This window comes from Nelumbo lutea, chromosome 1, assembly GCF_056320005.1.
Source record: "Nelumbo lutea isolate HS-2025 chromosome 1, American lotus-T2T, whole genome shotgun sequence".
NCBI lineage: Eukaryota > Viridiplantae > Streptophyta > Magnoliopsida > Proteales > Nelumbonaceae > Nelumbo > Nelumbo lutea.
In genome coordinates, this window is record NC_142684.1 from 30,135,048 (window position 1) to 30,207,136 (window position 72,089).

General features: G+C 38.9%; 2 protein-coding genes and 1 pseudogene across 2 annotated transcripts; 1 reads left to right on the forward strand and 2 right to left on the reverse strand.

Moving 5' to 3' along the window:
- Window positions 1-15,071: 15,071 nt before the first annotated feature.
- On the reverse strand, window positions 15,072-18,307 carry LOC148874132 (transcription factor MYB1-like). Its single transcript, XM_088956830.1, has 3 exons — window positions 18,187-18,307; window positions 17,600-17,729; window positions 15,072-15,737 (listed from the first exon to the last, which is right to left on the reverse strand). Exons 1-3 carry the CDS (start codon window positions 18,305-18,307, stop codon window positions 15,203-15,205), a joined length of 786 nt encoding a protein of 261 aa, XP_088812956.1. The 3' UTR covers window positions 15,072-15,202.
- Window positions 18,308-33,772: 15,465 nt separating this feature from the next.
- Window positions 33,773-35,044, forward strand: LOC148874133 (pentatricopeptide repeat-containing protein At1g05750, chloroplastic pseudogene; annotated as a pseudogene).
- Window positions 35,045-37,003: 1,959 nt separating this feature from the next.
- Window positions 37,004-56,862, reverse strand: LOC148874134 (kinetochore protein NDC80 homolog). Its single transcript, XM_088965577.1, has 4 exons — window positions 55,614-56,862; window positions 54,496-54,742; window positions 37,594-37,740; window positions 37,004-37,500 (listed from the first exon to the last, which is right to left on the reverse strand). Exons 1-4 carry the CDS (start codon window positions 56,726-56,728, stop codon window positions 37,279-37,281), a joined length of 1,731 nt encoding a protein of 576 aa, XP_088821703.1. The 5' UTR covers window positions 56,729-56,862; the 3' UTR covers window positions 37,004-37,278.
- Window positions 56,863-72,089: the final 15,227 nt, after the last annotated feature.

Below are 72,089 nucleotides of genomic sequence, written 5' to 3' on the forward strand. Positions count from 1 at the left end.
TCCTTATCGGGCAGAGTTGTGATCATTATGGGCCAAGAGATTAAGTGTAAGAGATCATTATAGGGCTGATTAGCTGATGGGCTTTATCTCACATAAGTCCTTTATCCTTGAGTCTCCATAGAGTGTCTCAATCCAAGGATCATTTCGGTGTAAATGTTGGTTCCAAACTAAGGCCATCCTGATTGGCTCGGGGTTCACTACCTTGACCACTGAATTTGGCCTAATTTCTTTCAGAGGTGCGGTCGAACCCTTATGGATTTGTGTGAGATCTTTGTGGGGTTTCATGCCATACAATATCATACCAAAAGTGACCATGTAACACTTTGGGACTTAAGCCTTTAAGGAAATTGGGTCGAAGGCCCATTTCTATTATGATTAATTAAGTTATCACATGACTACTTAAGTTGTCATGTGATTTGTGTCAAAATCGGGCATGTTTCTAGGTATTGAGCACTTATCCTCTTAAGAGGATAATACTTATTTCATAAAAGTGTCTAGATCCAAATCATATTCGGATAATCTCCTAATTAGATTAGGAGAGTGCTCCATATAAAGTGGTTAAGAGGAAGAGGAAAAACATAACTTGTTTTCTTTACTATCTTGTTCTCTCCTCTTCTATCTTCTCTTACAAAAACCTTATCACATCCTAGCTTTTTCAAGAACTGAATTTTATTAAATTTTCCTCTGACTTATTGCAAGAAAAACGTTGGGGAAATCAGGCTCAACATCCCATTTGACCCAAGCAAGTTACATAGCAATTTTGTAGAAAATAGTGTTGCTAAATCATCTTCGCATTCACTATGCTATCTTCAGTTGGAGGCTGAATTTGGCACTAATTTTGGGCATGAACTACCATTCTTGGAGCTACAATTTGTGACTCCATATAAGGTATAATTAGTTTTAATTTAGGTTTCAAATCTATTCCAGTTTAGTGCAGTATTGATCTAGAAAATTTAGTTATTAAAGTCACCAGGAAATTGGTTATCAAGATGGATTAGAAAATTTTTTGAAATTTGCCCAGTCATTTAGCATGGTTCAACCATCTATATGATGGATTCAAACCCTTCAAACATCTATCACTTCTCTATGCCAAACCATACCCTTGTTGCATTGATGAGATGCTTATGTCGATCAACTACCAACAACCTAAGCTCCAGTAGTTCAACGAGAAGGGCAATCCAAAGCAACACATAGCCCACTTCATCGAGACTTGTAACACGGGTACCTATAGTAACCAAATAGTGAAGAAGTTTATTTGCTCCCTCATGTCCACAGCATTTAACTAGTATATTGACCACCAACCACGTTTTATTGACAATTGGGACTAGAATGAGAGAGAATTCCTCACTTGCTTCTACTATACACATCAAACAGTTAGACTTCCAAAACTCTCTACTACAGGGGAAAGAAATGATGAGTTCATCACAACAAGCGGTGGAAAAACCTCACCCTTCAGTGCAAGGTACAAATCAGTCAATCCTCTACCATAAACACATGTCCCAAGGATGCATTAGGGTATACTCTACAGTTTCAAAAGGAATATGCCTACCACCTTAGAAGAGATGGCTAATTGAGCTCATGACTTGGAGTTCTAGAATGCCAAACACGGGAATCTTCAACTAAGTGATCCTCGTGAGAAGAATGAATCTAAGAAGGAAGCCAAGAAGGATTCTAAGACCTTTACCTCCTCTAAAGAAAGGAAGTCATGACAACTACTACTACTACACCAGTTAAGATCTCCAAGTAAAGTTGATTGAGATTCTACCACCCAACCATTTTAGTACCATCGAATTATAAGTCATCCAATTGGTAAGTGTTTTGTATTGAAGGTCAAAATACTTCATCTTGTACAATAAGGAAAGATTGAGTTAGACATTGGTGACAATTTCTCTACTACTAATGTCATCATGATGACTTTTGGGTCTCTTGACAATCAATATCATTTTTAATAGGTTCTTCCTCCTTTACATAAGCTATAGTGATCATCTCGACTTCAAGGAACTCTAGAACTATAAAAGGGAAGTTAACACCACAACAGTACTCGATGGATTCTCCTCAAATTATGGAGACTAGGGGCAAGGTAACTAGACCCTCAATAATGCATTTTCCTATAGCGTCCCTCCTATAGGGAGAAATTCCTATCTAGTTTATTGTTGATCAAGAGTTGATCATGATTTATGCCTATTTTGACATGTCAAGGTTCGAAAATACCAATGTCCCAACTTTTCATGAGTTGATAACTGATGACTTAAACTATTGGGAAGAATCATCTATTTAGGAATAAGAGACAAAAGATGTGTGACCTACCTTCCACATCAAGAAAAACTAATACGACACTAACTTAAAGGAATCATTTCGATTGGGGGCAAGACTATCTTCATCTACTCTAGTGACTTTGAAACATTTCCTCAAGATGGGGTTGGATGGACTGTCATCTCTCGAGATAAGAACAAGTCTCCTCATCCTATCATCCTAGCGTCAATTATATCAATGTTGACTAGTAAGCGGTGAGTACACAATACATCCAAGAAGGTGGTAAAGAAGAAAGCACCTTGGATATCACCATCTAGTGAGGAGGAATTGTTTCAATAACTTCATCCAATTCCAATAACTCTTTGGGAATTCATGCCTAAAGAACTCTTTTCTAGAAGAGTGTGTAGCGACATATATGGTGATAGTTGATGAAGAAGAAACATCACTATCAATAGAAAAAGCTTCATCTAACGAGGAAGAAGACATGACAAGACTTCTTTAAGATTACCCCATGTGTGATAAAGAAGAAACAAAGTAGTTAGAGGAAGTGCCATCCCACTTAAGCCTCACCCAAGTACTTGACTACCACAGAAGGTTTGCCTTGAAATGGTGTGAACCCTAATTCTCCCAAGCAAGTACCAAAGAAAAGTACTAGAAAGGGATGACTACATAGATTGCATGGAAAAAATTACCTTCATAGATGAGGATCTTTAACTTGTGTTCCGTCCATATAATAGACCCTTGTATGTTGCTGGATATGTTCATGAACAAAAGATGTCATGCATCCTCATTGATTGCGGATTCACTATCAATATCATGCTATTCTATACAAAGAAACAACTTGGGATTAACAAGAATGAATTGTTAAAAAGCAAGCTGACAATTTAAGGCTTCAATTAAATAGGACATATTGTGGGCATGGTGCACCTCAAGATAGAAATATGAGACTTGACATCTTCAGCTCTTCTATATGTCATCGACACCAAGACATCCTACCAATTGCTTTTGGGATGTTCTCGATTACATGAAATAATGGTAGTTCCTTCAAATATGGCACCAATGCTTCAAATACTACCATAATGGAACACAGAGGAAAGTAGTTACCAAGATTGAGCCTTTTAACTACTCTAACATTTTGTCGATGCCAATACTAATAAGGTCATATCAGAAGCTCTTCCAATCTCGGTATTGAAGTTTTTCACAATGAAGGTGTGGAAGGAAAAGGAAGACACATTGCACAAAGGAGAAAATTCATCTCCAAGCAATGACAATATGTCCTTTAGAAAACCAACATGCAATTGTTACATTGCCAACAACTCCACCTTTGGCATCCTCTCCTAATAACCACTCAGTCCTCATACTACATTACACACCAAAGTAAAAGAGAAGGGAAGGGCAACTACCTTTTGACATAATGACTACATTAAGCATTGCACTAATATCAAGGAGTGACATTTAATTTCTCGAGAAGGATTTTGTGCTTCCAATCTCCATGGCCTCTAAGCCTTTGGTCTTTGAAACACCACTAAAGGAATTTTTTAAGACTTCATCAACCAGTAAAGCTGGGCAACAACAAGAAGGGTGGTTTGACCCAACATTGAAAAGCTCCTTAAAGAGGTAGGGTATGGTGGAGGTAAGAATCACTAGCTAAGGGACCTTGAGCCAACCCTTGCAAGTGGGCAAGCCTATGGCTTGCCATCACATCTCCATCATCATCTCAATCAAAGTTTAACTTTCTTCGAACAAGGCATGAAGGAGCAAAGTGAAGAGTTAATTAAGGATGAAGACATTATCTCAGTTAATCACATCACCATTGAGGAGGTGGATGAATATCCATTAAACTCTTCTTCAGGTGAAGAAATTGAGCCTACTCCACATACCTTTGAAGAGGGAACCTAAGTAACATTTGATGACTTGAAGGAGATGAACCTTTCACTAAGAAGAACCTAAACTATTCTACATCAATACACTTTTAAGTCTAGAAGTGGAGGCCAAATACTTCGAACTACTTCAAGAGTGTAAGGACATTTTTGCTTAGACATATAAGGAAATGTTTGGATTAGTCCCTAAGGTTATTTTCCACCACCTCTCTGTTAGGAATAGGGTATGACTATTTAAGCAAGCATAACATTGATTCCGGTCCGAGTTAATTCCACAAATTGAAGTAGAAGTTAACAAGCTTATTGAAGCTAACTTCATATGAGAGGTGAAGTATCCAACATGGATTGCTAGCATTGTCCTTGTGAGGAAGAAAAATGGTCAAATTCGAGTATGTGTTGACTTTTGAAACCTAAATCAAGCATGCCCAAAGGATGTATTTCCCTTATCTATCACTTAGCTCATGGTAGATGCGTCTATAGGACATGGAGCATTATTTTTCATGGATGTTTTATTTGGATACTATCAAATCTGCATTACACCTAAGGATGGAGAATTCAAAGCCTTCCAAACTCAAAATGGGATTTACTAGTATAAAGTAATGCCTTTTGGGCTTAAGAATGCTAGTGCTACGTACCAACTCTCGATGCAATGAATCTTTGATAAAATGCTTCACAAGAAGGTCGGGTGCTATGTTGGTGATTTGGTTATTAAGTCTAAGAAAATCTAAGACCACATCAATGACTTGTGTATCATCTTCAACAAGCTAAGAAGATTTTAACTACATATGAACCCTCTCAAGTGTGCATTTGGAGTCACCTCGAGTAAGTTCCTTGGGTTCATTGTTTGCCATTAAGTGATTGAAATTGATCTATCAAAAATCGCTATCATTCAAAACATTGTCAATCATTCAACAAGATGATGAAAAGGATGCCCCATTTGAGTGGGATGGAGCCTACAAAAAATGCCTTAGAGAGCATAAAGCAATACCTCCTTAAACCACTATTACTTATCACACCATTTCCTGAGGAGCCGCTCATCCTATACATTACAGTAGAAGAGCAGTCACTAGGAGCTTTATTGGAACAAGTCAATGAGGAAGGAAAAGAGAATGCACTCTACTATATTAGTCGAACACTAATTGGACCCAAGTTGAATTATTCACCCATAGAGAAAACTTGTCTTGCTCTCATCTTTGCCATTAAGAAGCTACGACACTACATGTTGGCACATATTGTCTACTTCAAGAGCAGACCCTCTCAAGTACATCATGTTACACCATGTACTATCAAGAAAACTAGCTATTTGGGTTCTCCTATCAGAATTTGACATCACCAATGAACCACATAAGACTAGAAAGGATAGGCACTAGGAAACTTCCTTGTAGATCACCCTATTCCGATAGATTGGTAACTCTTTGGAGAGCTTCTTAATAAAAATGTTTTCTATAAATCCAAGTGTACTAAGTCTAATTTGGCCTATGTCCTATTGTAATAGGGTGGTCTCATTGCCAAAACCACTAAATTTATATAATGGAGCATATGTGGGAGTAAACCCTAACCTAACACCCCACTTACATGGTATTGGTTAACAAAGTGGGTTGAGGTGGGAGCCCTAATCCTAGGATACAAATACCCTTGCCTAGAAAGAAATAACTTTTATTTTCACAATCACATTGAAAGAATCTCTCACACACCAACACTTGAGAATTGCAAGCAATCACAAGATCTTGCAAATTCTAAAAATTTAAAGATGAAGAAAAATGAAAGAAGGGAAAACTTCTTACTTTCCCTACAACACACTTGGATTCAATCTCTCTCAAGAAGATCAGGCCACTACAAAAGGGTCATTCTTAGAGAAACATCCTTCATATCCTATCAAGTACGAAGCTCAGAGTGAAAAGAAATTACATCAAGTCTTCAAAAGCACTAAAATCAAGGAAATTTGCATCGACACTTCAAGAAATACGAGAAATATGCTAGTGGCTTTCGTGTTTATTGAATTCGACTGTTGATTAAAGGTTGCTCATGTCACCGAGCAGAAATCAAAGAGTGTTTAATTCCCTTGCATTCTTTTTATTATACATTATTTTTTTTTGTAATTTGTTTCCATACTTTGTGTTAATCAAATACACAAAATTTGTGTCAGCAATAGCTATTGCCAATAGTTTTGTAATGAAATTTAGCATGACCATGGGCAAAATGGTCTCCTCAGAATCGATTCCTTCTCTTTTAATGTAACCTTTTGCCACTAGTTGATTTTTGTAGGTCTCATCCTTTCCATCAGGGCCTTTTTTTCCTTTTGTAGATTCACTTGAAATGAATTGCTTTTAACTTGGGGGTAGTTCACAAACCTCATTTGAGCTTAACAAGATGAAGAAAAACAATCTACATGATGCAAGAGAGTGCAATTGATTCCTATGATGCAGTGAAGACACTTCAAAATCTGCCAAAGAAGATGTTGCTTTGAATGAAAAAATGAAGATATCAAGCACCATCTACTAATAAAGATTTTTATCAAAGGAAGAAGAAAAAGATGACATCAAATTCCAATGCATCTAACCTGTTTTTCATCTTTTAGAACTTGATGTAAATCAGGTGCAAAATATACCATATGAGCTAAAATGAACATATACTCAGTTAAACAACCTTAGAGATCAAATCACTAAAGTTGGGATTGGTTCTTAGGCCTTCCTAGACTTTACATAAGCTAATAATGTGAAAAATCATGCTTAGAAGCCTAAGACATTAATTTCCCAAGCATGTGGAATAAAAATTTACAAGTGTTCTAAGGTTGGAGTTGTCAAATTGACTACTGTGATAAGTAGAAGACTAATTTGAAAAAGTGATTGACTAATTTGAGAAAGCAATTGATTAATTTGAAAGCAATAGACTACTTTTCATTGTAAATGTGTGAATAGTGAGTAGTTGGCTCCCCAAAAAAGTATAGTTGACTACCCTTGGTAATAGACAGCAAAATCATTATAGAGTTGACTACCCATGAACCTAGAGTCAATTACCCTTAACTGTAGTGATTCGGGAGTATTGTAATTAACTTATAATTATATTAGTTAACCAATACATGAAAGAAAAACTTCTTACATGACTCCTACTCAACCATTTGAGCTCCAACAACTATATCCTCTTTGGGAAATTATTCAAACAAGTTTGACAATATTTCAAAATTGTATCAATAGAGGACTAATCATCTATAATGTTTAAATAATGGCAAAAAATCACTACATTCTTATGCCTATAAAAATCCATGAGAAGAAGAAAGAATGGGATTCAATGTATATTAATAGGGTTTTTTGCAAAGAAGATGAGTAGGAACCATGTGCTATCAAGATAGTTCATCTATTGCTTTCCTTATGAGTTGAAAGAGAGAAAAATTAGTGCTTCAAGGTTAAAGAAAGCCCCATTTTAGCCCCGACTCTTCATGGTATTGTTTTGCATCTTGGGATAGATTTTAAGCATGTATTGTTATATCTTCCTATTTAGAGGCTTTTCTTGTTGTAAACTTGCCCTTGATCTAAAGAACGTAACATCCTTGAGTTGGTGGGTGTTCAATTAACTTGTTAAACACCATTCAAGGTCTTATTGGCACCTCTATTATTAAATCCAACTAGAAGGTATTGCAGGCACTCAAAAGTCCTATCGATTCAGGTTGGGTTGGCACCCATGTGGCACATGTGAAGTCCTTCTAGTTGTAAAGGCTCAGCTAGCATCCAAGAAGTCTAGTCAATTAGTAGAAAGCCTCTATAAACATCTGTGTGCATTCTTTCTCTCTCTCTCTCTCTCTTTCTCTCTCTTCTTTTTTTGTGCTTTTTAAATCTCATGTTTCTATGATTATTTCTCCTTCCAGTTTATTAACTATACCATATTTGTATAGAGAACATGTTTGTAGTAATTACTTTGCAACCTTGTTCACTTTCTTTTGATAGTTGCAACAAACTATCACTTACACTTATTATAGTCACTTGAGTCCATTGCTCATTTACTACACACCTTAGTAGCTAAGACATGAAAATGTTAGACTAAGATATGTAGTCCACTAACCCCAAAATGTATGGTCATCAACTACCTATGACAATAGAGGCATGGATTGCCAATCTAAGGGACGTAGTTGACTACCTCAAGATGTATGGTTGACTATCTAACAGCCAATGTATACAAATGCACACACTAAGTCTTCTTTCTACTACACTTAGTTTTAACCATCCAAGAAGGCTTAGAGATTTCCAAGTGTTGGGTAAAGTTTAAGTTATACCCAATTCATCTCACTCTTGGGTCCAGCAAACAAGGCAACAATTGGTATTAGAGTAGGTTCTCCAAGGAGAATAGATTAACAACTTGTAGATAAAAGATCTCTAGTAGCCCAAGGTTCATCCATTAATCTAGATGATAGATTCACATGGAAGGTGAATCAATCAAGCAAAAAGAGGCATCAAGGTTTCAAAAAAACAAGGGGGAAGAGAAGCTTAGATCGACTTGTAGTAGCAAAGGAAAGTCTTCATCAGTTAAGAAGTGTGATAAAGCCTTTAGCAAGCCATTTAGAAAGAAAGTATAGTTGGCTGAGGTTTAGCTAAAACTTTTCTTTATATGTTGACTAGTTGTGTAGATTTTAATTACCATTGCTATTGTTTGTGTGATGTGTTGTTATTACATTATCATTACTATGTTTGACGTCATTTGTATAAAATGGTTAGTGTGTTGGCTTCAAACATAGGAAGTGTTTCTATTGTTTGAAGTCATTGAGTGAAGCAAGAGCCAAGATCCTCGTAGAAGACCCACTTGATTCTTGGTCTTTGAATTGTCAAAATAGGCTAGTTTATAAAAGTCCTGGAGATTTCCCTTGCAAGAATGTGAACTGTTCTCATCATTATCTAGGACCATGAATTTATAAATGTTGTTTGCTTCACATGAAATGATGATCTTTGCATAAACAAAAATTGAAATTGTCAATGCTCATTCTATGAGTAGCAAAATCAGTTCCATATGATGAGAAGTGAAGCATCAACCAAGGCTAATCATTGACATGTGAGAATACTAGGAGTTATAGAGCCAAGGTGGACTCTAATAGGATGATAGAAGTTTTGATGACCTCTATCCTTATGGGAGTTGTTTCTAAGTGAAATAGGGAGTTTAACATGGAAATCCATTTCTTCCTAAGTTATTGACACTAGGAGTTCTAGAGCCAAAATATATTTAAATTTCTAGACCAAGTCAAAATGCTAGAACATGAAAGATTTATTCCTACTTGAAATGGTTGCAAGTAGGAAGTTCAACATTAGAGGTTTAATCCTTCCTAAGCTATCCATACTAAGGCCATGATTCATATTGAAACCTACAAAATGAGGTAAATTATGAATCATGTAAAGTGCATGAATGAATGATCAATATGTATTGATTTTTATCACAAATCTTCATGCAAATTTGATCACCTTTTGGGACATGTTGACTGAAATGAAAATTATTGACCTCAAATTATGAGGACCAGTTCTAGTCCCTTTTCACAAATGGTTAAGCCTCAATATTGTTCTCCAAAACATAAGGCAAGAGTGGCTATTTATTCCTAGATGTATATCTAGAAGGTTTGGAAGCTAAGTATCCTTGACTAGACCATGGAAGGCATATGTGTATTAAATGAAAACCAAGTCATACGAATCTTGGCCTAGATTAAGAAAAATTCTTGCCTCCATGAATATTGTTGTGTCTCATAAATGAACTCATAATCTTAATATTGTGAAATGAATAGGATACCTAATAAGTAGGAAGGAAAACCTAAGCCAAGTCACTAATGAATTCCTTAGTTGTTTATGTTTGAATCCATACCATACCTTAGGCTTGTGCACCAAAGTAAGAAAACTCCCAAGTTGAAAAAACCTAGGTAAAGATTTGAGAAGAAAGATTCAACATCATGCACATAACTATGAAGTATATAAGGCATGACATTACTCATCAGAGTAAAAGAAATTTGGTGTTTTCATAAGCTTGCATGCACTTTGGAAAAGTAAGTGTGTTCAAACTTGATGGTTATTTATATTAAGATACTTGAACCCAAGTATGACTCCATTCTAATTCAAACTAAAACATTTTGATGTCCATACCACATTACCTTATAACATCTTGGAATCCTTTACCTTACGTTGTACATTAGTTGTACCAACCTCATGCTTAGGGAACTTCAAGGAAAACATAGGCCTATGAGCTAGAATGATGAACATAATGAGTAAGAAAATCTAAATAGAAGTTTACAAAAAGGATTTAAGTTTAATAGCTTTGACAAGGAATAATGCTAAAATGGAAGAAATTCAATCTTCTTCATGAACATGATAACACCTTGGAAATTAAGAGTGGTCAAATTTCCAATGGGAATTTATTATTGTGATATTTGTGATTAAGTGTAAAACTATTCGAACTTAACTGATGCCATTGAGGTATACATGCTAATAATATTGCCCTATTTCATTAAAGAATCCTTTACCTTATGGTATCCAATAGTGATACCAATCTTGTGCTTAGAATTACTCCAAGGACAACAAAGGACCATATCCCTTCTCAACCAAATGTTTAAAAGTGTACTTAAAGAGAGAAATCATGTGATGAGTTTGCCCATCATAGCTATTCTATGAAAATGTATAAGCTTAAAAGCTGTTATGTTGTGCTTGTTATAAATACAATGTTGATTACATGATTTGAGAATTATTACTTGTGAAACAATCATATAATGAATTTAAAATGAAAAACCGTCAAACACTATAGAGTCACTATATGTGAATTAATGGTGTATTGACTAAAAAAATCAAATCTTGGTTGAGAAAATATTTGCTCCCATTTGATAGATTAACCTATCCTAGTACATTAAATAGATTCATTTAATCATTCCTAAGATTTAATTAATAGTGTTGAGGACTTGTTCAAAAAGGACTGACCAATAAAGCATTAGAACCTAAAACACTCAGGCTAGGGTAAGCAAGTCTTCTCTTAATTTAAGAGAAGCAAGCCAGTCTCCTATAAGCTTGAACGTAGTTAGCCATTACAAACTTAAGAGCTACTTTAGGAGCTTCATGTGGAGAACTCCTAGGTTATGAGAAAAGCACTAAACAATGCTTAATCCAATGAGAATCCTAGGTGAAGAACCAAGTGAAAATGACTTGGAAATGAGGATAAAATTCTATATTCTCTTGTAACTAAAGGCATCCTTTAAAATAAAGACCATTTGAAGGTACTCTCTCTAATAATGCTTCTTTACCATAAGGAGTAGCAAGAAGTAGAAAAAATATATAAATAATTCAACCATCTGAATCAAATTGATCAACCTAAGGTACTCTCTCTGATAATGCTTCTTTACCATAAGGAGTAGCAAGAAGTATAAAAAATATATAAATAATTCAACCATCTGAATCAAATTGATCAACCTATGAAGTCATAGTTAGGTAATAAAATTTTTAAAATATAAATAAATATAGAAAATTATAAAAATATAGAAAAAATAGATACATTTATGATAATTTTATTAATTAAATTAAATAATTTAGAATTGACCAAAAATGAAATTATTTTACCGTTTATCAAAGACCAATAGTTCAACTTTTGGGTCAAATGTCTTTGTTAGATAGTTTTGTATGCTTTTAGCTTCAATTCAATTTGATGTACTTTTGACATTTAGTGTAAATAAATAAAGTGCATGTTTGATTCATGTTGTTTGACATATTTCTGTGTAAGACCCTAAAACTGGACACTTATAGAGACTCGTGTTAGTTTTAAATGTTCACAGCCATTGGATAAGCCTGGGGAGATTTATCTTACCAAGGCTGATACTGGTGTGCCACCTAGTGTTGGGATGATTTGTCTCGGCCACTAAGGTAAGACCCAAGGCACATGCAGTATGGGATTACTTGAATCCTTGAATCGGACCAGATTTCCGGTATTGCCCTAGACCTTGGAGACAGATGGGCAAAACTGGAAAGTTACACCTGACCCCTAGACTCGATTATGACACTTCACTAGGTGTCGGATCAGACTGTCTTTGATATGCGAATCAGTGAGATCCTTAGCGGGGTTCAAAACCTGGGCATGTTGGGGCAGTCTGAGAATTCATCTAAGTGAGTGATCATAGTGATAGGATCAACCCCTTTGTCGGACAATGGTAATGATCGGGATCGCACTATCTTTGGTGGAAACCAAACTGCCGGTAGTTGATTTCAATCGTTGAAATTTTGTTTTGCAAAATTAATATATGTATATAAATGTATATGTACAGTTTCAAAAGGTTTGCAAATGGTTTTAATTCTCGGGATCCATGTGAGTAGAGAGTGTGGCACTGTTCCTTGCAGCCGAGGGAGAGGTCTTCTCTTGTCAGGCAGTGCTTGATCATTAAGGGCTGAGAGGTTAAGTGTAAGATCATTTAGGATAATGCCTGATGGGCTAATATTGCACCTGCCCACAGTCCCTGGGTTTTTCTAAGATGGCTTGGCCCATGGACTACTTAATCTAAGTGTTGGGCCCATAGGGTCCATGTGATGGGTTCAAGGGGTCACTGAGTTTTTCAGTGAATTCGGCTGGGCCTTGTAATAAAGGCTGGGCCGAACCCATGTGGCTGGTGTATAGATCAATGCTTGGGTCCCATGCCATACAAAGAAGCCCAACTGAGTAGCAGATTGGAAACTAGTTAAACACTGAACACTTAATGGGCCAAAAGCCCATTACGAGCTGGGCTGATATGATCACCCATATATGGGGCGAATCTGAGATTAATGTTAGTAAAAGGATTGGGCTTTTGACCTTATCCACTCTAGGAGACCAAATTCAAATCAGATTTGAATCCGGTAACCTCCTGATAAGATCAGGAGTAAACTAACTTAATATGCAGATAGGATTAAGATAATCCACTATCCAAATATTGATTTGAATTGGGATAACTCCTAATTAGGAGCTTTTCTTAATCAAGAAAAAAGGAGGAGAAACCCAATTCGAAAATATCAGATTTTGAACCAAGGTTTTTACAGCAAGGAAGAAACCTTTCTGCGTACAGAGATTAGATCTCACAAAAACTCCAGAGAGAAGAAAAGTTGTTCAGCCATCTTCATCCCAGGAGTTCTGCTCCAGCCACCGCCATCCCCTCTTGTAAGATCCGATCTTTCCAGAAGAAAGAAGTCAAGAAACCAGTTCTTGACATCAGTCTTGTAGAAAAGACTGAAAAGGATTCGGTGTTCGGAGTTTCCAATGGGTTCTGGTGAAGGATCTAGTGTGTAGGACGCACCCTGCTGGTTCCGTTCCATCCACAACTGTGTCATCTTCAGCAGGAGCAGATCTTGGTGTCTTCTTTGGGCGTGAACACCAAATTTGGGAGATACTATTTCTCCGGATCAGGAATAATCCTCCCTATTTCATTTGGTTCAGATCTTGTTTGAATATGGTTCAAGTAGAATCTTTGAATATTGTATTCTAAATTTAGGGAATATGATTCCTAGTTGGGAGAAGGTAGGAAAATTTTTGAAATTCGCCCACCCATTCCGCACCCTTCATGGCGTCCATTAGATGGATCCTACCATTCTTTCAATCTTAACCTTTATTATCATATATAAATAATAAAACTTAATAAATTATAAAAATACATAAACTTTGCAAAGAAAAAACATTTAGGCACAATTATAATATCATATTTTTATCATATTAAATAAAAAGTAAGTATGACATATTAGAATTAATTTTACACACAGAAATATAAAAAAAAATTATAGAAAAATTGAACATACATATAGTTATATATTTACACTACTATTGAAAATATGAATAAGATTCTTGAACCTTATTATGACTAAAATACACATTTTTTTTATTTAGTCCCTATTTAATTATGAGGATTAAATTGTAAATTGAATACACTACATTTCCCATCATTCAATTCCCATATTGTAAATCTTACAGTTCTTTTTTTTTTATATAAATGAACAAAAAATAAAGATACACAAAAAGTATAAACAATACAAAAAGAAAAATCTAGTCAAGCAGATAAACCTCCAAATGATAATTGAAACTTCACAACTTGATCTGATTATCACATATTTGGATGAAGTGTTTTTGTAATCAGATTTGGATTTTACACTCTAAATCCAATTAATAATAAAAAACAAAAAATAGAAAAAGTATATAAAATTTAGGAATAAGATTGTAGAACTTTCTTTTGACTAAAATACTTATTTTTGAATTTAGTCCCTATTTAATTGTGAGGTTTAAATTGTAAGTTGAACTACTACTTTTAACCTCATTCCCCTCTATTTATAGAAATTTTTGGATACATTATTACGATCATTATCATCATCTAGAATTGCCACATACACGCTTATTAGTGTCATGATCAATTAAATAATTAAATGATATATATATTACTAAAGGAGAGTCAAGCTGAAAATTTTGATCGTTGGCCCATTTGCTTTATAGCCTTTAGAATAATCCATGTTAATTAAATCTAACCCACCTAAATGAATTAATTCCACTACATTCCTTTTTTGTTTAGTATACAATACATAATTTACACAAAAACAAGCAATAAACGAAATAAAAGAAACTGAATTAGGAATTTGATGCAAACGAATGCTTACAAGGCTATCCTAGTGGTAATTTTTAGGGCATTATATGCAATGGGTTTGAATCTTAATGAGTAGATGATACCTCAGGTGGGTTGGCCTCACCTGATGTATCCAAAGCCCCTAACTACTTTAGGTGATATTGGAGAATACAGGAGGGGAGATGTGGGCCCTCATTTTAGGCAGGGTTTACCCTTCACAATCATGTGAGGGGCCAGCTGCTATACACAAGATCGAGGTATGCAACATGAGTTAGTATTGTGAAAACCCAAGTGACCAATTGAAGTGATTTAGATAACAATGGGGTTAACATGGATTGTGGAACAAAACATGTGGATGATCCATGTAACAAGAGTAATAGCTAGTTTTTCTTTATTTTGTTTCCCATCAAATCCACACATTTAGATTGAAACAAACGAGATGAACTAAAGGGAATTAGTGATGATCATTTCCCCAATAGACCCAGAAAGAAATCATACATTACATGATAAGTTCCTTTTCTAGTTCCAAAATGTCCCAAATGTTAACGTCGAAAGACAATCCATGACCATAACAATCAGTACTCTTGCCTTCTCCCGCAGAAGTCTCGCCACCCTCTTTCACTGATTCCGTTTCTTCAAGCCAAAAGCTTTTAATAAACTCTTCTCCAGACGTATCGAAGGAGCAAGACTTCCCTTTTTCTGCCGCCTTTTCATTCTCCACGGCCAAGGCATTCTCCCACCACAGCATGGAATCGTCCTGAGGTGGAGGACGAGGAGGAGATGCTTGACTCTGCATATCTCCTGACCCAGAAGTGTTACCCACAGTGATAGAAGAAGAGAGCCCTGTCAACCACCGAGAATCTTTGAATCTCCATGGTTTAGGCCTGTATATCTTCTTCTTCTTCCCAATTACTGTCGTATGGGCTCTCACCTCTGCCCCTCGAGAAATATTCTCCTTGCTCAGTTTACTGTTCCAGTAATTCTTGATATCACTGGCCGTCCTCCCGGGCAGTCTACCTGCGATTAACGACCATCTAAAAGCAAGAAAAGATTAATTATTTTGTCAAAGTAGAGCTACTTAGATTTGATATATATTATACATGGAGATTGTCTTCGTCTTCATGCCGGAAAACAATCGTCCTCTGGTGCAATAATTTTAAATTCTTTTCTCTCTCAAATGAAGTACAGGTTTGCTTTGCACTAACTAGAAGAAACACACCAACTATTTACTCCAATAGTTGAATCAGTTCCAGCCGTGTCCTTATCTGCTACTCAAAACACTACCCACAAGCCTCCCTCTCCTACAAGATAATATAGCCATAAATGGGAAGCATCTTTATTGGAGTTCGGATATTGTCAGATTGCAGTTGTACATTTGGCGAGATGTTCCCATTGTAAAACTGCAATGTCTGGTCGGACCAGTTGTTGGGACCCTGTGCTGGAACCAGAATCCAGATCTCTTAATTGTTGTTCATGGGAGATGTTTCCAACGCACTACTGATGTCTTGTGATATTAGACACGACAATTTGACCCTGCCCTGCCCCGGTCACCGTGGTTTTCTTTACCATTGATTAGGGTAATTGGATTGAGTTTCGGGGACCAAGGTGACCAAGGTGACCAAGGTGAGGATAGTATTTCTCCACCCTGCCCTAAACCAGCATATATACTCACACTTTTAATTTTTTTTTAATATTCTTGAAGAATTATGATATATTTTGTATTAAAATATAATATAATATAGTTTATGTTAATATATATATATATATATATATATATATATATATATATATTACTACAAAATATATTATATACTAATATAAACTATATTATATTATATTTACTATAAAATATATTATAATTCTTCAAAAATATAAAAGAAAATAAAATTGCAAGTATGCAAGTAGGAATGATCAGTCGAGGCAGGGTGGGAAAAATTCGGGGATCCCTATTCCCTATGGGAATGGAAATGGGGTTGGGATTTCTAGCCCAATGGGGTTCGGGGTGAAGATAGGGTGGGGCATGCAAAACTGGCCCCGCTCCACCTTGTTGTCATTTCTATGTCGTAGGCATGTAAGTCAAATTCACATTGGCTCCCCACAAAGTGTGCCCCATAGCACAACCGAACCGTGCATTGGTAACATCTCCCAATGAGAAGTATAGGAGATGTTCGCAATGCATGGTTAGGATGTGCTATGGGGCACCACGTGTGGGATACACTCTCTGAGGAGCCAATCCAAACTTGTACAAGTGGAGTTGGATCCAATTAGCATTTTACACTACTTCAGGCTTGGATTTGGGTCTCCTACACATAAACTCTTCCCACACCCCTACCCACATAATACTATAGATTTGAATGAGTCCGGATCTTACCCACAAGAACTCTGTCCATATTAATCGCAGCCACATATGGAGAGCATCTCATCCTCAGGAGAGATGTTCCCAATTCACAGGGGACAGTGTATTGTGGATAGGCATAAACAGAGTTCTTGTGGGAAGGAGATCTGGTCTCAATTTGGATCGGGGGTGGGTTTAAATATCCTACCCACAAACTCTTCCCACATCACACAACACTATAGACTCACATTGGCAGTGGATTTGGATCTCCTATCCACAAACTCTTCTCACATCACTCCCTATCCCACACTAACACTACATATTCATATTGGAAGGGAGTATCTCAATCCACCCACAGCAAAATGTTCACAGGGGACAGTGCACCTGTAGCCGCACATCAGGAACAAGTTGGGAGCGTTTTGTTGGTATAAGATCTGAGCTCATTTACTACATCGGATATTTCGCTAAATAGATGCAATCTTATGAGGGTTGATTTTTATTTCCTTTTAATATAATTTTCATGGTAATTGAAATGCAGGAAGAAATGCTGCACCCTCTTGCCTGTTGCCTAAGAGTTTGTGGAGCCTAATTATGAGATCAGCTTCATCCAACGTGAATTTCCCTCTCTTGATATCCGGCTTAAGATAGTTCAACCATCTCAATCTACAGCTCTTTCGACATCTCCGTAGACCTGAACGCAAGAATTATAACCAAAAACCAAAACAATAAATCTCAAAAAGAAGAAGAGAATGAAATAGGCACCAAAAAGAAGAAAATTAAGGGGTTGCTTGTTAAGTTTTTTCGGGAAGATCTTCTGGTAGTTCTGACATTCAAAAGACGCATTGAATTTTTGCATGAAGATTTGAGCAGATCAAAAAATTCTATTTGGAACTTCCCAATCAGCCCAAAATGGGTTTTTCGTGTCTTTTCGATGCATCAACTTTTGATGGTTAAATCTGTTATGAATCAAATGAAAAAAGACCACAACACAGTCTCTCCAATTTGTAAACAGGCAAAAAACCGCATAGAAAAACGCATCAAATGGGGCCTAAGCTTTCTTTCAATAAACATTGCACCATGCAACATTGTAGGAACTGGTGACTCTCTCTCTCTCCAAAGAAAAAAAGAAAAGAAAATAAGAATAGTACCTGCTCTATAAGGAACCAGATGCCATTTTCCCTCTCCATATTTCTCTATGCACTTCCTTAGAAGAGCATCTTCTTCTCGGGTCCATGAACCTTTTATTAAACCCAAAGAACGACCCTCCATATTGTTCAGAGATGGAGTTTCACAGAGATGGAATTGCAAATCCACCAAACCATCTAATTTATATATTTCTAAAACAAATATTATAGAATGAAAGCATTGATTAAAAATTGAAATAAATAATCCCTTGTTTTCAATTGTTATCAGCTACCGGTCCATCTATTATTCTGTCTTCCTCTTCCTCAGCAGTCCAACGTGATGTAAGGTTCTCTTTTAGCATGGCATGCAAGTGTGCAATTTTTTTAACCAAGAATGATAACTCAACAACGATACAATGATACCGGTCCATCTAATTAGGGCCTTTGTCAAACAAAACTCAACAATGATACAATGATATCATCAGCGGTTCATTATGGAGGTAGAGCTAATATAATCCTGTTTATGATAATTTGTATTAATCATGCTCTATTTTTTATTAATTAAATGAAAAGATAAGATTATCGTTTTACTAATTTTAATATTTTAAGTTAATTACCAATTAATATGCATTATATAGATATAGATTAGCGCTGTTGGCTACCATATTTTTACACAAAGACCCTTTATACCCTTTTAACACTACTATATATTGAAAATTGAAGTGAACCATCCAAATGGGCCTTCCCATTTCTAAACTTTCCAACACGGTGTATCACAGCATTACCTACCTATTAATGACGCTTCAAAATATTAATTTTCGGAAATATTTTAAACATTAAAAATTTGAAATAATTTAAACATTAAAAATCTTGGGCGAAACTTTTTTCTTTTCACTAAAGGTTTATTTTATTAATACTTTAATATTTCAAATTAATTTTACAGTTATATTATTTATTTTATAGATGTTATAAATCCTGTGTAAATTAGAAAATTTGAAACATGATTAATATGATATTCTAGGAAAAGTTAAGGTTCAAAGATATGAATAATTTGATACAAGTTTGTTGGGTTTAGAATACTAGTTTAAGGACATATGTTATACATGTGTGCAAATAATGCATGACAAAAGGGTACAAAACTAACTAACAAAAATTTTGACTTTTTTTCACTGTACTTGTAATGCCTTAAATTCGAATTCGGATTAGTTGACTTATAGGCTGTATGTTCAATGCCAGTATTAAATTTATGGGCTCCACTGTAAGTATACTTAATGGGCTTTTTTTGGGTGAAGCATAATTGTATCTATTTCTTCTTCTGTTTTTATTTTAACTTTAACTTTTATTATAAAAAAAATAAAAATCAAATCAGCCCCCACAAGATTGCCCCCTACAACGTTCCACGGCACATTTCCGTCGTGTATTAAGAACATCTCCCGATGATAATACCGGAAATGATGATAGCATCATGGGGAGATGTTCCCAATAGACGGTGGGCATGTACTCTGAGACGTTGTTGGGGGCAGATTTGAACTCCAAAAAAAATATTTTGACAACTGACATTTATAGCTTTTAACCATATAACATTGGACTTTTAAAACACTTTCATTTATATTTTTTGATCGACATGAAAAACAAGGAAAATATTTGCATTATATAGGTAGATATGCATAAGCCTCATCAGTCCTCTTCACGAAGTACCCTCTACAAGATGAGCTCTTCCAACCTGAGAAACAAATTGGATCAACGCTTATGAGTTCATCGAATCAGTCATTCCAGGCCAAAAGGAACAATCTACTCCCTTCGCCGAGTTACTTTCAGCTCGGGAGTGGGAGGCAATTGATGAGGGTAGATTTGGCCCTCCAATGACATTGTGACACATGGCATCTCAGAACAACTAGGTGACACCTAAAACCACTTAGGCGACAACTTGCCTTAGCCAAAATGATGGTGTCCCAGCTGGCAACCTGGCACTGTCGCCGATATGGCGACCTGCCTTTATGCCGACCTGGCGACCTGCCTCTAGTGCCAACCTGGCAACCTACCTTTACTCCAACTTGGCAACCTGCCTTTATGCCGACCTAGCGACCACGACCACAACTCGGGTCGGTTAGAAGCACATCGTCCAGGGCCGACCTGCAGCACCTCGTCACTGGCTGAAGTAACATAGACGCAAGTAGCGACCTCCCTCGAGGATACGCCAGCCTGACTGAGGTCCAAGTGGTGACCTGCGAGACGTGCTCGCCAACAAATTCGGCATGCATATCCCGAGACTTCCACGATGCTTGGAAGTAGGCCCACATACCGAACGTTCTAGAGGATGGTCAACATGCATGGCGGTTGCCTCCGATGATCTCGGATCGGTTAGGCACGACCTCCCGAAAATCACGGATGCAGTACGTGAGGCCCACATCAAACAATGCCTACATAATGACACCAACCCCAATGATGCAGGAAGGGGCAAGTAAGCACATTCTACCTCTCATACTTTATGATTTTTTAGCTCGTGATCTACTACGAGAGTACTAACTTAATCATCGGAGCGACCTCACCGGGTTAGGCACCCCAGGTCCACTAACATTGATTCCTTGCAGGTTTCTCTAAGGAGCTACCTAGCTCAGCACTCAACCCAACTCGACACCTAATCCAGCCCCAGCTCGGCCTAGTCAGCTCGGCACCTAATCCACTCCTAGCTCGGCCTAGTCAACTCGGCATCCAGATCCTCATCCAGCAAAAATTCTCTACTTATGCCTCTAAGTCATCGTCCACTTGGAAGTAGTCTGAACGACAGAGTGCTGCCAAAAAATCGATTCATCAATTGCAGCTGTATGTGGGAAATGCTACAAGAAACTAAGTTCTCACGTTCTGAAAGGCCAAAAAATTGATTCATCAATTGGCTCCGTCTGTGGGACACGCTACAAGAAGCTAAGTTTTCACCTTCTTAAAGGCTAAAGCCTCTTCTTCCAGAAAGCTAAGTTCTCATCTTTTAGAAACTAAAGCGCTCACTTTCTAATTTTCATTTTTTATGAACTCAAAGGCACCTTTGAGCAGCATCAACTGAAGGGATAGGATATCCATCACATGGACGCCCAAAGATTGCGGAATAAGGGGGCGAATTTCAAAATTTTTTCTCTCCCTTCAATTGGGAATCGCATTCCCTATTTAGAAAATTATATTTTCAATGTTCATTCTTGAACCATAAACTGAACCAGATCTGAACCAAAAGGAGTAGGAAGGGATTATACCTGATATGGAGAATCAGTATCTCATAATGGAGGTGTTTACGCCCAAGGAATGATCCAAAATCTGCTCCCATTGAAAATGGCGCAATGTAGGATGGAGCAGAATCAGTGGTGTTCTTCCAAAAGAACTTGACCCTTCGCAAGAATCAATAGGATAGCTTGTGAATACAACTCCAATCAATCTTTTCTCCAAAAGAGTGGTATCAAGATCGAATCTTGATTACTCCTGTAGAGATGAGGAGATCGAACTACTAGATGCGGCTGTTGCAGGAAGGAGGCGGCAAGAGAGTATTCGTAGGGTGCAGAATTCTCCCTTCTTGTGATTTCAGCTCTGAAGACAAGAATCTGTTGGTTGCATGTCAAAAGGATGTCGCCCCCTCCTCCTTTTATAATCTTAAAGGGATCAGCTCCTAATCCCATTAGGAGTTGCTAATCCAAATCATATCTGGATAAGAAGTTCCTTTAAGTGATAAGGGATAACCCTTACCTTATCTGCAAATCAGATCAGCCATCTCCTAATCTAATTAGGAGGATTCCAAATCTAAATCTTATTTAGATCTTGAACTTTCTAAGTTGATAGGGTCTAGGCCCAATCCTATCAGCTGATGCATCTCAAAATTCGCCCCTTTAATTGACTGGTCAAACCAACCTAGTTCGAAATGGGCTTAAGGCCCATTTAAGGTTATGTATTCACTTAGCTTCCAAATTGCTACCCAGTTGGGCTTCCTTGTATGGCGTGGGACCCAAACATTGATCTACACATTAGCCACATGGGTTCAGCCCAGCCTTTGTTACAAGGCCTGGCCAAATACACTGTTATGGACAGTGCACCCCCTTAAACTCATCTTATGGGCTCTATGGGCCCAACACTTACCCTAAGTGGTCCCTGGGTCAAGCCACCTTGTAACACCCAGGGACTGTGGGCAGATGCAAGATTAGTCCATCAGGTATTATCCTCAATGGTCTTACACTTAACCTCTTAGCCCATAATGATCACACACTGCCCGACAAGAGAGGACCTCTCCCTCGGTTGCAAGGAACAGTGTTGCACTCTCTACTTATATGAATCCCGAGAATTAAAACCTTTTGCAAATCATTTCGAAACCATAATATATATACTTTCATTTCTCATATATTTTGCAAAACAAATCTCAACGATTGAAATCGGCTGCCAACAGTCTTGGTTTCCATCAGTGAGAGTGCATCCCTGATCATTACCTTTGTCCGACAAAGGGGTTGATCCTGTCACAATGATCACCCACTCAAATGAATTCTCAGACTACCCCAACATACCCAGGTTTTGACCCCCGCTAAGGATCTCACTGATTGGTACATCAAAGACAACCCAATCCGGCACCTAGTGCAGTATCATAATTGAGTCTAGGGGTCGAGTGTAACTTTTCAGTTTTCCCCATCAATCTCCAATGTCGTTGCAGAACAGGTAGCAGCAAAATGACCTTGAAAACTAGCAGTCCGACGACAAGCACCTCGGAGTAAGGCTTTTCCAGTAAATAGCACGCGATCCTATCGTGAAAACATATCCAGATGTAGGGGAAGACTCCCTACCCCCACCATGCGGCCCATAATCAGGTTGGGGGCTTCCCAGCCGGTTAGGTCAGCGTCACCTTAGCAGTCGCAGTTCGAGCCTCTTCTTGCAAAGAACAGGTTTGAAGTACTAGCTAACGATCGGGAACAAGGTCCTTCTGTCCGCAGCTACCGACAAAAAAAATCATCATATGTAGTTGTAAAGGAAGATCGATCATCTACGATTAGTTCTAAGATATGCATGAAAAATTAGAAGATGGAACTCCTGGGTTAAATACTCACTCAGTCATACTTGTAAATGGTGAATGGAATAAATAAGTGGATTACAATGAAATTTTCATCCGATAATATCTCATTCTCACAGCTTTTCTTAGCTAGTCATGTACCAGCAATCAATATGATCGAGGGAGCTCAGTTTGTAGTTTAAGCTAACGACAACTCGGCATTTAACACCATAATGGCCTCGTACATGCATGCGTTACTACAATAGTTGTTTGTATCCCACTGAGAATATGCTTAAATTAGTTGGTTTGAATTTGATGTAGCACCGCTTGCTTGAATTAGTGTCCTTTTCAGTGTGTCGGATTGCAGGGACAGAGTCTTGATTCATCTGAGCTTATCTCCGTTGTGAACTGCAAATTCCCTCTATCCGCCTTAGGGTTTCTTTGTCTTGGCAATGGGTTGCTCAGAATGAACTTTTCCTGTCTAACATCCAAACTTACTGATCGATCCATCAATTATCAAGGTTCAAGATTTCATGGAAGTCCGAATCTACACAGCACAAACCAGAAAATCAATGACTCTTTCAGGACAAGGAGTTAATAAAATTGAGAGAGGACCATGAAATGTGCAACCTAGAATATTTGTTATATGAGAGAAGAGAGGGTTGAAATTTGGATTGTTAGTTGAATGGAGGAGAAAATGTGAGAAGAGAATTAACAGAAAGGATTAATGGGTGGGCCTTCAGTTCACACAATGTCACTACTTACTAGCAAATCAAACTCACGTCACCCATGCGGTAGTCTGATTTTGAAAGTTGCAGAGAGTGATTGCTGGCGTTTGAAGGACAAACAGAAACCAGCAAAGACAATGCCAAAGACCCTTGACAGGTAGTTCTCGCGGGTCCATGGAAGGACATAACAAGAAAGAAGCTATTTTTCAATAACCCTAGAATTTATTATTAGTATCCTCCACTGATTAAAAACATTACTTGGTGAGAGGAACGAATGGTGAACCCTAATGACTGGTTTTGAATCCATGGAGCTGTTAGACAGTTTTGTATGCCCTTAGCTTCAATAAGAATGATGTACTTTATGAGTTTACTGTAAATGAATAAAAGTGCATATTTGATTCATGTTTCCTTGGTATGTTTCTATACAATACCCTTAAATTGGATACTTAATGAGACTCGTGTTATTTTAGAATGTTCACAGCCAGTGGGTCGGTCTGGGGAGACCTATCCTGACAAGGCTAACACTGTGGTGCCACAAAGTCGGTTGGGGTGGTCTGTCTCAGTTGCCAGGGTGAGACCCTAGGCACATACAGTGTAGGATTAATTGAATCTATGAACTAGACCAGATTTCCAGTATTGCCCTGGACCTTGGAGATTGATGGGCAAAACTGAAAAGTTACACCCGACCCCTAAACTCGATTATGATACTGCACTGGGTGTCGGATTGGGGTGTCTTTGATGTACCAATCAGTGAGATCCTTAGCGGGGGTCAAAACCTAGGTATGTTGGGATAGTCTGAGAATTCATCTGAGTGGGTGATCATAGTAACAGGATCAGCCCCTTTGTCAGACAAAGGTAATGATCGGGGATACACTCTCACTGATGGAAACCAAGACTGTCGGTAACCAATTTCAATCGTTGAGATTTGTTTTGCAAAATGTATTTTATATGAGATATAAAAGTATATATATTATGGTTTCTAAAATGTTTGCAAGAATGTTTTAATTCCCGAGATCCATATAAGTAGAGAGTGCAACATTGTTCCTTGCAGCCGAGGGAGAGGTCCTCTCTTGTCGAGTAGTGTATGATCATTATGGGCTGAGAGGTTATGTGTAAGATCATTGAGGGTAATACCTGATGGGCTAATCTTGCATCTGCCCACAGTCCTTGGGTGTTACAAGGTGGCTTGGCCCAAGGACCACTTAGGGTAAGTGTTGGGCCCATAGAGCCCATTTGATGGGTTTTAGGGGGTGCATTGTCCATAACAGTGTATTTGGCCAGGCCTTGTAACAAAGGCTAGGCCGAATCCATGTGGCTGATGTGTAAATTAATGCTTGGGTCCCACGCCATACAAGGAAGTCCAACTGGGCAGTAGTTAGGAAGGTTAAGTGAGCAGATAAGCTTAATGGGCCTAAAGCCCATTTCGAACTAGGCTATTTAATTAGTTAATTATGGGGCGAGTTTTGAGATGGATTAGCAGATAGGATAGGGTCTTTACCCTATCCACTCAGAGAATCCAAATATAAATGTGATTCAGATCTAGAAACCTCCTAATGAGATTAGGAGAAAGCTAATCTAATCTGCAGATAAGATAAGGGTTTATCCTTATCACTTAAAGAGAGGGCTGATCCAAATATGATTTGGATATGCAGCTCCTAATTGGATTAGGAGCTGATCTTTTAGGTTAACAAAAGAAGGAGGGGCTGACAGCCTTTAGATGAAGGAGATATTCGCATCCTCTTGAGTGCTGAAATCACAGAAGGAAGAATTAAGCATCCCTGCAGAATTCTTTCTTGCCGCCTCCCTGTTCTTGCCGCCCTGTTTGCCAGTTCGATCTCCAGCAGTGGGAGAAGTCAAGATTTTATCTTGACATCAGTTCTTTGAGAAAGAATTGATAGGAAGTTGTGCTCACGTGCCATCCTGTTGATTTTTGCGAAGGACAGAGTTCTTGGAGAAGAACACTACTGATTCTGCTCCATCCTGCACTGCGTCATCTTCAGTCGGAGCAGTCTTTGGATCCTTTCTTGGGCAGGAACACCTTCGTTGAGGGATACTATTTCTCCGTGTTAGGTATAATCCTCTCCTACTCCTTTTTGGTTCAGATCTGGTTCAGTTTATGGTTCAAGAATGATCATTGAAAATATGATTTTCTAAATAGGGAATGCAATTCTCAGTTGAAGGGAGAGAAATTTTTGAAATTCGCCCCCTTTTTCCGCAATCTTTGGGTGTCCATATGATGGATCTCTCATCCCTTCAGGAGCTGGTAAACTAAATGAACAGAGCTTCATTAATTAGTACTATAAGTAAGACAAGAAGGACGTCGCAAAAAACCTACCCAGGTGCCGATCCGCATTCCTCATGAATACGTCAATCATGAAGTGGATGAGGCATCTCCACGATGCTGACAGCCTAACGTAGCTTTGCACACAGAACCAAAATGACTGGTTTTGAATCACTAGAACCAATATTGATCATTGGGTAACTACTCATTTGGCCAGAAAACTGAAAGAAGGGAGCTTCATGATTCAAATAATAAGACCAGAAGGACATCGCCGCAAACCCACCAAAGTGTTCATCCAGCAACGCATCATGAAATGAAACAGGAGTCTGTCAACTGAAAGTGGTGTCATGTGGGGAGAAGAGTGATCATATTGATACCCCAAGATGTCTAACTTTAGTTAAAAGTTGTGAAGATTTTAATTAAACGCCCTAAGAATTCACATTATAGAAGGAAATCCATATATATAGAGCTTAATAAAACATCGATAAGATGATATTTTTATCAATTTGATGATCAATTACTAACTTTCTTCTCTAATATGTGTAATTAATAAACAATTAAGGAATTATAGAATTATTGGTGTAGCTTATATTTGTAATTAAAATCAATGAAAATGACCAACATTAATACTAGAAGACTCCTTCGACCTGTAGTTACTATTGGATTTTAATCTCATAAGAGATTAAATCCAATGGGTTTGATTGGTCAATTATATGAAAAATTGCACCTACACACTTGAATGAAAAATTAGCTTTTCTCTTACAAAACACAGTTTTGAACTTGTCCCACATTGGAAAATTATAAGCTTTGTTTTCAGTATTTTAATAGGAGCTGATTTACACTCCTTAGAGATAGTAGAGGAGAGTATGGGGGTGTGTGCGGCACAATGAGGCATTTTAGAGGCGCACTTTGCTCGCACTTCGCGTGGCTCGCAAAGGGTAGCTTTGGTTTTGGTGCAATGCTGATCGTTGATCACCGTTGATGAGATCAACGATCACGATTCGATTGGGTGTGATCAAGAGGCACAATACAAATTTAACAGTCATTAACCGTTAACTACATTTTAAACAGTCACAATGTTTGAAATTGTGACTGTTCAAGGTGCCTTCTCTGAACCAACACCTACCTTTTCTTCATACCTCTTCATAAACTATTTAAGAAGCATGAATCAGACTCAAAAAACACACACAATTTTAAAATTCACTCTCTCTCTCTCTCAGTCCGGTCCGCTACAGTCTCACAGAAGGTTTCCTTGGAAACTCTTCAACTTTGCTGGTTGCAGATTCTCACCCAAGGCTCTGTTGTATCCTGGGAATGAATTTGCCTGTAACCCAACAGCAAACTCAGTGAAACTGAGTGGGGGCAAATAACGTTCTAAAGGCAGTGTCTTCAGACGCGCCTCAAAGCTTCTCCTCCAAAGTTACAGTGACTCCATCTTCTCCAACAACTTTAGAACATTATTCTGCAATGGAGGCGAAAGCAAGCATGAATTCGATCAAGATGATGAACCAAGATCTTGTTCAAATAACCACACTAAAACTATATTATCTGTTGGACCCGAATCTGCAATTACTTCCTGAACCCACTAACAAAGACTCAAAAAAACTAAAGTTGGAAAGAGCAAAATGAGAAGAGGACTCACTTCTGTGCTGATGACACATATTGAATGTCTTATCAGACCAGCTCTACAATTTCTACAAGAAACTTACATCTCCAAAAGAAATCTGGAAGGCCCTGGAATTCAAATACAAGGTGCAAGAAGCAAGTACGAATAAGTATCTTATTGTAGGATACTTTGACTTCACCATGAACGACCATAAACCCATACTAGAGAAAGTTCATGAACTACAGGTGATAGTCAACAAAATTCGATCCCTTGACATCATCCTTCCTGAATCTTTCCAAGTGGGAGCAATCATTGCCAAACTTTCACCCTCTTGGAAGGATTACAGGAAGAAGCTTCTGCACAAGGCTGAAGAACTTACCTTGGAGCAAATTCAGCAACATCTACGTATTGAAGAAGAGTCTTGGATTAGAGACAATAGGGATAAGACCCTGGCCGGTATGCTGAACTCTAAGGTCAATTTTGTGGAAAATTGATCGAAGAAGACTAACCCTGCATTACAAGTAAAGAAGAAGGATGGGAACTTCAAGAAGAGCAACAATAAGAAAGGATCCTGCTATGTTTGGTGGAAAGAAGGGGCATTATGCCTGAGTCTACCAACATCGGAAAGGCTGAACCAAGTCTGCAAACATAGTAGAAGACAATCTAGTGGCCATGATTACTGAAGTCAACATGGCAGAATCGTCTTCTGGATAGTGGTTTGATCCAGGCGCCACAGTCCATGTTTGCAAGGACAAGTCTTTGTTCAAGACATGAAGTGACTAATGGCTAGAAGGTACAGATGGAAAACCAAACATGTCCCAAAGTTGCTGGAAGAGGCAGCGTAGAGTTGAACTTCACCTCCGGAAAGACATTGACTCTCATGAATGTTCTCCATGTTCTTGAGATTAGAAAAAACTTGGTCTCAGTAAATCTTGTTTGTAAGAGGGGATTCAAAGTTGTCTTTGAATCCAACAAACTAATCCTATTCAAAAATGGGATGTTTGTTGGAAAGGGATATGGTTGTGATGGTATGTTCAATTTAGTTCTCGCAGCTCTCCAGCCCTCTCACATTTAGCTATCTTAAAATATCTGATTCGCTAACTTAAGCATCGAAGTGCCCACCCCGGGTAAAGCAACCCAGGTACTCTGACACTGTGTCCTTGCAGGTCACATCAGAGCCACCTCTCCAGCTCGTCACCATTCAGCTAGGCGTCAAAGCCACTTCTCCATCTCGTCACCATTCAGTTAGGCATCAGAGCAACCTCTCCAGCTCGTCACCATTCAGCTAGGCGTCCAAGCCACCTTCCAGGTAGGAAACATTCAGCCAGGCATCCAAGCCACATTCCAGGTAGGGATTATTCAGCTAGGCATCCGAGTCATCTGCCAGCAGGAAGCTGCCAAAATGCACTGCATCAATTGGCGCTATCTGTGGGAAATGCTACAAAAGGCAATTTTCTCACCCAATTCTCTAAGCCTCAAGTAATAACATCTTCAAGCAACAACAACAGCGTTTGATCGAAAGAACCCCCTAAGGGGGGCAGAAGCAAAATGATTAGCCCATACGAGTTCTCGTAGTCTTTCCCTGACAGAATCTCCCTAATTGTGAGGTCACCCCCATATGTCGAGCTCTATGTGCTCTCTGCGAGAGCTGACGGCCAATAGAATGTGAGGCCACCCCACAGGTTGAGCCCTCTGTGGTTCCCGTAGGAGTTGATAGCCAACAAACTATGAGGTCGCACCGTAGATCGAGCCTTCCATGCTTTACGTGGGAATTGATGGGCAACAGGTTGTGGAGTCGCCCTCGCAAGTCAGTCATGCCAAGGTGACGAAGTGTCTATAGGCTGAGGTGCTGAGAGCAAAACTAGACTATCAAAATTCTGACGACCTGGCAACCTAGAGACTTGCCTTCATACTGGCGACCTACTTCCACCGACCTAGCGGCACACATAATCAGCCTGGACGAGCCTTGTCAGCCCTGTTCACGAGGTCTCCCCTATAGGTCGAGCCCTTTATGGCTCTCGTAGGAGTCGGTGGCCAATACACTACAATCGCACTTGCAAGTTGAGCCTTTCAAGGTTCCCATGTGAGCTGGCAACATGCAGTTTTAAAGCTGCCCCCGCAGGTTGAGCTCCTTGTGGCTTATCAAAGGAGTAGACGACCAGCACCTTAAAGGACTGATACAGCGCAGCTATGGCACCGACCCACTATTTAAATTCCAACATCGACGCACATACCACAAGGGGAAGCCAAACTACCTTCAGCATCAAGGACCCCTAAGCCGACCACAAAATATGTTGGTAATAGGCCTAAGGACCTACAACGAGGCACAAATCTATTCCCTTCGCTGAATTGATCTCAGCTCGGGAGTGGGGGGCAATTGATGAGGGCAGATTTGGCCCTCCACTAACATCATGACACATGGCATCTTGGAACAACTAGGTGACACCCAGAACCACCTAGGCGACAACTTGCCTTAGCCAAAATGATGGAGTCCTAGCTAGCGACCTGGCATTGTTGCCGACCTAGTGACCTGCATCTGGTGTCGACCTGGCGACCTGCCTCTAGTGCCGACCTAGCGACCTGCCTCTTGCGCCGACCTAGCGACCTGTCTCTGGTGCTGACCTGGCAACCTGCCTCTAGCATTGACCTAGTGACCTGCCTCTAGCGCCGACCTGGCAACCTGCCTCTGGCGCTGACCTAGCGACCTGCCTTTAGAGCCAACCTGGCGACCTGCCTCTCGTGCGACCTAGCGACCTACCTCTGGTGCCGACCTGGCGACCTACCTCTGGTGCCAACTTGGCAGCCTATCTCTGGCGCCGACCTGGCAACCTGCATCTGGTGCTGACCTGGCGACCTACCTCTGGCACCGATGCCGACATAGCGACCTGCCCCTGTTGCCAACATGGCGACCTGCCCCTGTTGCCGACTTGGCAACCTGCTTCCACCGTCGACTTGGCGACCTGCCTCTAGTGCCGACCTGGCTACCTACGAGAGTGCTCACCGTCGATTTCTGCATGCATCCCATCACTCCGGGTTCTCTCGGAAGTCAGCTCTCACACCGAATGTTTTGGGAGAAACCGAGTAAGGCGCAAAGATTGGCCTACGTGCACGACTACCTCCGAAGACTTTGGAGCACTTAGGCACGTCCTCCCGAAGATCTCGGACGTGTTGCGTGTTGCTCATGCCAAACAATGCCTATATAAAGGCCTTACCTCCAACCCAGGGGGGAGAGTCACAATTTAGTTCTCGCAGCTCTCCAACTCTCTCACATTTAGCTATTTTAAAATCTCTGGTTCGCTAACTTAAGCATCGGAGTGCCCACCCCGGGTAAAGCAACCCAGGCACTCTGACATTGTGTCCTTGCTGGTCCCATCAGAGCCACCTCTCCAGCTCGTCACCATTCAGCTAGGTGTCAAAGCCACCTCTCCAGCTCATCACCATTCAGCTAGGCATTAGAGCCACCTATCTAACTCGTCACCATTCAGCTAGGTGTCCAAGCCACCTTCCAGGTAGGAACCATTCAGCCAGGCATCCAAGCCACACTCCAGGTAGGGATTATTCAGTCAGGCATCCGAGTCACCTGCCAGCAGGGAGCTGTCAAAATGCGCTTAATCATTGTTATTTTCAAAAATTAAACGCAACACCTTTTGGATATTATAAATATCATTATCTGAAATTGGATATTCCATCTTCATTAAATTGGTGCAGTAGTTAATTGTCCTCTCTCTCTCCCTCCTTCCTTTGTCCTCTTTTTTCGTTAACTAAACCAGTCCATTGGTCATTTTTTCTCTTCTCATCCCACTTGTTTCTTCTCCAATTTCTTCTTCTTCTTCTTCTTCTTCTTCTTCTTCTAAGAAGGATGAAATAGGAGTTTAAAATTTTCAAATGATCTCATACATGCTTTTTCATTGAAGGAGGGTATGTTTAAGTCTTGTAGGGTTAACTTACATGGTATATTTAAGTTTTTTTTTTGAAAAATATAGGACATGTTTATTAAATCAATTTATGAAAGCTCAAGGTATGTTTAAGTCTTTTACCCTAAACTAGTAAGTGTGTATGTGCTTTGCACATAGCAATTCTAGATGATGATAATGATAGTAATAATATCCAAATTTTCTGTAAACTTTATGTATTATATATATTCTATAATATATATATTGTTTTTATTATTAATTGGATGCATATTGCAAAGTCCAAATATGATTACATAAATACCTCATCCAAATGTGTGATAATCAGATCAAGTTGTGAAGTTTCAAGTATCATTGATAGAGCTACCTACTTGGCTAAACTACTCTTTTTGTAATCTTTTATATTTTTGGTGTATCTTCTTTTTTTATTTATTTATCAAAAAAAATGTAATATTTAAATAGAGGGAATTGAATGAGGTGAAACATAGTATTTTAATTTATAATTTAAACCTTACAATTAAATAAGGACTAAATTCAAAAATGAGTATTTTAGTCAAAAGATAGTTTTACAATCTTATCCATATTTTTAATAAAAGAGTAAACATAGAATTATAGATGTATTCAATTTTTTTCTATACTTTTTTTGTAAAAATAATTATGATATGTCATATACTTTTTGTTTAATATGATAAATATATGATATTACACATGTGCTTGAATGCTTTTTTTGCAAAATTTATATATTTATATATTTTATTAATTTTTATTATTTATTTTTTACATTAAACTTAACACATTTAACCCAAAAGTTGAACTATTTATTATTAATTACTAATTTTCATTTTTGGCCAGTTCTAAATTATGTATTTCATTTTCCTTGTCAATAAAAATTATTATTGTTTATTGCACTTATTTTTTTTTATTTTGACTAATAAAAATATCATAAATGTGTCTAATTTTTTCTATATTTTTGAAAATTTCTATATTTATTTCTATTTTAAAAATTTTATTACCTAACTATGACTTCATAGGTTAATCAATTTGATTCGGATGGTTGAATTGCTTAGTCACCACTTGGATAAAAAATGGTTTTATTTTTTAGTTAGCTCTAAAATATGAGTTTATATTAATAAAAATATTGGCATATATCTAATTAATAGCATTTATTAGTGAAAAATAACTTAAATATAAGATTTAATAAAAGAAAATGAAATTTAATACCTTAAGTTTATGTTTGGTTTAAAAGAAAAGGTAGGGAAAGGAAGGGAAAGATTGGGATTATAGGTTTCCCTGTCTTTCCCTTCCTTTCCCTACTTTTTTCCTTCAAACCAAACATAGCCTAAATATAAGATTTAATGAGAGGGAATTAAACAAGGTGGAAATTAATAATTGAAATTATATTTTCAACCCTTACAATTAGAGATAGATTAAATACATAATATGAGAATTTTAATAGTCGTTAAAACTGGCATTAAAATTATATTAAAATGACTTTTATACCCTTTTTCAAACAAAGAAATAGAAGATAATTTTAATTCAAAAAGAATTTTACACTACATCCACACTTTTATATAGTATAGATATAGATAATACAACACATAGACCCATGTAAAATTCAACACTTTTTCTTTTGTTAGATATGTTTGTCTTGTTCTTTTGTTAGATATGTTGGATTCAACTCCAATGGCACTATGGTGAATTCACATTTGCTTCCTACAAGTGCCCCACAGCATATCCCGACTATGTATTGAAAACATTTACCAATGACAACTTAGGCGGTATTTGGCACTGCATTCACCCCATTTCGGTCCCGTCCACGAGATGAAGACCCGTTCGGTTGGGTGTGGATGGGACCAGTTCATGCTATATCATAGACTAGCCCTGTCCACACCCCAATATAGCGTCAACGGGAAAAACTCATGGATATGTCTCCTCCACGGTTTATTTTTGATCTCATGCTACACTAACTCCCTTCTTCTTCAAGCTGCGGTAGTCGTAATGATCGGTGCTTGCAACTAGGAAGTGAGTGAGAGGGGGCGTTCTTCCGAGTGTGACTCCTGTCTGATACCTTAATAAATGGTTCAGGTGATGACTGTCGATTTCAGTTTTGCTCAACCAATGGAGGAAAACATGGGGGGTCTGTAAACAGTTGGAGGCGGCCGAGAATGGTGAAGGGAGTCAATGTAGATGATAGAGGATGGGAGAGAAAAAAATAGTGTGAAATCGTAGATAAAATGGAAGGAAGACTGGGCGGGTGTTGTGGCTGCGAAGTCTCCTCTATGGTCGGAGAGCAGAGTTGGACAACGGTTTGAGAGCGATGTGAATAGGGAGAAGGAGAGGAAGAAGAAGAGAAGAAGAATAGGAGGAAGAAGAAGGAACAAAGAAAAAGAAAAGAGAGAGAGAGAGAGAGAGAGAGAAATGCAGTTCTCAGGAATAGAGCCTGATTATGTGACCATCATCTCTATCCTCTCAGCATGTGCAAACTTGGGGGCACTTGGGCTTGGCTTATGGATACACCGTTTTGTATTGCAACGAGACTTTGGTGAGAACATCCGGTTAAGCAACTCGTTGATAGACATGCATGCAAGGTGTGGATCTATTGAATTCGCAAAACAGGAGTTTGAGAAAATGTCTAAACGAAGCTTGGTTTCATGGAACTCGATGATTGTGGGCGTTGCTGTTAATGGATATGCAGAGGATGCTCTAGAATACTTCTCTCTGATGCAGCAGGAGGGGTTTGAACCAGATGGAGTGAGTTTTACGGGAGCTCTTACTGCCTGTAGCCATGCCGGCCTAGCTGATGAGGGCCTCCAATTCTATGATATGATGAAGAGGATTTACAAAATTACCCCTAGAATTGAGCACTATGGATGCATAGTGGATCTCCTTAGCAGGGCTGGTCAGTTGGAAGATGCGTTGCATATAATAGAAAGCATGACCATGAAGCCAAATGAAATTATATTGGGTTCATTGCTGGCTGCATGTAGGAATCGAGGGAATCTCAGTTTAGCTGAAAACTGATGAGTTATCTAACTGATTTGGATCCTAGCTGTGATTCCAATTATGTGCTTCTTTCAAACATGTACGCTGCTGTTGGTAGGTGGGATGGTGTAGGAAAAGTTAGGAATACAATGAAGGCACTCGGAGATTGACCCAGGGAGACAACATAATATAACCCTGACCTAGGGTTTCTCAATGAAGTCCTCTTTCTCTCTCTCTCCTCTCTTTGTCTCTCTTCTTTACCTCCTCATTCCCATCCCATCTCCAGATCTTCGGAGATTGACCGACTGCCAAGAGTCTACAGTGAAAACAAGTTCAGTTTGGAAGGAGTACAAATGCAAATATGTAGAGTGCAAAACCTTATATTTTGTATGTACAAATACATATATGTACAATATTAATACATACACAATAATACAAAATATAAAGTATTGCACTATACATATTGTATTTGTACTCCTTTCACATGAAGTCTTAGTGGCAATTATGATTAACCATGGGGATATATAGTTATAGCCACAATTTTCGAATTGTTGTTAAATCAATTGCTGATATATCATACTTGTATATCTCAAGAGGTTGTTTGAAAAGAGAATGTAGGTTTAGGTTTGTCTAAACCTCTATTAAGTCTTTGTATGAAATGCTTTTTTAATTGTAAGCACACAACCTGCGCCCCCCATCTTGGGTTGGTCAAATGAAAGGGCATCTAGTATTCCATGGCTATTTGCCTGTCCATCATTTCCTCTTTTAAGTGAAGTAACTCTGTCCCATCATGTCGCAGTCCCTTGATCATGTGGCTTTGTTGTTATTTCTTTCACCAATGCCTAGTGCCTCGTCCCTTGGCTTAAACGATCCACACATCTCACTTTGGCTGCAATAATCCATTGTGAGGCAAGAAGTCTCCTAGGCTGGGTGTTGGTCCTTTCCCTAAAGTAATGATGCATATGGCCTTATACCAAGGTTTTTAAAACTGGATTGGACAGGGAATTGTTCTAGTGACTAATTCATGGGTCGAATGGTTCAATTATTTGGTTTGAATGGATGGTTCATTTTGATAAAAATTTAAAAAACTGTCAAAACCATTGTTTAAGTTGACGGTTTGACTGTTCAGATCAGCAAACCCACTGACCAAACCAACAGTTTTTGGCCAAAAAACAATTTTGAGGTGAAACAAAACCAGTCAAGTGATTTCCATCACAAACATACAAAATACTTGGGTGACCAATTTCTAAAGGCCTCTACCTTTTCCCTCCCTCCACCCTAACTCAGGTGCCATCTCATGCTATGGTGAGTGTCATCCTGAAATAACCTCTGCTATATACAAAATTGCTACCATTGTCCTTAAATGAATTCGTCCTTTTGTAAGCATTGGGATTTTGTCCTTTAATGCCTTATGAACTAAGGTTCATTGAAGGTCTTCAGGTGATCATTTAACGGTGTGTGAGAAGTTTCTCATAGTGAGTTATGAGGGCCTTAACCTCTTTTAGTTAGTTAGAGTGAATTCTGTGGATATATACAAATCCTCTAGTATTTAGGCTGCATTTGGCATTTCTTATTTTAAGGATTTATCTTTGTTTTACTGTTAAAAATTCAGTGTTTATAGGGGCATTTTAACCATGAAAAGGAGACAAGTCCTTAAAATAAAGAATGCCAAACATGGCCTTAGTCTGATCCAAGTCTTACAAATACAACATTGCCTTTCAGAATCTAAAGCTTTTCACATGCAAATTCCCTCTCTAGAGTATTCTTAGATGATCCCAGATCCGGTGGTCGTTTATGTAATTACGGGCTGAACAATCTAACCAGTGGTTGTACCAATAAAACCATGATTCAGCGAGTTTTCAGCTTTTCATCCGTTGTGAGTGACAATGTTAGTTGAATGACCTAGTTTTAATTTTTGACACATTTCAGTGTGAAGTTTCAGAAAATGACAACAATTAAACAATTGCATCTGTTGCAGTGAATAATAAAAAATTGCATCGTCGAAAAGAAAAAAAATTAGAAAACTTAATTGTCGGACTACTATTGCTGCTATTCCCAATCCCAGATTGCCTAAATACGCTCCATTTGCCTTCATTTCTAACGAACCATACTGATTAGAATTGTTCTTTACGCCATGAAACTCCTTAGTTTTGTTTGAAGTGGGAAGTACCATGTCTGACCTATGGGCATCGATTCCAATAAGAGCACTGTAAGAAGAAATCAACAATCCTCCAACCTCCATGGACCAAATAGGCTTGGGGCATAATCCTAGAGCGTGCTAGCATGTAGATAGCATAATAGGACTAAATTTGGGTGAGATGCTGGTTGATATACAATTCTGAAATCTGATATATAGATTTGTGCAAATTCTTTACAACTCCATGGATTACTTCAGAAAAAGTAGGACAAGCAATTTTGACAGTTACAGCCGTTTATAAGAGATGAAGAGATGACTCTTCAATTTCGAGCCTTCACATTCACATACCACCATGCTTTTTGATAAAAAAAAGAAAAAAACAGCTTCCCACCATGCATTGAGAATGCATCTATAAGTACTGATTAATTAAAAATACTGTCTTCACAAAAAAAAAAAAAAAAAATTAGTTGAAAATACTACCAAACTGTAATTTCAAGGAGGCCTTATGAGCATCTGCAACAGCTCCAGTGGTTTCTAAGAGTTCATTCTTCATCTGGGATATTGTTGACTCCATGTATTCTTTGTGCTTTGAGACTGTATCAATCAGCATAAGCAGTTCCCGAGCACACATCTGGGTTTCCTCATCACATTGTTTGATAACGTCATGCAACTTTAGTTTGGAGGTCTGAACAAAAATGTTGGATCAATTAGAGCCTGTTATAGTTCTTTCTACAATTCCCATTAGTTGGTGCTGTGAATGATAAGTCCAAGTATGTACCTTAAAAAATTCTTCAGCTTCTTTTTCCACCAAATCCAAGTTATGTTCCTCCCTCTGAACATCTTCTAGCATTCTTTTAGCTTCCACCGCACATCTGGATGTGTAGTCTTCTATTTCCTTCTTCAACAAGTTTAACTGAGCTTCGCCCTGAAAATTTAGCATGCATCTGTATTATTAAACAATGACTTTCATGATACAAGTTGACCTGCTAGTAAGCTTTTTGAGTTTTTCCACCATCACTGTGAGTATCAATTCTGAAAAATATAAAGAATATTAATGGAATTTTGAAAAGGATAAACTGTGGAAATGTGGACATTCCCACATATAATTTGCATTTATTTGCACATTAGTGAATATCACATATAGTTATGTGCTACACTTCATACACTCCCAGATTTAAAGAATAAACTAGCAGGGAACCCGTGCAAATGCATGGGGATGAACATAAAAGAATTAAGATGAAGCATTTATTCTTTAATTTTATTATTGAATAAAATTAAAGAATAAAAAAAAAACTACAAGATAAAGGAAAATTTTCAAGCTACCATGAGTGCATTGTTAAGCAATATTCTAATAGTGCTTTGGAGAAATAAAAAATATAATAAAAGAATAAAAAGTGCAAGACAAATCATTTCAAATACTAATAGTTGGGGAATTGTTAAAGAGATTCTCAAAATACACCATAAGGCCATCCAGCTTGCAAAAGTTTAAATACATGAAATTATCAAACTCTTATGGATCATCAAAGAGAAATTCTCAAAAACACTATGGACACACACTTGGACACATACTGAACTGCAAAGAACAGTATTGTGCACACCGTTAAGCCCTTGTTTGAGAACACTTATAACTACTTTTAACAAGTACTTCTTTTAAGAGTTGGGACCACACATTAAGTGGCTATTAAGTGATTTTGTGTTTGGTAAAAAAGTGGGATTCTTTAAAAAAATGACTTCAAGTTGGCTTTTTTTCAGTAATTCTTGAAGATGTACTTCTCTAAAAAATGGGACGAACCAGTCCCTAATAATTTTTTGTAATACCTAAAATACCCCCGCACGAGGGTTATACTTCGCCATTCATTCGAACATCTCTACTACCAGGTAGCGGCGCACTAGTTGCAGGTCCACCAACGACCATCGGCAGAGAGTAAAAGTGGCTGGCAGACCTATTGTTAGTTCGCAAATCTGGGATCGAATACACTGCCACAAAGGTCGAACTCTAGGGTCGAAACCCAGATTTGGTTGCTGGTATGCAGCCTTGCCACTCACCATTCCTGTTTTTTCTTCCTCAATCCTTAACCTTACCACAGAGATCAAACTCTAGGATCGTAAATATGTTTTTCTTCCTCAGTCATCGTTCCTGTTCAATGCCGCTACTCACCACTGTTGCCGGTTTGAACCTGCCGCTGCAACAACGATGATGATCGTCGGTGAGGAAAAGTGGCTAGCAGACCTGTCGTTAGTTCACAAATCTGGGATCGAATACACTGCCACAGAGGTCAAACTCTAGGATCGAAACCCAAATTTGGTTGCTGGTATGCAGCCTTGCCACTCACTGTTCCTATTTTTTCTTCCTCAGTCCTCAGCCTTGCCATAGAGATCGAACTCTAGGATCGCAAATATGTTTTTTCTTCCTCAATCACTGTTCCTGTTCAATGCCGCCACTCACCACTATTGCTGGTTTGAACCCGTCGTTGCAACAACGATGATGAACAGGGAAAGGGAAAGAGTGAAGACTAAGGAGAAGAAAAAAAAAAGAAGAAAGAGAGATGGTGTGGTAGAAAAAAGAGAGATGAGAGATTGGAGGTGGAGATCGGAATGGATTCACCGCCGCCGTTGAGATGATGAACAGTGGATTTCGGGGGGGTTCTGAAGAAGAAAAGGAAGAAGTATGAGATGGAGAGGGAGGCCAGAGTATTTATTATTTATTATTATTATTATGATTATTTATTATTATTATTTATTATTTATTAGGATTATTTATAATTATGGCGATTCATGTGTGGGTCCACATGGACTCTCTGTTAAAATATATAGCATAACATGCGAAAAGCATTATATATATATATATATGTATGAGTGAAGTGAGGGCTAAAATTGTCATTTGTGTCAATATAAACACTTATGAAGTAGCTTACCAAACATCCCCACCCCAATAAGTGCTTAAAAACATAATAAGTGATTTGGAAAGTGGGTTACCAAACAGCCTTAAGTGGTTGTTAAAATAAGTACTTCTAAGAAGTATTTGTGCAACTTAATCATCAAACAAGACCTAAGCACACCAACTTACCCAAAAGCCCACATATCAAAATATACTTGTATACTAGTTCAAAACCACAATAAATGAAGTTTAATAGCTTTGGCTTTCAATAAAGGAAAAGACAACAACTTACCCGAAAACCAAACCCAAAAGCCCCACCTTGCAAATTGAAAGAACAACTAAAATCAAAGAAAAAAGCCAAGCTCTCATCACTGTTCCCAGTACATGAAATCCTTGAGCAAGAACACATCATAAAAAATAAAGAAACTACATTCTATTTTTAAACAAAACTAATATAAATAAAGAACAGAATGGCTAAAGCTTAAATGACTACATTATAATCTCAATTAAAACTCTTATCTTTTTTTATCAGCCACATAAAACATAACTTTAATTAAAATAGAGGTAAAACTCAACATTTTGAGTAGCCTCGCCTATCCCATGAGCTTAAGACAACGATAGAACCATTTTCTTAAGTTACAATTGAGTCCAAAATCAATTCTCCCTATTGACCCCTTGCTTAGAAAAATGGACAGCTAAGCTGTTTGCTGATCTAGGAAGCCACTGCAAAACCACCAGCATTTCTTTTGAATTTTTTTAATCTCAATCCTGAAATACCATGGAACCTTATCACTTTCGAATCTCCTTCAGTTCTGCACCCATGAAGTCCCCTTCCCCTAAAGGCCTGAAATACAAGAAAACCAAGTTTCTTTCAACACTTCTTATCACCCCTCCCATTCAAGTAGCACCAGGATTGCCGAAACAACTCCCATCAAAATTCAATTTAAAGAAATCATCCACTAGTGACTTCCAGCTTCTCATTAGTTTCTTCTTTGCTGAAGATGATGCTGCAATCACTCCCCAGTGTCTGATAAATATCATCAAAAGTTAAGTCAAGAAATAACTTTGTTGACTTCACTCAATGTGTCACCTTTACCATTATGCTTTCAATCAAAGACTCTTTACTTCTTTTTTTCTCCTCAAAAATCCTCCGGTTTCTTTATTCCCAGATTGTCCAAACCACTGCAGCCCTTGTGCACTTCCAAAGTAATCTTCCCATTTTTCTCAGCCAGCTGAAAGTAGAGGGATCAAACAATCTATCCAAACTAAGTTAGAGTGTTCCACCTGCAACCAAACAAAGAAAAAAACCATCCCCAATACAACGAACGAGAGGACGGGAAATGAGAAGGTGATGAGCAGATTCACCATTTGAATCACACAGAACACACCAATTTGGAAATAAGCACCAACCAGGTCTCCTCCTTTGTAATAAGTCATAAGTATTGGTTGCACCAAGGAAGAGAAGGGGAAGCCAACACTCTAAAAAATGAAGCACCAATGAAAACCCTAGAAGGATGACCAGTCCATAGACAGCTATCCACTTTATTGTTATACTTGGATTTACTGCTGTTAGTAGAACAGATTTAGAAAAGAAAAAATAATCCAAGAAAAGAAGAGAAGAGAGGAAAATAAAAGAAAAGGGGGCTGTGTGTTATGTTACTACCGCCCTAAACAATATCATTTATATGTGCTTATAATAACATGATAATAACATGAAACAAAAATACTAAAATGCCCTATCGCCTATAACAGTACATAACAGATAGAAAAGAAAAAAAAATGTAACTGAACAACTCAAACAGTGGGACCCATGGTTTTTAAAACCGGGAATCAATCAGATGATTGGTTCCATTTTTCCCCAAAACCAGATTTTTGCAAAAAAACGTTGATTTGGTCAACAAACCACTGACCTGGGCGATTGAAACATTCAAACCGTTCAATGGTTTTGACCATTTTTAATTTTTTTAATTTTTTTATTTTTTTGTCAGAACGGGCCGACCGTTCGATTCAAATAGTCAGACCGTTCGACCTAGGAACTGGACCCTTGATCGGTTCGGTCTCCGGGTTGGTTTTAAAAACCTTGGTGGGACCACAAGGGAAGTATCAAGTCTAGTCCACTATATCACTACACTCCCCCTCAAGTTGGGAATAGATGTTGATCATTCCCAACTTGCACAAATCTGATTCCAATTTGACTTTGGTGACTGCTTTGGTGAAGAGATCAACAAGCTCCATATCAGCGGCAACATATGGCAAGCATACATCTTGCGAGGCAACTTTTTCTCAGATAAAGTGATAGTTAACTTCAATATGTTTAGTTTTGTCATGCTGGATTGGGTTATGGGCAATATTAATAGTAGCCAAATTATCATAATACGACCTTAATGGCTTTTCATACTCAATCCCAAGTTCCTCAAAGAGAGATCCCAACCATAACACTTCAGCCACACCATGAACCATAGACCTATAATCTACCTCAGCACTAGTGCAAGCAACAACATTTTGTTTCTTGCTTCGTCATGACACTAAGTTACCGCCAACAAAAGCACAATACCCCAAAGTTGATCTCCAATCATCAACACATCCAGCCCAATCAGCATCAGTATACACCTCTATCTTCATATGAGCATTATTCTTAAAGAGTATGCCACAATCTGGACATCTCTTCAAATAAGCAAGGATTCTTTCCACAGCAAGCAGATGAGCAGTTCTAGAAGAATGCGTGTATTGGCTGACAACACTAAAAACATAAGAGATGTTAGGACTTAGGACATGTAAGACATAGGTAAAGGAGATTTCCTACCAGCCATTGATACATGGTTTTGTCTTCAAGAGGCTCAAACAAGTCCTCTTTAATTATGTTCCAGCAATCTTGATAAAAACCCATGGTGAAACCATCCCGCCCTGGTAACTTGGATCTATCCATTGAGAAAATTGCTTGCCTAACCTCCTCAAAATTTCTTTCCAACCAATCTTTGTCCTCTTCAAAAAGTCTTGGCAGCACTCACTTCTCCCAACTCCTCTCTAATGCGTAATGGCCTCCTCAAGATAGATTTGAAATGAGTCACAAAACAATTGGCTATCTCTTCTTGGGACTCAAAAACCGAACCATCTACTTCAAGTTTAGACACTAGATTTTTCCTCCTTCCATTAGCTAATTCATGAAAAAAATCGGTGTTGCCATCACCTTCCTTGATCCATTTACATATGGATTTTTGCCTCCATGAAATTTATTCTTGCAAGAGGACCTCTTCTAAATCTCTTTAACTTCCATCTCAACTCTCTTTCCTGTAGATTCATTTTTCTATAGGACTCCTACAAATCCAATCCCTTTATCTAGGGGTGTAAACGGATCGAATTCAAATTGGATAAGGCAATATCCGAATTTGAATTCAATTAGAAAAACTAATATCCGAATTCAATTTGATATCCGACAGATATTGAAAATTAATACCCGAATTCAAATCCGATTAAATATAAAATATTTTATATATTATATATAAGAATTAAATAATTGATCAAATTCGGATATTTATCAAATCGAATCAAGTCATATCCAAATTCGAATCCGATTAACTATTCGGTAAGAATAGGATATCCGAATTCAACTGATTAGATATTCAAATTATCCGAATTCGATTCGATTATGTCGAATATCAAATTCGAAATCGGATTTCCGAATACCGTTGACACCCCTACTTCTATCTGAACAATCAAAGAAGGTTTCACTTCTTCTATTCTCCCAAAATGATCCCTATTCCATTCTTATTTCTACCCTCTACCATTCCTCAATGTTCTTCAAAAAATTCGGGTGTCAACCACATGTTTCCAAATATAAACAATCAAGGTCCACATGTTTGCAAGTTCCGCTAATTTAGTCTCTTTTAACATTACAGTATCCAGCCTTTCCCTTCTAAGAAGATCCTTTATTAGTCTTCTCTTCCTTGCACTACCTAAACCCCTCATTCCAACTAATGATTTTCATAGGAACATGGAATTTGGAACCTACCTCATGTTACAAGCCCCTACTTAGGAATCTTCCTTCTCTCCCCTCTTCCACTAAATTCTTAGTCTCCCTCTATGTCAAGAATTAATCTCTTCACCTCTATTCTTTTCTTCTTCCTTCAGCTTTTCATTAAACAAGAATCTGTTGAATTCACTCCTGAAATTTTTGAGATCTGCACATTTTCTAGGCTTTCTTCTAAAGATTCTTCGCCATGTTTATACTCAAGGAGAACACAAATTTGTCCCCAAATTCTCTCTAATTCCTCCTCTTGCAATTTTACAAAAGACAAATCTCCTACATTTTCGCAGCCTTCAACCACATTCTCTACTACCCCTTCCAGTAGATTGTGAGTCTCTAGGTTTCCCTCCAATAGTTCCTCTTTTTGCTTACACTCCTCAAGATAAACACATTTGATCCCAAATATTCTCCAACTCCTCTTAATTCTTTCTTTTCCTCAAATCCTTCTCCTGTCTTTTACCCTCACTATCCTCCTCCAAAAACTTCCTTTCCAGGGCCACTCCTTCCAATTAAGGTGCTAGAGTACTTGTGCCAAACACAAAACCCACATCAGCAAAAAGACAAACACACCTGAGCTTGTTAGAGGAACAGATAACAAAGTTGGAGAACTAAAGGGGGAGCAGGTTAGAGGTCAATCCTCCCTTGTTAACCAACTATGGGGTAGTTGTAAAAGGCTCGACCAAAACCAAGTTAGCCTTAACATTCGAATCCACCTTTGAGGGTTGTCTCCCCTCTGATGATTCTATGATCAATGACCAAGGTAATTTCTATCCCTCTAGGCCTCTATCTATTTGTATCTACTCTATTGGATTGGGAATACTTGTTGGATTAGGTGTACCCTGACTCTCTTATATGAAACCTACCAAATTTCCAGTTTCCTTAGGTGAAGTTGGGTTCTGACTTCTGAGAGGGTTTCTGGACAACTTCTAGCAAATCGTCTTCCAAGAAGTGTTGTTCGGTGTTAAGGCTTTCAACGTCGAGAAGACTCTTAGATTTTAATTGTTCCACACTACCAAGGCTTGAAGAGTCATCAATTTCAAACTCTGAGTAGCTTTCCTCTTCTGTTGAGTAACCTTCCTAAAGATCTTTTATTCCATTGCACCTTGTTGCTTCCAAAAACTTCAAACCAATCGATTGATTGCACTTGCTTGACACCTAAATCTAGGTTGAATTTGTGGTCATTGATCTGTTACCTCTAGGGAGTGGTTGGCTAGACATGATCAAGGAAGACAATGATAGACCAGACTTAGTATTTATATCACCCCATCCAATGATTTAAAAGGCACACCTAGGCGGACAAGCAAGGCGCATTTTGGGGTATGTACCTCGCCCAGGTCCTAGGCACACACCTTGTGTGCCTAGGCATGCGCCTGATTAACCTTGCGCCTTAGCCCAAGCGTGCACCTTTTTAAATTTTTGCGCTTTTTTGCTGTTTCTTGAGTCTAATGGCTAGCCTCAGCCTAGGCATGCGTTTTTTTGCTAATGTTGCTCATTCATTCATTGCAATAAAATTTCTTCTTAAAAGGCAATTCCCAGATGTGCGCCTTTTTAAATTTTTGCGCTTTTTTGCTGCTTTTTGAGTCTAACGGCTAGGCATGCACTTTTTTGCTAATGTTGTTCATTCATTAATTGCAATAAAATATCTTCTTAAAAGGCAATGAAAGCTATAAAATCATTATTTTTATGTGAGAAATAAGAATTTCAGACCCTAACATAGACTTGCTCGGGCTTGCCTCGAGGGGCGTGGTACAAAGGCGACTCATAGAATCAAGAATGCAATATGTTTTACATCACATTACTATTTGAAGCAATGCAATTAAGGAGAAAAAGAGATTGTGGGTTTTACATGCTTGAAAATGCTTTATATGTTTGCTTTTATTTTTAAATTTTCATTTGAATACACTTTACATGTTATGTTTATGTATTTTAATTTTAGATAATAGGTTTTTTAAAACATTTATTTTAAAATTTAAGTTTATATTTTTTATTAACATTATGTTTAATATTTTTTGCATTTTTTTAAATGTTTTGGCATTTTTTTGACATTTTTTTCTATTTTTTAGATTTTTTTGTAATTTTTCGCCTTTCTTAAAAAGGCGTGCACCTCGCCTTGTGCCTTGCGCCTTGCGCCTCAAGCGCAATTTTTTTTTTTGATGAATAATAATAAGTTTATTGATTCAAAAGCAAATTAGAGTGAGTTCATACATCATCCCAACGAGAGGCGCGAGCTGCAACCCCTCCTTGAAACTTACAAGTAAACTAGGAAAGAAAAACAAGAATCACAACTGAACCCAAAATAATTCTTCCCTATTTACCCCTTGCTTAGCTAACACATCTAACAAGGTATTTGTTGATCTCTCCACCCACTGTACAGTGACCAACATATTCCCTGTCAACCAACTAAATTTCTTCATTTCATTCTTGTATCGCCACAGCCTCTTCAGAAATTTTCAACCAACCCACCACCACTTTGGAATCCCCCTCGATTATTAGGTGTTGTACCCCCAGCTGGTTTGCAAATTGGACCCCTTGTACAACAGCTAAAAGTTCTGCCCTAATGGAATTTCCGATACCCAAGGGACATGAGTAAAGCAACAAAATCTCTCCCTTCTCATTTCTCAAAGCACCCCCCCACTCCGGATAATCCTGGATTACCCATGCTACTTCCATCAAAGTTCAACAAAAACTCTCCCTTCTCATTTGCGCCTCAAGCGCAAATTGGCCCTTATGCTTTTTTTGCGCCTTGTGCTTTTAAAACACTAGCCCCATCTCTCTTGGTCACATGCTCTTTTAAAGTGGCACATGCCTCATTAATAACAATGGCCCGTCTTCTTTAATAAAGAAAGCCCATTAGTGTTGTTGGGCCCAATGGGTTCAATTGGGCTTGATCCAACATCACCAACCTCCTTATCTTCCACAATGTTTAAGTGGTCATGTGTTCGCCCCTAGTTCAATTGATCGGCTCGATTCACAACTAAACCTTTCATCTCCCCTCCACTTTGAAGCTTTTGTTTACCACCTTTGACCACTTGTACAAAGGACATGTTGGCCTCCAAATTGGTGCTTTGCACCCCACGTTTTTGACCTTCCATATGCTCTACCCCTTTTGGATTCTCCAGAAACTGTTTGCCCATTTTGGTGAAAGTGTTTGCTGTGTTTAAACTCCCAATCCCTTTGAACCACACAAGGCTTCTTCTTCAACTCTTTCATCTTCTTCCTTTCAAGCATCTCTTCACATGCCTGCTTCTACAGAAGATGCCAGCCATACTGAGTGGCAATATCCCTCTACCTTGAGCTTCCACTCTTCTTGGTTTTTCTTCTGGCCTGACTCCATTGAGAAGTGCTACAGAACGAAGGTCCCCCAGTAAGTGTTGGCAAGAGTCGCACCGCAAAGATGGGTGATTGATTCAACTATCTCCTGCTTCCATATGTGGAAAGGAAGTCCTAACACACGTACCAGAACTTCATCTTCAACAAAGAAATCTTTTGACTTAGAAACTGGGCTCCATCTTGAATCATAACTAGCCCATACAAATACTGAAAATTAACCGCTGAAACATCTAATTCATCTTCAACCAGATCAAGAACTGCCTTGCAGCTCTCAAAGGGGGTTATAATGAAACATTCTTTTAATTTCACATTACAAATCAGCAGGTATGCAATCCTTCTCCAATCACAAACCTGACTTTTAACTTAGATAATATAATTGCTTTCCCAATCTTCCCTTTTAGTATATGCTATCACCATTCTCTGACTGTTACACTTCACCAAAGTCATTAGATCCTGCTTCAAGTACTCCCCTCTAACTGCATTTTTTATAGCCTGTTCTTTTCTCGGGGCCTCCTTTTCTGCTATTGTCAGGCGTGTTCTAAACTCCTTTAGTAATCCATTTACCTCCTTCCACCCTTGCCCCTGTCTTCCTTCAGGAAAACAAACCAGCTGCTTCCTGCCCTTCCCAAAAAATTCCAGAAGAGCAATGTAGGAAACTTTGTTATTCCTCTTGCTTTCTAACACGTATCCTTTACCATCTCCAGTCACATACTCCTTCCAACTTGGCTGTTTCCCTTTGATACTTGCTCCAGTGAAGAAGTCCTCAACCCAGTCAATCACATCAATGCCTTTCAAGAACACAGTTATTGCACTTGCACCTACTTCTTCTATCTCCTTTCCTGAAAGTGTTGTAAAAGCTACCTCTCATCCTAGGTGGAAGAATGCTATGAAACAAGATATGAATGATCTAATCAAAAATTAAAAGTGGGAGTTGTTTGAACTTTCTAAGGATAAGGAACATTTTGGTTACAAGTAGGCTTTTATGGTAAAATACAAGGCAAATGGGTTTTTATTGAAAGGTATTAAGAAAGATTGGTAGATAAGGGTATACAAGTCTTGCATAGAATCTCCTAAATGAAAAAAATGTTTGTGTTGAACACACGTCAGAGTTCAACACTCCATGGATTCTTGAGGACACATTTACATAACATTTCCTTTTTATCCCTAAGCTTACTTGACATAAATGAATGTCGTATGTTCAAGAATGTATTTCCTGTATCAAATAGTGTAGTAACATGGGTAACATTTTAGACCCATTTTTGTAAGTATATAATGTTAGAATTCAAGAAAAGGGTATTCTGGTAATGTGTCGGCCCTTCAACTTGTACTTAAACTAGATATAGATTCTATTTCTTATTGTTCTTATGCTCCTGTTTTCAGTTGAAGAAATTTTAACTTCCAAGCGCGAACAATCCAAAAGAATGAAGCAAAACTCAGAACTTGAATTTTTTTTTCGGAAAACGTAAGGTAATTTTATTAGAAAAGCTTAGCGATACAAACAAAATCCTGCAAAAGACAAGGCAGGATTGGGGACATCCCCCATTACAAACACCAAATTGACTGAGAACTCAACAGCTGAAATACACTTAGATGTTTAAATTCTGGATTGACAGAAATCCAGGACATCAGTTTACTGACTGCCGCCTGCCATATCTCCTCTGGGCTTTTTCACTTTTTGATTAAATATTCTGTTGTTTTTCTCAGATCAAATGGCCCAAAGCACTACTGTGGGATGATACTCCAGACTAGTTTCCCTTTTTTCTTCAAATTACTGATCTTCCAGCTATCAAGCACCTCCTTTACAGATTTAAGCATGACCCAACATATCCCCACAGCCTGTAAGAAGTGGTCCCACACTTGGGCAACAATCGGGCAGTGAATACAAAGGTGATCAGTAATCTCTGGTTGTGATCCACAAAGAGCACAAGAGTCATCAGGAATCTGCAAGCCTCTTTTTTCTAGGTTGGATCTGGACAAGCATTTATTTAAAGCCATGGTCCAGAAAAGGAAGTTCACTTTTGAGGGACTAACTGAGTTCCAAATCTGCTTAGATGGAAAATCCCCCATTGCAACCCTACTACTGAGTCTACAGGCCATTGATTTTTACTGAAAAGCTACCCTCTTTAGACCACTTCCAAGTCCACTGGTCATCCTGACTACAGTCAATATTCTGAGCTTGTAAAAGTCCCAACAATCTCAAAACTTCTTCCACTTCCCAAAAAAAGGATTTCTTCTAAACTGTGGAGCCCATGTCACCTCATTACCTGAGAAATTGTAAGAATCAGCAATCGAAGCATTCTGGTTGGAGGCACATTGATAAAGAGTAGGGAAATCTTCAGCCAAAGGGTGGTCCAAGCACCAAGGGTCCTTCCAGAATCTGATTGTCTTACTAAGCACCCCTTTCCTCCAGTTTCCCCATTCTACCCCAAACTTGGCAGCTATCAGGCTTCTCCACCAAGCACCCCTTTCTGTGGCAAACCGCCTGATCCACTTACTAAGAAGAGCTGAATTTGTCACCTTAGTCTTCCTTAAACCCAGACCCCTTTCTTAAATAGGAAGGCATACTTGATCCCATTTGACAAGATGAATCTTCTTTTCTTCCTCCCAACCCCTCCACGAAAAGTTCCTTTGTAAAGTCTCCAATCTCTTTGCCACTTTTGTTGGGATAGGAAAAAGAGAAAGAAAATAAGTGGGGAGATTTGAGAGGATACTTTTTAAAAGGGTTACTCTTCCTCCAAAGAACAGATATTTTGCCTTCCAAGTGGAGAGCTTTTTTTCCCCAATCTTTCAATTACCAGGTCCCAAATGGCTGAAGAAGAGCATTTAGCTCACAAGGGTAGTCCCAAGTATTTTATAGGAATCTGTTCCACCCGACAAGCTATAACATTGGCACATTCCTCCAAGTTAGGAACCTGACCCACTGGGATAATTTGACTTTTTTGAGGTTGACTTTCAGATCTGTCACTACTTCAAACCAGCTGAGGATCCCTAGTAGGTTCTCCAACTGCTCCTGTGAAGGATCTATGAAGCATAAAGTGTCATCAGCAAATTGGGGGGTATTGACTTTTTCCTCCCCTGGGGAAATTGCAAACCCTTCCCACATACCAGATTTAACTGCCTCCTGTAAAGAGCAGAGGAGAGAGGGGATCTCCTTGCCTAAGCCCTCTGGAGCTCTCAAAAAGGCCTACAGATTGTCCATTTAACAGGATGGAAAATTTTGGGGAAGAAAAACAAACTTTCATCCAGTTCCTCCATTTTTTACCAAAATTCATTTTTTTCCAAAGCACTATCTATGCATCTCCAATTTACATGGTCGTAAGCTTTTTCTATATCCAGTTTGCACATTAAACCAGGCATCCCCTCTCTCTTCCTAGAGTCAATCAATTCATTTGCAATTAGAACCAAGTCAATAAGTTGTCTACCCGGCACAAAGGCACTTTGAGTGCTTGAGATCACACTATTTAACACCTCCATCCTTTCAGCTAAAACTTCAGCCAGAATCTTGTAGAAGCTGTTCAGAAGACTTATTGGCCTATAGTCTTTTAAGTGCACAGCCCCCTCAATTTTGGGTATAAGAGTGGTAAAAGTGTTGGTCAAGCTTCTTTGCAGTGAAGCACTTGAGTGGAAAGCCTAAAAAGTATTTAGGATGTCTTGCTTCACAAAACCCCAACACTTGACATAGAACATGTCGGAAAAACCATCCAGCCCAGGAGATTTCTCATTCTCCAAATTGCTGATTGCAGACTTAATCTCCTCCTCAATGAAAGGCCTTTCAAGGGAGCTTCTTTGATCTTCACTCAACCTCTTAAAGGGGAGATTCAAGGGGAGAGGTCTACACTTCCAATTCTCCTTATAAAGATTTTTACAAAAAGAAGCTGCAATTACTTTGATTTCTGCAACAGATTCTCCAACCTTATCATCCCAAATTAGTTTGCTAGCTGAAGAATTTCTGATTCTAGCATTTTCCATCTTCTGGAAATAGTGAGTGTTCCTGTCCCCTGCTTTAAGCCAGATTGTCTTAGCTCTTTGTATCCACTTTAATTCCTCAACTGCCAAATTATCAAAAACAGATTTTGCCTGAACACTCTTCAATATTAACTCCTCTGAAACTGGGCCCACTTCCTCTGCTCTGTCAATTTCCTGAATGAGGCTAAGGCAAGCTCTTTTTTCTGTTTCTGAATTCAGATGATTTTCCATTTTCCAGATTTTCACTCTTACTTAATTGTACCTAACTTTTTTGCTAAAACAAAGGAGCTAGAACCTTCCACCTGCACTTCACATCAGGCTGATCTTAAAAGAGGGAGAAAATCAGCCTCTTCAAACCAAGCATTCTTGAATTTAAAGGGTGCTTTAATTCTGTCCCTACTACCACAAATCATTTGGATTGGTGGACAGTCTGAAACTGGCCTAGGACGAACCACTTGTTTGAAATCAGGGAAAAGCTCATCCCAATTTACTGAAACCAGAAATCTATCTAGCCTGACTAGGGTTGGGTTTTCCTGGTTATTCGTCCAAGTGAAATTTCCTCCAACTAGCGGCAAATCAATCAACTCGAAATTGTTCACAAAATCAGCAAATTAGCTCATCCCTCTTGTCCTTCTACCTCTGACATTTTTTCTTCAATCGACAAGGTGATACTGAAGTCCCCTCCAATTACCCAAGGGCAAGTTAAAGAGCCTCTCACCTCTGCTAATTCTTCGAAAAACAGATTTCTAAGGCTTGTTTCTGTAGGCCCGTACACATTTGTCACTTGACATAAGCTTCCATTAGCTAGTTCCAGCAAGAGAGAGATAGAAAAAGAACCCAACCTGTGTGAAATCACTTTACACACTGATGGGTTCCAAAGGATGGCCAAGCCTCCAGCACTGCCCCTTGCCGGCTTGGACCTCCACCTTACCTGACCCTCCCCCCAAATACTTCGAACTAATGTTGTATCCATCGACTCCAATTTAGTCTCTTGAAGCAAAAGAATTTGAGCTTTGGCTCTTTTTATGACCTCACACATCACCAACCTTCTTCTACCCGACCCAAGACCCCTAACATTCCAGGAGAACAGTCTTAGATCCAATAACAACTAAATAGAAAGAGAAAAAAGAAACAGAAAATCCACCTCCTTTCTACCTCTTAGTTCCTCTTGCCCCCCCTAGCTCCCTGCCCTATCATTCAATCCCCAATTTAATCTCATCATTTCCCTATTTTTTGAAGCAGTTCCCCCCTTTTTTGCTGTTAATTTTCCTCTCCATGAGAATCCTATGCTCAATCCCCTCCAAAAATTTAGTTGTTTCATCTTCCAGACCCTCCAAAGAAACTCCCAGAAACTTCAATAAACCAAACAGTTTTGAAGAGACCCAAGAAGAGGAGGAGGGGAGATTAGAGGACTTATCTTCCTATGACGCCGGAGTTACAGCTTTTCCTTTGTTGACGTTGTTTTCTTTGTGGCTGTTTCCCAACTTCGACATCAGCTTCTCTCTCTCTCTTGAGCAAAGGATTGGTTCTCCTTTTGATTTGCTGACTCAATCATGGCTATCGGCTGCACCTCCACAGGTTCCTCTTCCACCTGAACTAAAGAGAGCTGGTTTGAAGTCACCATTGGACTCTCTAGAGCTTGCTGCGATGATTGGGTGGGAGTAGAAACAAATCTGCTTTCCTCTTCTGTGTTCTCCAACCTGAAGGAGAGATGACTAGACCTTCGAGCAACTGGAGGAGAGAAATCTCCAGACCTTCTTTGGGGTTGGATGAGCCACTGGGGCTCTAGACAAACCTGATCTCTCTTGTCCTGTTCTCGCCGATCAAGTCTGGGCTCAAAGGCCTTTGCAGATTGGGTTATTTCTTTTTCACGTATCGGGTAGGTAACTAGCCAGTTATGTTGTGGGTCACGGGTCTGGATCTGCTCCTCTGGGTTCGAGTAGGCCTGTAACCCCCCCCACTCCATTTCCCCTTCGTATCTCTTTGATGCACTCCTTAATTAGACTTTTCAATTGATCCACCGCCAAAAAACCCCTCTCTTGAGAAATGTTTAAAATTTGAATCTCCCATTCTTTTGGTATTTTCAAACCTCCAACTCGGCCACCCATCTGCGTACAGATCTGACAGATCATATTCCCCCTCTGGCAACCAAGACTTCTGCAACCTACCTCGTATTAACATAGGGCAGCTGATCATCGCTTCTCTCGCATTTTCTCTTGAAGATTGACTCTCCTCCACATCCAAAAGTACAACAGTTTTGGAGTCCTCTGTTTCCCTCCCCGATTTCGATAAGTTCCATCTTCTAGCAGTTGGGAGGATCTCCGACCAGACTCTAATTGTGAAGATAACCTCTCCCGCTGCAACTTCTACTTTCTCCGGTATATTTTCACCACCTCACACCTTCATCCTGACCCACTCACAGGTGGCTAGCTCCGATGGAGAATTGTCTGTTTCTAGAAACCCCCCACACCTATCTCTGATAGCTCTAATCACGCTTGGGCACCAGAAGATTAGGGGGAGACCATAAATCCTTACCCAGATTGGACTGTTATGGACAGAATCTGAATCTGATTCCGGATAGAAACAGCCAGCGCTTGCCCCCCACCAATTGAGTAGTAGCTGATTTCTTCCCAACTGCCACGAGCCATTTCTAAGGATCCATTCGGCTTCAGCTTCCAACGGGAAAATGAACAGAAAAAGTTTGTCCGCCATTTTCTTTACCTTTACACCTCCAACCTCTCTCCACTTTCTCTTCGCCCAGTCCTCTACTTCTCTAATCTCTATTCTCCACCAGAATCTCCCCATAAGGCAGCCTCTTAGGAACTCTCTTCTATCTTCCACCCCTTGTTGATCTGTGATAACCACCAGATTATCGTTCCAACTTTTCAGTTCTGTTGCACCATATTTTGGCCAAGATCCAACAGCCACTGCTTTGCTGTAGGAAAAGTTTTTCCTGGTTCTCACATCAGGCCCTCCTCGGCTATACCAATTCTCTGCCTCCCACCTCCTTCCTCCCCAAGGAGTTTTTTGGGGTACCCTCTTCGAAACATTTGAGCTCTCCCACTTTCTTCCTTCCTCAGAGTTCACAGTCCCTATCTCCCCTCAGCGGCGACCATCTCCCCTCACAACTAATCGTGTTGATCTTACAATGGTGTATCAATATTTGAATCAAACACTAAGAAAAATGTTTTGGTCCTATCCAAACATAACAAGAAACATGTTTTGGTATAAACACAAAAAAAACTATTGCTAGTCTAGATTAAAAAAATTCAATATTGTTGGAACCAGACAGATCATGTTAACTGCTGCAGCCTTAACAAAAGATAGAAGGTGGTTATACCTGCAATTTTTTTTGGTTCTAGAATATACAACCAAAACAAATTTGAGCATCTATTACGCAAAATGCGAGGAAAAATGGAAATTTTTCATGACATCAACCAATAAACACCATGCCCTGTTGTATGGGAATCCCAAAAACATACCTCATCAATCCTAGATTGAAGGGCTGCAAGGCGATTTCTTTTGCTCTCAATCTTAGAAGCATTTTCCACAGACTGTTGTTGAAGAGAAATCAATTCCTCCAACTTTGCCTTGGAGCTTTTCTTTATGTTATCCATAAATTCATCAAGGGCAGGTTTAAGTGTTGCTTTGTAGTCAATTCCCAACACCTCAGCAGGGGTTGATCCTTTGGTATTCAGCACATATTGATAATTACCTCCAAGCTTTATCCTAGAAAAGACAAAAAGGAAACCATGTTGTAGTTATTGAAGGGAGTGTTCTTCAATGTGAATTGTTTTCTTGTTGTGAGTTTCAAAAACAAATCAAAACCATCTGATATGAAAACAATTTGGTTCCCAAAACCAAAAAAATACAGAAAACATGTTCTTCATTACATATGTCCTTTTCGTTTCAAAAATTAGAACCAAAATATGCTTTTATTCATGTGGCTACACCACAGAGGGTAGCCCGTCCCCCTACCCATAACCCCCCAACCCTGGTGTCAGTAGGATTTGTTCCCAAAGTCTCAACCACAACCAGAGAGACTTTACCAACTGAGCCAGTTGGCATCACCAACCAAAACATGTCCTTAAACTTCTGATTTAAAGATTATGTTTTCATCTGGTTATTTAATATCATGTTACATAAATTATGTAATATCTTTACTACAAAATCTGTTTCTGTTTTAAAAACCATCATTTGATTGTTTTACAAACGTGAATTGTTTTTATTTGAAAAAAAAAAAAACTAGTTTTTTTATTTTCAAAACAAAAACACAATTCAAGAACTTGTATTTATTTTTATGCTGGTGCAACAATTTCAAAAATAAATGTAAACAAAAGCATTCCTGTTATTCTACAGAAGGAATAAACCAGTCCTAAAAACTATGATAGAATAAAATTTCAAATAGGACTTAAAAAACCCACAAGGCAAGATGCTTCGATTATAAAATTAAAACTAAAATGATTTCTGACCTATTTAGATCATGAAGCAATACACCATTCTAAAGCAGATAATTGACTTGGCTCCAGCACACTAGTTACAGATTAATTGGCAAAAACAATTCAAAATGCAAAGCATCAATCAAATCTCAGCAACTCACCTCCTAAGAGCCTGATTGCATTCAATTGAGAGGCTCTCAAGCTCCTTAAGCTTATGTCCTATAGTGACATCAAGGTCCCACGACTTCTCTTCCCAAGCATTCCTTGCAAGCTCTGTCTCCACAATATCTCTTTCCACAGCCTGGAGCTCCCTCTTCATCCTCTCCGCATCCCTCGCATTCACAGTCTGCGCATCAATCCTCTTCTTCAGCTCCTCATTCTCCTCAGAAATCCTCTGCTGCTCCTGAACCTTGGCGTCCAACTCCTTCTCCTTCTCCTTCAGCGTCTTCTCCACCATCACAATTGCGTTAGTAAGCTCCTCAATAATAGTGTGAAACTTCTGAACATCCTTCTCCAGCATAGATTTATCTTTCTCGAGCACCTCCCTCTCGGACGGCCCCGATCTCAATGCTTCAAGCTGAGCTTCAAGATCAGCAACTTCCTTCTCCAACGACTTAACTTTCTCAGCCACGGCATCACTCTCTTGTTCCATTTGCCTATTGAATTCATTGTCGAGAGCTTCAACACCCTCATCGTCGCCGCGGATGTAGAGCGAATAACTGTTTACGATGTGAGTAAGAACCCTATTATCTCGGAAGAGTGAATGTGTCGTGGTTGTCGGAGAAGACGCGATGTGATCGTTGTAGAGCGCAAACTCAACGAGCCAGTGAATGACGGCGAGAAGGGAAGGCCAGGAGTGAGGAGTTCCGGGGGCTTTGAGGGCAGATTTGTTGAGTTTGAAGGGGCAATTAAGGCATTTGAGGAGAAGGGGAAGATCTTCCTCGAGTTTGAAAGAGGGCCAGTCGAGGCGAGTGAAGATAAAGCGAATGGTGTCAGTGATGTCTTTGGCAGAGGGGAGAGGGGGTTTGAGGACGGTGGAGCAGGATTGGGAGGCGAGGTAGGCGTTGATGACGCGGATGGCGGAGGCCTGATGGGCGCGATCGGTGATGGGGCCGGCGGGGGCGCGGCCGATCCCAATGGAGGAGTTGGAGGGGCGGCTGCTGCAGTAACTAGCGTCAGAATCTCGGTTTCGGATGGTGCTTAACTGGCGAGTGTCGACCGGAAATCGACCTTGCAGAGAGTCCTTTGGGCGTCGCCGCCCACCGGCTCCTCTCATCTTTCTCAGTCTCTTGTTCCAATCATCCAATGTCCAATCTTTGGTTCTGTCCAATCTTGGTTCTGGTTCTGTCTGTTCATCTCTTTTTTCCCGCCTCTTTTGTTTTTCACTTTTCACCAGTTGGGAACCGTGCGTTGTACGGAATGAAGTTAACGTATGAAATCGCCTTTTAAGGGTTATTTATTAAAACACCCCCATTTATTAAAACCTATTCTATAATTTATATTTTATTAAAACAACCCCTATAGTTTATAACGGATTTATTGTCGACTTTCCATTAGATGACATTGGAAAACGGCAATTTTGACCCTAATGTCTATTTGAATAAATTTAATCAAAAAAAATAAAAATAAAAATACCATTTTTGCTTCTAATGAAACACGAGCAACCACTCTATTTAGTCAATTTTATCTTCTATATGAAGAAGTGCTAGAGGTACTTCAGGAATAAACAATCACAGGGCCATGCCCTTAAACATTTTCTTCTCAATTTAGATGATCATGTTACTATTTTTAGATGACAAAACAAATACTTCTTAGTGGAAGATTATTTACAACCATAGGGGTGTTTTAACAAAATGAAAACTATAAAATATGTTTAAATAAATCCATGAAACTATAGGGGATATTCCAGCAAGTAGGGGTGGCCATGAATCGAGTAACAGTTGTTGCAACTGTTACAGATTGTAGCCATTGATCGGTGAAGTCCAAGTTCTTGGGTATTGACATCTTTGACTTTGAACCCTAGGATGATTATTACAATGAAATTGAATTCACTCAAAAAAAAAAAAAAAAAAGCTAAGCAGTCACTAACCAAGCTCAGCAAAAGTTTTGCTAGTCCTCCATGCTGCAATCCCACCCACCTTTTGTCTAGGAGGTGCATCACGACGGATAGTCTAGGCAGTGGAACGGAGTAGGGCCCTTGGGCTAGTGAGTGCAGGATCCTCCCTTCCTCTTATTTCATATGATTGGTCCTTCTATTCTCTTATCGGATGGTTAGCAAAGCCATTTTAACAACATGATAATGGTTAAACATCACCCAAAAGTCTTCGAAGGAAGAAAAGGGTAATTTTGTCCAAAGATAAATTTTATTTTCTAAGCTCACAGATATGAATATTTTTTTTCTGAAACGTCACTGATCTTTCCAATAAGTGAAACTTTTTACTTTTTTGTAAAAAGTCTTGTAGAAAATAATATATATATAATAAAATTGTTATATATAATATTTTAATTTTTTCTATATTATAATAATGACTAAATTTTACAATTCTTAATTTTTACATGTTAGATAAAAAATAATTATATATATGATTTTTTACTTGTATAAAACATTTGGCTCACAATTGAGTTCAAGTTTATGAATTTTTAACTCAAGCCAAACTGAGCTCAAGAATCTTACTCGAATTGAGCCTTATACTTTATTGGCAAGATGAACTCAATATTTGGCTCAATTCAGTTCGAATCCACCCCCAATTCAATGCTATCTTTTCAAAAGGTTTTGGGACATTGTTCATGGAAGTGCGATTAATATGATCAAGGCATGTTTTTACCATGAGAAAATGATGAAAGAACCTAACCTTAATCTCAAAGTCGAGAATGAATTAGGGTCCATTTGGTTTGTGATCGGAATTGGAATGGGAATCCCTTGGAATCAGAATCGGAATGGTCTATTCCCCCTACTTGTTTGGTTCATGAAGAGGCCGGAATCATAATCAACCATGATTTCTAATTTTGCCCCTAATAAAAAATCTATAAAAATTCCAAGTCCAATACAATCCAATTAACATGTAAAGAGATAGATAGGGCTATCAACTAAACCAGGTTTGGTCCAATCTAATCCAACTTGTGTCTATTTATAAATGGATGGGATCCAATACAATCCAATACAATCCAATCCAAATCTAGTACAAACCAAGCCCAAACCAATCCATTTAAATTTAAATGAATCAGATTGGATCTAATTAATCCAATCCAAACACTCTCAAACGACAAGTACAAAACCACTGAGTCGTGTAGAAGCATCAGAAACAAACGAGAACAAGCACTGATCAAGGAAATGCAGGACGAATTGAACCAGAAATGGGCAGGGGAGCAGGGAGGCCCTTGCGGAACACAGACAAGAAGAATAACTATGCACTTTTTGTGATAATCCTTGAAGATGGACCAACAAGTTTTGACAACCACCCTCTTCTCCCCACGTCTATGGGGTTTGGGACAACGCTTGCCGGCCTATCGTAAGGCGTGATGTGACTCTCCAAAATGGCTTCTTCTAGAATTTCCCACCTACTCCTCCTTCATACCCTCCTACTGTCATTGCCATGAAAGCTCAATTCCAAACTCAACTCAAGACACAAAAACGGAAGCAGCGCCCACCTATAATAGGGATTTTACTTTTCATTTCCCAGAATAAAGAGAGAGAGTGAGATCCATGATCACTTACCTAGCTGGAGTAGTTCAGGTTAGATCTTCAGAGTTCAGCTATCGAATTGTTGAAGGGTTTGAAGGAGGGAGTGATGAGAGATGAGAAAGAGGATTGGAAACTTGGAATTAGGGGTTTGAGGGGTTTTTTTTTTGGTCATTTTCATTTTCTTGTTTTAATCGACTAGAATAGAAATCTGATTCTGAGAGGGTGGGTAGGGAATGGCCATTCCCTTAAATGTGGGAATCCAATTCTGATTATACACAACCAAATGGTTGGAATTGGAATGGGCAATTCCGATTCCAATTTTGTGCCTCTATTCTTGAGAACCAAACATACCCTAAGAATATAGAGAACCTAAAAACTCATTAGCCTATGTAATGTTATCTATAAGATCAGAACTAGAGTGATGGTTTGCTTTAGAGGGGTGGCTCAGTTGGTATGTTAGTTGGTTCGTTCTAGCATAGAAGGGGGTTATTAGTGTTGTGTATCACCAAACAAAAAGATAGAGTGATGGTTAATAGATTGAGACTTCTCTTGGAAAAGATAATCTCACCATATCAGAGCTCCTTCATATACAAAAGATATATTATGGATAACATTATAATTGTACATGAAATCTTTAACTCCCTTAGGAAAACTAAGGGCACTAAAACAGGGATGTGTTGTACGCTAGACATAGAGAAAGCCTATGATAGGTTGGAATGGAAATTTATTAAGGAATGCTTAAGAAAACTAATTTGTTAAAAGTGGATCAAGTGGACCATGGCATATATTTCCTCAGTGTCCTTTAGAATAATGGTCAAAGTTCGTCTAGGTAGGGGTGCAAAATGGATCGAATCATCATGAACTGATCTGATCCTATTTTGTCGGATTGTTGGATTTGGATATCCCCCTATTAGATTTTTGGATTAGATCGAATCAAATAATGTGATCTGATTAAAAGCATATGGGAAAATTCCTGATTAGCACCTTGTACTTTGGGCCTAGTGCCACTTTGGTTCCCAAACTTTAAAATGTGACAATTCAATACCCAAACTTTCAAAACTTGTCAATCCAATACCTATCGTTAACCAATTGTTAACTAGCCATTAAGTGGTTGAAATGTGACAATTCAATACCCGAACTTTGGGCCTAGTGCCACTTTGGTCTACCTCTTCAAGTGTCATCTAGTTTTCTTTATCAACCATACAAACGTTGACAAAAAATTAACAATCCCAAATCCTTGCTTCTTCTATTCAAGAAAGTTGGGGTCACGTCTCAGTGGGCATTCTGGACCCTAACTTTCTTGAATAAAAGAGGCAAGGATTTAGGACTGTTAATTTCTTTTGTCAATGTTTGAATGGTTGATAAAGAAAATTAGATGACACTTGAAGGGCATTTATGTCTTTTTTAAAGGCATTTAATCGCTGATTAACAGCTGATTAACAATAGGTACTGGATTGACACGTTTTGAAAGTTTGGATACTGAATTATCGCAATTTAAAGTTTAGGAACCAAAGTAACACTAGGCCCAAAGTACAGGGTACTAATCAGGAATTTTCCCTATATATATAATTTTTCTTTATATAAAATCTTATGTTTTTCTTTTTAATAATTTATTAAAAATTTTAGAAAGTAGATATACCTTGATTGGATTGGATTGGATCATACGCAAATATCTAACATCCTTCACAAATTTAGATTAAATCGATGTTTCTGAGATTCGATCGGATCTACAATTTATATTATTAAATCAAATGTAGATATACCTTGATTCAAATTTGATCTGATCTATTTGCATCCCTACTTCTAGGATCAAAATTCCATGTGTCCAAAGGAATTAAACATGGGGACTGCCTTTCTCTATATATCTTCATACTCTATGTTGAAACCCTCACTAGAAAGATTTGTGTCTACATAGGGTTGTGCGCCTTCATAAATGATCCAAAGATCCCTCTGTTGCAATTTGTTGAGAATTGCCTCCTTTTTTTGAAGAGCCTCCCTCAATGGATGTAATTATGAGCTTTTAGAAATCGTATAGGACTACAAGAAGGCATTGGGACAAAAGTTAAATAACAACAAAAAAAAAGAATATTCTCAAAGAATAATCCAATAAGACACCAAAGATAATATAAAGGAAACTAAGGATCCCAATTTCCAAAGATAAATCTAAATATCTAGGAATGACTCCACTTTTGAGCAAAATTGTAGAAGAAAAGGAGCTCAAAGTAGGCAAGGTCACCCTTATCAAATCAATGATTAGTGCCATACCTTTCCATCAAATGGCCTATTTCCCTCTCTTTAAGTCCACAATTAGACAATTGCATAAACTTCAAAGCGAACTTTTCTAGATAAAATCCAAATCAAGGAAACCAATAGCATGGAATCCATTTGCAAACCCATTATCTATCCAAAAAAATTTCATTTGAAACGCAATCTGGTAATTACCTCTCTTGACTCATGTATGTGCTCATTTGGTTTGAGGCTAAGGATGAATTCCTTAGGGTTTGGTTTTGTTAGTTGTCCAGAATTAAGAATTTTTAATTCAGGCTTTTCAAATGGTCTCTTGCTTATGATTTGGGTTTTAAGCCTCATCATTAGTTCCATCTATCTAGGTTTCATTCTCTCACCTTCTAGTTAACATATACAATAATGCTTTTATCTAGTCGATTGTGTTAAAGTAGTAGGGATAGTACTTGAGTTGATAATGCTACATCCAAACTCATTTCAACTACTAAGGATTGGTTGCGTGTGGAAGTTGAATCTTGAAGGATAATCCCTAGAGTGTCTCGTTTGGTATAGGGATGGAAGGGTTCTAGCTAGCAAAAGATTGTTTACGAAGATCTTCCATCCTATTGTACATTCTATAAGAAAGGTAGGACATAAAGAGGGTGACTACAAATTGAAGAATTAAGAAAGATGAAAGGAATAATAAGAAGGTAGAAGAGGTAGGTCTTTCTTCAAGTGTACCATTAGTCATTTCAACAAAGGTTTTCCCTGAGGTTAATCACATTATCATGAAACCAAAAAAGGTTCTTCCAATCTTCCAAGCTAAAGGTGAAAAGATTACTTTGGCATTATTTATTATGACATCAGGACCACGTGCCAACTAACTTCTCCAACTGGCATCCAATGCTTGATCTTGATCTTGGTTCTTACCACTTGCTTGTCAAAAGGTTAAGGTGTCAATTGTATTTATAAATACATTCTCGTACCAATAAGAAATGCGCAATATAGTTTTTCCTTATCACTAGTTGTGTTGAACTTTGCATTTCCTCATTGCAACTTTTTCCGTATCGTATCTCCATAGCTTTTGGCATGCTATTAGAGCACTCAGTTTGATCCTCCGCTACATCTTGGTCTCCCATATAACGCTGTCAACTCTGCTTCTCTTCAAATCACAAGAAGATGGCTATTAGACGTAATGCAGGTAGAAACATGGACATCAGAGATGCAGACTACTCTAATCCTACGTATCCATACTACCTTGGCACCTCAGACAATCTTGGCATGGTGCTGGTCACCACTCTGCTGAACAATGACAATTATCCGATTGGGAAAAGAGCAATGGCAAATGCTCTTTGGACAAAAAATAAGATCAGTTTTGTTGATGGCACAATCTTGAAGCCAGATCAAACAAAACTACTAGAGCTTTTTGCCTAGAAGAAATGTAATTCAATGGTCATATCCTGGATTTACAATGCCTTGACTAGAGAATTACATGATAATGTTGCATACATGGGTGATGCTTAGGCAATTTGGTTAGATCTCAAAGAGAGATTCTCACAAGGAAATGCTCATTGTGTCTTTCATTTAAAACAAGAATTGGCACTGCTCAAACAAGACAACCTCTATGTTTCAATGTATTACACGAAGTTGAAGTGATATAGGATGAACTCTCAACTTATATTCCAATGCTAGTTTGTACATGTTGCACTTGTGGTGTGATGAAAGATCTGGTAGTAGAACGCGAGAAGGATCGCATCCACCAATTTCTCATGGACCTTAATGATCGATTCAGTACTGTTCACTCCAATATTCTTGGAATGGTGCCACTTCCATGTGTGAGCAAGGAATATGCCTTAATTACACAAGAAGAGAAACATCTGTTGGGTGCTGGGCAACAGACTCCAATGATTGAAGAAACAGCTTTTTATGTAACTGATCAGGCTAAAGGTGGTTCCAAGAATGCCAAAGATCGACCAAAGCTCCGTTGTGATCATTGCAAAAAGATAGGACACAACAAGGATCACTACTATAAACTCGTTGGTTATCCTCATAGCTAGGATTTGAAGGTAAGATTTGGCATAAAGAAAATTCATTATCAAGAAAAGAATATTGCCAACATTCCAAAGTCAAGCTCACATGCTTCAAATGCCTTTGATTCTTCCGCAATAACAAATAGAACAGTACCAACAACTTTTGAGTCTTCTCAAGTTTGATAATCTAGTGATATATTTGAATTTTTCTGGTAAGGCCTCTAGGTTACATTGGCTATTAGAGTCAAGACCTTGGTTACTAGACAGTGGTGCATCAAACCACATCGCACCCTCTACCATGAGTCCGAACACTTGCATATTTCCTCCACCCAACAAGACAATTCACTTACCAAATGGATTTGTAATGCCAATACAATCACAAGCTAATTTGGCACTATCCCTGGATTTGTTCCAACGGGATGTTCTATTTGTGCCAGAATTAAGATGCAAGCTATTATCCATCAGCAAATTAACCTCACAGCTTAATTGTGTTGTCTTGCTTTTTTTTTCGAATTTCTGTGTGATATAGGACCTGAGCTCCAAGAAGGTGATTGGGCTCGGTTTGATGCATGATGGTTTGTATTATCTCCTGCCTGGTCCACCATCCGTGGCTCTTCACGCTGTACATGATGCTGACCCCAAACTGTGGCATTCAAGACTTGGACATGCTTCTTATCATAATCTTGCATTGATTCCTAATTTATATATCATTATACCTAATAATACTTGTTGTGACATTTGCATGAAGGTAAAGCATGCTTGACATTGTTTTCCCATTAGTAAGACACATATTGCTAAATGCTTTTATTTAATACATGCAAATATCTGGGGTGGATACCATATTCCTTCACTTATAGGGGCTAGATACTTCCTTACTATTGTGGATGATAATTCATGAGCTACATGGGTCTTTTTTGATGCAATGCAAATCTGATGCTTATTGTTACTTGCTTATGTTACATTGTTTGCTATGGTTCAAACTCAATTTACTACACGAGTTAAATGTGTCCGATTCGATAATAGGTTGGAATTTCTGTTTGGGCCTATGCAGACATACTTTATTGAGAATGGCATAATCCATCAATGTTCATGTGTTGAAACTCTGCAACAAAACAGAGTGGTGGAACAGAAACATCGTCATATTCTTGAAGAGGCTAGAGCCCTACGGTTCTGAGTAGGTTTGCTGGTTCAATTTTGGGAGGAGTGTGTTCTTACCACAACATATCTGATCAACTATTTACCCACTCCTAACCTGTCTAGTAAAACCCCATATGAAATGTTGTTTCAAAGGCTGCCTTCCTATGATCATCTTTGCACATTTGGATGTCTCTATTATGCCACAACACATAAATGTGGTAGGGATAAATTTAGTCCAAGTTCACAACAATGCATATTCATCAGATATCCTCATGGCCAGAAGGGTTACCATGTTTTTAATCTTGACATGAAGCAAATATCAATCTCTTGGATGTAATATTTTGTGAAGATCAATTTCCATTCAAGCTTACTAATCACAACAATGCTAATACTTCCTCTACAATGGTGGTCCCTCTTCCGATCACAAATGATGCCATCTCTCCATTGGAAACAACCAATAACAATAAGCCTCGCACAACAACTGATGATGCTAATATGGATTCATCTTAAGGCCAACCACTTCATCAAAATGATGATACAAGCTTGACATCATCACAAGAGCTATATGTGGACTCCACAAATTAAAATGAGGTTTCAAAACCATCACAATCACAACCAAGTGGTGGACTTGTTAGGCTCACTCACACCAATGAGAATGCCCAATCCTAGAATACGTTGTTCACCTACCAAACTGAATGACTTTATCTTCCTCACCATCAAATGTGGACCACAAGTTACCAATTCTGCATGTAGTACAAATCATCCAATTTGTAACTATCTCACCAATCTTGATATGAGCTCTACTCCATCTACCCTACCTCCTAAACCCACCACCTATCAACAAGCCAACCAACATGCATGTGGCATAATGCCATTGCAGCTGAACTTGCTGCTCTTGAAGCTACTAAAACTTAGTCTCTAATAGATCTTCCTCCTGGCAAAAAGCCTATTGGCTTTAAATGGGTCTACAAAATTAGGACCAATCCTGATGGTGGTATAAAGTGCTATAAAGCATGCCTTGTAGACAAGGGCTACACCCAAACAGAGGGCGTAGACTACACTGAAACATATGCATTTGTTGCTAAACTTGTCATTGTCCATTGCTTATTGGCTTTAGTAGCTGCATGAGATTGGCATTTGCATCAGATGGATGTAAACAATGCTTTCCTTCATGGTACTCTCCATGAAGAAGTATATATGCAGCCTCCTCCGGGTCTCCTTCCTCCAGGTGACAACCGTGTTTGTTGAAAGATTGGTAGGATCCATCTAATGGACGCAATGAAGAGTGCGGAATGGGTGGGCGAATTTCAAAAAAATTTTCTACCTTCTTCCAACTCGGAATCATATTCCCTAAATTTAGAATACAACATTCAAGGATTCTACTTGAACCATAATCAAACCAGATCTGAACCAAAAGGAAAAGGAAGGATTATACCTGATCCGGAGAAACAATATCTCCCAAAGTTGGTGTTCACGCCCAAAGAAGATACCAAGAACCACTCATGCTGAAGATGACACAACTGTGGATGGAACGAAAACAGCAGGGTGTGTCCTACACACTGGATGCTTCGCATGAACCCACTGGAAACTCTGAACACTGAATCCTTTTTCAGTCTTTTCTGCAAGACTGATGTCAAGAACTGATTTCTTGACTTCTTTCTCCTACAAAGATCGAATCTTGCAAGAGGGGTTGGCGGCGGCTGGAGGAAAAACTCTTGGGACGAAGATGGCTAAACAGCTTTTCTTCTCTCTGGAGATTTTTTTTTGAGATCTAATCTCTGTTGCAGAAGACTTTCTTTCTCTTGAAAAAACTTGGTTCGAAATCTGGTATGCTTGAATCTTATTTTTTCCTCCTTTCTTCTTGATTAATAAATCCTCCTAATTAGGAGTTATCCCAATCCAAATCAATATCTGGATAGGGGATAATCTTAATCCTATCTGCAGATTAAGTTAGTCTACTCCTTATCTTATCAGGAGGTTACCAGATTCAAATCTAATTTGAATTTGGTCTCGTAGAGTGGATAAAGTCAAAAGCTCAACCCTTTTACTAACATCAATCTCAGATTTTTCCCTTGGATGGGTGATCATATCAGCTCAGTTCGTAATGGGCTTTTGGCCCATTAAATGTTCAATGTTTAACTAGTTTTCAATCTGCTGCCTAGTTGGGCTTCTTTGTATGGCATGGGACCCAAGCATTGATCTACACACCAGCCACATGGGTTCGGCCCAGCCGAATTCACTAAAAAACTCAGTGACCCCTTTGAGCCCATCACATGAACCCTATGGGCCCAACACTTACATTAAGTGGTCCCTGGGCCAAGCCATCTTATAAAAACCCAGGGACTGTGGGCAGGTGCAAGATTAGCCCATCAGGTATTATCCTAAATGGTCTTACACTTAATCTCTCAGCCCTTAATGATCAAGCACTGCCCGACAAGAGAAGACCTCTCCCTCGGCTGTAAGGAACAGTGTCACATTCTCTACTCACATGGATCCCGGGAATTAAAACCTTTTGCAAATCTTTTGAAACCGTACACATATATTTATATATATAAAAAAATTTTGCAAAACAAAATTCCAATGATTGAAATCAATTGCCGACAGTTTGGTTTCCATCAGAGAGAGTGCATTCCCGATCATTACCATTGTCTGACAAAGGGGCTGATCCTGTCACTATGATCACTCACTCAGATGAATTCTCAGACTGCCCCAACATGTCCAGGTTTTGACCCCCACTAAGGATCTCACTGATTGACATATCAAAGACAACCCGATCCGACACCTAGTGAAGTGTCATAATCGAGTCTAGGGGTCAGGTGTAATTTTCCAGTTTTGCTCATTTGTCTCCAAGGTCTAGGGCAATACTGGAAATCTGGTCCGGTTCAAGGGTTCAAGCAATCCCATACTGCATGTGCCTTGAGTTTTACCCTAATGGCTGAGACAAGCCATCCCAACACTTGGTGGCACATCAGTATTAGCCTTGGTAGGATAAATCTCCCCAGACTTATCCAATGGCTGTGAACATTTAAAACTAACACTGGTCTCTATAAGTGTCCAGTTTTAGGGTATTACACAGAAATATACCAAACAACATGAATCAAACATGTACTTTATTTATTTACACTAAATGTCAAAACTACATCAAATTGGATTGAAGCTAAGGGCATACAAAACTCTCTAACAGCTCCCACTTGCACTTAGGTCCAATCCGGTACAAGCCGGAGTCCCATACTTTCCACATGTTTCTCAAGCACCTTTTGTGTCAGTGGCTTAGTCAATGGGTCTGCTGAATTAGGACGTTATCCGCTGATGCTACCTTCTAAATTAGGACGTCCCCTCTACCAACGATTTCCCGCAGTACATGGTGCTTCCTCTCGATGTGCTTTGACTTCGAGTGAGCCCGAGGCTCTTTAGCCTGGGCGATCACTCCATTGTTGTCACACAACAACGGGATGGGTGATGTGCTGGACGGAATAACTCCCAATTCGTGTATGAATTTCTTCATCCACGCGGTTTCCTTGTTAGTTTCACTTGTGGCAATGTACTCGGCCTCGGTTGTGGAGTCTGTAGTGGACCCCTGTTTGTTGCTTTTCCAGCAAACAACACACGATCCTATCGTGAAAACATACCCAGATGTAGACTTTCTATCTGGATCCGATTGGAAATTGGCATCGGTATACCCTAGAACTTGTAGTGAACTACCATCGAGTACCAGACAACACTCTTTTGTCCTTCGAAGGTATTTAAGTATGTTCTTCACAGTAGTCGAATGCTCCTGCCCTAGGTTGGTCTGGAATTTTCTTACCACACTCATCGCCTGTGCTATGTCCGGGCAAGTGCACAGCATGGCATACATGACACTCCCTACAACTGGGGCATAGGGAACGTCCCTCATGCCCTCAATCTCCTCAGAAGTCTTGGGAGACATCTTCTTGGAGAGAGTGACTCCATGCCTGAAAGGAACATTTCCTTTCTTGGAGTTCTCCATACTGTATCTTTTGACAATTTTGTCAATGTAAGCAGCCTGGGATAATCCAATTATCCGCTTCGATCTATCTCTATAGAGCCGAAGACCCAGTATATATGAAGCTTCTTCAAGATCTTTCATGGAGAACTGTTGTCATAGCCATACCTTGACCGAAGTCAACATTCCTACATCATTCCCAATGTGTAGGATATCGTCCATGTACAACACCAAAAGGGTGACCTCATCCCTACTGGATTTCCTGTAAAGACAGGGCTCATCTGGATTCTACACAAAGTCAAACGTTTTGACAACAAAATCGAAACGGATGTTCCAACTCCTAGAAGCCTGCTTAAGTCCATATATGGATCTATTAAGTTTACATACCATGTGTTCCTGACCAGCAGCAATGAAGCCTAGCGGCTGCTGCATGTAGATATCTTCATTAAGATCTCCATTCAGGAACGCGATTTTGACATCCATCTGCCAAATCTTGTAGTCATGGTATGCTGCTACAGCTAGCAGGATCCTAATGGATTTGAGAATGGCCATGGGCGAAAAGGTTTCCTCATAATCGATACTTTCTTTCTGAGTGTACCCTTTTGCCACCAAACGAGCTTTGTAGGTCTCAATCCTACCATCGGGGCCCTTCTTCCTCTTATAGATCCATTTGCAACCAATTGCTTTTACCCCGGAGGGCGGATCTACTAGAGTCCAGACTCCATTGGTCTCCATCGAGTCCATCTCAGATCTCATGGCCTCCACCCACTTCTGAGAATCTATGTCTAACATAGCTTCCGTGTAAGTTACGGGATCCTCTTCATTAGTCAAGGCTTCCACCAGGTAACTATCCTAGTCATAACCATATTAGACTGGTGGACTGGATACCCGAGTGGATCTTCTAGGTTGGTCACTACCTGGAGCTTGTGGGACATCTCCCACTGCACCTAAGCTCTCCTCATCAAGAACTATTTCTTGACGATGTGTTTCCAGGATGTAACCGGTTTCTAAGAATTGGGCGTTTTGACTGTAGAACATTTTTTGCTCACTTGGGTCATAGAATAGATAATCCATCGAATCTTTTAGGTAGCCTATAAATAAGCAACGATTGGGTTTGGATTCCAAATTGTCCGCACTTGTTCTTTTAATGTGTGCAGGACAACCCCAAACCCTTCAAGTGTCTTACACTTAGCTTCCTTTCGGTCCATAGCTCATATGGAGTCTTTTGAACCGATTTGGTTGGAACTCGATTCAGTACGTAGATAGCAGTCTCTATTGCATATCCCCAAAAGGACGTGGGTAATTCTGAGTGGACGAGAAGTGATCAGACCATGTCCAACAAGGTCCTAATCCTCCTCTCTGAAACATTGTTGAGTTGAGGTGTGGTAGGAGGAGCTAATTGTGACACTATCCCATTGACCTTTAAGTAGTCCCTAAATTCGTCAGAGAGATATTCGCCACCTCGATCTGATCAAAGGGCCTTAATTTCTCTCCCTAACTGTTTCTCGACTTCCTGTCTGAATTTTTTGAACTTTTCAAATGACTCAGACTTGTGTCTCATTAGGTACACGTAACCATATCGTGAAAAATCATCTGTAAAGGTGATGAAATACATGTTTTGATTTCGTATCCTAACACTCAAGGGAACACATACATCAGTAAGTATTAGGTCAAGTGTGCCTGTAGCTCTTTCAAGCTTACCGTCAAATGGCAGCTTAGTCATCTTACCTTGAAGGCAAGGCCCACAAGTGGGAAGATTTTCTATAGTTAGAAAATCCAACGGACCATCCTTTACCAACCTTGTGATTCAGTCAACACCGATGTGGCCAAGCCGGTAATGCCAGAGGCACGTGGGATTTACTGTATCATGATTTCTTTTCTTGGGATTTTCGACCGACATAGTTTCGGTTAAGTTAGTTTCTAGAGAAGGATGTAGAACATAGAGACCGTTCTCCAGTTCTCTGCATGAAATGAATTTGTTATTCTGTTTAACAGTAATCATATTACTAAAATAAACAGTATATCCATCAGCACACAATTTAGAAACAGAAATCAAATTTCTTCTCAAGCTCTGTGCATAAAGACAATCTTTAAGTACAAGCACTCCTTCTCTAAAAACTAATTCTACAGTTCCTATTGCTGTAGCTGCAACACTTGCAGTCGTTCCCAAGAATAGTGTCATTTCGCCTTCACTCAATCTTCTGCTAATTTTGAACTCCTGCAGTGAGTTACACGCATGAGTTGAAGCCTCGGAGTCAACACACAGGACACAGAAGTAACTAACATATTAGTTTCTATGACAAGTTTCGTCGTTACCTTTCTTAGATTCCAGGTAGACAGGACAGTTATTCTTCCAGTGGCCGGTCTGCTTGTAGAAGTGGTAGACATCAGATGCCTTGTTCTTCTTCTGCTTCTTAGGTTAAGTAGTTTTCTTCTGTGGCTTCTTTGCCTTTCTCCTTTTCTTGCCCAATTTGTTAGTTTCAACAAGCATAACCACAGACTCATCCTTTTTGAGTAGATCCTCGGCCCTCTGCAATATATTGCTGAGTTCCTGGACGTTGATATTCAGCTTATTCATGTTATAGTTCATTGTGAACGCATTGAAGGAAGAGGGCAAAGAATTCAGGATGGCATCCACTTGCATGCCAAGATCTAGCCCGGATCCAAGGGCTTCAAGTTCGTTAATGTAGCCCATCATCCGAAGACAATGGTCATGAACTTTTTGCCCCTTGGACATCTGCGCGGTCATGAACAGTTTCAGGACCTTCTGTCGAGTAGAACGGTTCTGCTTTTCATACATTGTCTTTAGACTATCCAATATGTCCTTGGCTAGTTCGATCTGATCGAACTGCCTCTGTATTGAGTTATCTAGTGAGGCAATGACAAAGCAGTGGGCTAGGAAGTTCTTATCCTCCCAATCTTGGTAGCCCCTCCTACGGGCCTCAGAAGCCCTATCACCCGGACGCTCCGGGGCAGGATTTTTCACCACCTTATCTAACTTTTCAAAAGTTAGGACCAACATAAGATTTCTGTACCAGTCGTCATAGTTTGGGCCCTTAAGCTTGTTATCATCTAGAAGCTTTACGAATTGACCGTATGCCATTTTTTGATAAAACAACAAAATCATTAGTCCACAACCTTAGTTTGATTCAAGTTACCTACATAGATATGGCTTTTAATCTATGTTCCATTCCCATTTATTCATCTCTGAGATTTCCCTCCTTTCTTAGTGTCGGAGATGATTGAATGTCTCTGGAAATGTGGGAAATCACATGGGGTGCGTGAAGCCAACTGTTTCAACTATATAACCCCACCACCTTTCTATGACGGATCATATCCACTCATCAGATGAGTTTCCCTTTGGCCTCTGTCAAACAAGGTTCAGAGCCATTTTCAGGTAAACCTTTCTATCCAGTGAATGCACACCCATCATATTCAGGTTACGCCAATGTACCGTGAGAGAGTTCTCATTTTATGGTGAAGCCCCTCCCACATCGGTCTATGACGCCCCTATCATCTTATGAAACACTCTAACAGATCCAACAGCAAATGGATAACCCAATTTTATGGTGCGTTTCCTCATTACTGATGGACCCATCAT

Bases quoted from the DNA above. Each gene is read 5' to 3' on its own strand.
- LOC148874132 (XM_088956830.1), bottom strand. From the start codon at position 18,307: ATGGAGGGTCGTTCTTTGGGTTTAATAAAAGGTTCATGGACCCGAGAA. The intron at 17,730-18,186 runs GTACTATTCTTA...TCTTGCGTTCAG, and splicing joins TCTGGTTCCTTATAGAGCAG to GTCTACGGAGATGTCGAAAG. The intron at 15,738-17,599 runs GCAAGAGGGTGC...TCTTGCTTTTAG, and splicing joins CACAAACTCTTAGGCAACAG to ATGGTCGTTAATCGCAGGTA.
- LOC148874134 (XM_088965577.1), bottom strand. From the start codon at position 56,728: ATGAGAGGAGCCGGTGGGCGGCGACGCCCAAAGGACTCTCTGCAAGGT. The intron at 54,743-55,613 runs GTGAGTTGCTGA...TGTCTTTTCTAG, and splicing joins TGCAATCAGGCTCTTAGGAG to GATAAAGCTTGGAGGTAATT. The intron at 37,741-54,495 runs GTATGTTTTTGG...CTAAATTTTCAG, and splicing joins TTCAATCTAGGATTGATGAG to GGCGAAGCTCAGTTAAACTT.